This window comes from Podarcis pityusensis (genome assembly GCF_964106645.2).
Source record: "Podarcis pityusensis genome assembly, chromosome: W".
NCBI lineage: Eukaryota > Metazoa > Chordata > Lepidosauria > Squamata > Lacertidae > Podarcis > Podarcis pityusensis.
Genome location: NC_138045.1, coordinates 14,490,638 through 14,562,726, shown reverse-complemented (window position 1 = coordinate 14,562,726; position 72,089 = coordinate 14,490,638). Strand labels below are relative to the sequence as shown.

The following is a 72,089-nucleotide window of genomic DNA, read 5'->3' as shown; positions in this document are numbered from 1 at the left end:
GGGCGGTATTGCCCCCGCATGAGACGCCTGCTGGCCCAGGAGGGCGGCATGGGCCCGACTAGGCTGCAAACACCGCCTAGTCGCCTTGTTTGTTTCAGCAGCGGGGGTGGGCCTGGCTAGGCCACAGGCGCGGCCTGCTTGTCTCTTGAGGCTTATTGTTGAGGCTTGTTGAAGCTGCTGCTGCCGACCCGAGCGGGATCTAGGCAGCAGGCACTGCCTGCTTACTTTTGCAGCTGGGGGGTGGCATTGCTTCCAGCCACGGGTGTTGCTGGCCCAAATGGGTGACGCGGGCCTCAGCTGGGCCACTAGGCGGGCCTGCTTGTTTTGCCATCCGTGAACTGAATCACGATGGGGAGGGGGTGCCCCGCCGGACTGCAGGGCAACCCACTTCAGTTTTTCCTTATGGGGGGGGGGAGCTAAGTCAGACCGCATGGCGGTCATGCTCGCACCCCCCCCTGTTCCCCCAAGCTGGTATTCAGGATGTGTGCTAACTGTTTCTATCTTTTGCAGTCTTAGCGTTTGTGCGCAGTTAAGTTGGCTGGTTCTGTCTTTCACCAAAACATTCCGATTGCAAATATAAATAAATCTAATAATTATAATTAATAAAACAAACAAACAAACAAAAACATACAAATAAATACAACAAACTGCCATCATACTTAGGTATTTGTAGGTCTTAGTAGTGGTTGACTTGCTTCAAGGTGCATTAAGTCTCTAGCCATGGCTGCTGATCAAAGAGAAGGCTCCCCCTCGCACTCTCTTGGTGCCGTAGTGGTGGGCACCCCAAGAGGTGCATCAAGGGGTACCCCTAGCAATGCCGTAAAGGCAGCCAACAGGATTTTAAAAAGGGCCTTGTCTTCCAGCCGGAAGGTCCCACCTATGAAGTTCATAATCTCCAAGAAAAAAGTGAGGGATGATGGCCCCTCCACCTCTGATGCCAGGCCCATCAGGGCCCTCCCTAAGAAGAAAAAGCGAGCATACACAGAGGAGCTCACTGCTGAGAGCAATTCTTCCCAGTCCAGTGAGGATGATGTGCAGGAATTACTGCATCAGAACCGCAGCCTGCAGCATCGCCTGGCTAGGGCTAAGGAGCGCTTAGATAAGTCGAAGTCCCCTCGTCGACGCTCCCACGAGGGTAGGCGTAGGCATAGGTCACCTGTTTCGAGTTCATCAGACAGCTCCTCCAGCCCTGATTTGCGCAGAACACGTCGCAGGAAGAAGAGGTCTTGCAGATCGAGGAAGCATGGGCGTAAGTGCAAGAGGGACTCTTCAGATTCTTCGGATCTTTCAGGTACGTGTGATTCCTCCTGTGGTGAGTCGGAAGAACGGTGCAAAGGGTGCAAAGGGTGCAAAGTTACTACCCACAAGGCCCCTGGCCTGCCTAGTTGGATTTGGGAACATCGCACCCGGCGCCATCGCCGTACCTTTGGGGCCAAGGAGCCATTTGGGGAGGATGGGCTTGATGCGAAAGGGAAGGTGCAGGAGTCAAACTTCAAGACCACGGATCAGCCTCCTGGCATCCGGCTTAAAAATATATGCAATCGCATTCTAAATGGGGAAATCGTGGACTTGTTTGCCCTGCTCTCCCCGGCTTATTCTGAGGCAAGGAAGAAGGGCTACCCCTATGCTATCCATATAATCAGTTATCAGTAATCAATATATTCATATATGCTCACACATAATCAGGGCTTACAGTATTTTATAATCCATTTTGAATCAAAGGGAAGAGGTGCCTTAGCTAACTGCAAACTGCTTGAAACAGCAAAATTAGGAGCCGACCTTTCCCCTACAAACATCCGTGTACCCTGGACAAGGGGAAGACGTGAATCAGAGATTCTGGTACAAAATCCCCTCAGATACAGGCTAAATTAATCCACAGAACAGGAAGAGCAAAACCACAAAATCTCCAAACTCCCTGTCCTGTCATAACTAGGGGAGAGGTTAGACAAAGCGTCACTGCAAGCAGCGGAAAGCAGAACTAGTACTCCATGCTTGACCAGTGCTTGACCAGGGAGCTGGAAGCATGGCAAGAAGCTTGCTAATTGGCTAATTTTCGCTGGCAATATCGTGACTGCCTCATGGTTGTCTCATGATCTGTGATTTGCTGTGATCTGCTCAGGTATAAAGACCTCTGGATTTCTGTCAATCGGGGTCCCAGTTCCTTTTGGAAGAGATTCCAAACTGGGTCCTTATTGCCTGGCAATAAACTACACCTTCTTATTCTCCAATGCTGCGTCTGCCTGATCCTTATTAACGCCAAGCGAGTACCTGCTTGTGTTCACGTGCTTCAATTCTTGTAGTTCCAAGTTTAAGCCTGAATCGCGTTGCAAGAAGGACAAGGCAGTGGATATTGATAGAACTTTTGACAATTGGCTAACTGCTTTCTTTCTTTTTTTTAAATGATATTTATTGAGAATTTTAAGATTACAAAAAAACAAAGAAAAAAAGAAGGAAAAAACAAGGAAAAAACAAATAACAATTAAAAAATACAAATCGATAAAAATCAAAAGCAAAAAGCAAAAGCAAAACACATAATACATCAAAATCAAAAAGCAAAAATAAACAAAAATATTTAAAAACAGATCCAGTATTCCCAAATCCTTAACTGTCATTACCTTATTTCATCGACCTCCTCACACCTCCCTTTTTTGCATTCTAGTTGTTAATTATCTCAGCAAATCCTTTCCATCTTTCATAATATTCTGTCATTAAATTACCTTAATCTATTTTAACCTTATCTTACCATAAAAAACCCTAAAACTTAAAACTTAAATCTTATTTATACCAATTTCTCATAACCATAACATATTCTTACATAATTCTTTTTAACATTTCTGCTAAAGCCAAATAATTTCGTTCCAACATTTTCCTAATACTCATTAATTTTACAAAACTTTCCTAAATAAATTTTTTAAAACTTTCTTCCAATCTTCATCCAACGTCTCTTCCTCCTGGTCTCGGGTTTTGTCAGTCCTTTCTAGCCCATCCATCTAGTTCATTAACCTGGTAGCCTTATGTCCGAGGCCCTTAAATCTCTTCCATGTCCCTTCCGCAGGTCTTCTTCATATTTATACCTGTACTTTACTTTGTCTTCTGCTCCTTTCACTTGTGGAGACTCCAGCTTGATGATATTTTTGTCCCTTCTCGACAGATCAGCCCCTTTTCCATAGTCCATACTGAACTCCATATGGTATTTAAAAGCATGTTTCAAGGTCCCTCCAAAGTTAAGGGCCCCCACAACTCCGAACTCCTCCCGGCCCAAAGCCAGACTTGAAAGGTCAAAACATCCCTGCATAGGGGGGTCTATCCAGCTCCCCATCTCCAAGCCAAGCAAGACTCTATCTCTCCAAATCTGGCTTTTTCCAGGTTCATTCGTCAGATCCAACAACTCATGTTCCTGCTGGGCCACAGTTCCCTCCATCTCTGCCTCCTGAGGTCCAGCAACAACTTCCTCCCTCATCTGATCTGTCAGAGCACACTCCTGGATTAATTCCCGAGTGGGTTCTATATAGATACCCACTGCCTGTCCAAAATTTCCAATCGCAATAGTCATCAAATCCGTCTTCTCATGTAACTGCTCCAATAAAGCACTTGTCTTGCAGAAAGCAAGCACCAGAGCCTCCGAGTACATTCTTGTGCAAGGTCAGAGTCTGGTCCCACGATCTTAATCTATTGCAGCTGCAAAGCTCCCCAGTTCAAATTTAATAACAGTTTCACAAGCTCCCTCTAGGGGAAAAAGCTTCTATTTGTATCCATCTCTTTAAAAAAAAAAAAAAAAAGCAGATCTAACAACAAAGTTTCCTTTTTCAGATATTTTGTCAATATTTTGTTCCTTTTAGATGCGAAGGGGAACAATGGAATCACTATGTTTCTCTTCTTTTAACTATCTGTCAAAAACGTTTGTCTATAGTCAATGAACTTCCCGAGGACGTCTGTCCTGACACCCCGCTCCCAGGTTCAAGATGGTGGGAAATTGCTTTTCTTTACACTCTCCTCTGCAGGTTTAAACAGTCCAGAAAAAGTTCCCCCCTCTTCTCCTGCTTCCAAGGGGGGTTCAGTAATTTTAGATGATGAAAATTGATCCTTTACAGACAACTTTCTAAACTCTAGCTTGCCGTGCCTTTGCTTTAATCTATCTACAAAGCGGAAGGCGGACTTCCTGTTTAGACCTTCCCGCTTCAGTGCCAAATTAAAAGAAATTTCTTAATCCAATTTTCCGTTCTACTCACGGACAGTTAAGATCCAATTGTCCACAGGAAAAAGTCAGTGCTCTCCGGCAACAGCAATGCGGCTTCACTCCGTGAAAGAAGCAGTCGATTCAAATCACCGCGCCACTCACCCCACGTCGCTCTGGATCCCCGAAACCGGGGTTCTCCGCGAGTAGGGGGGGGCGCAAAGGTGCCGGCCGAATCCCACGTCCACAGGCTTCTCCCGCCTGTGGTTTTTGATGGGTCTCCGCCTCGCCGTGGCGGTTCAGACCCTTTTTTCCACAGAGCGGATTCCTCCCAATCGGAGGAAATCCGCCATTGCCAAAGGCGCCAACCCAGAAGTCTCACTGCTTTCTCCTCTTACATGGGATTGGTGGCCGCTGCTTACCCTGATAGGGCTTGGCACTTGGCTAACTATCTGGGCATTATCTTAAAAGCCAAAAAAAATGGCAGGGGACTCAGCAGATTTGGCTTACGGTGAGCTGTTCCATGAGAGGGCTGCTGAAGAACCCACGGCCCATTGGGACATCAAGGACAATGATCTTTGGTCTGAAGCAGTGGCCCCAAACTTCCAAAAAAGGGCTTTTGGGGAGAAGTCAGGTAAACCCCCCTCCAAAGTGCAAAGGGTGGCTATATCAACATGTTGGGAGTTTAATAATGGGTTGTGCAGCAGGGACCGATGCCTCTTTGACCATGCTTGTGAGCGTTGTGGTGGTCCTCACTCACGGACTAAGTGTTTTTGGGTTAAGCCCCCTTTTCGCAGTTTTCGAAAAACAGGATTGGGGAGTGGAGCCAAGGATGCCAAGGGAGACTCAGGAGCCTCTACCTCTGGAGCCCAGCAAGCCAAGGCTGCCTCCCGAAAATGAGGTTTTTTCCACCCTAGTCCCAACCCCTGTCCACCTCTCCGCGATGTTACCTTTGTTACAGGCTTATCCCAACAGGACTGCAGCCAACTACTTGGAGGCAGGGTTTCGTTTTGGCTTCCGCATCCCTGTCTCCAATACACCGGTATCCAGAACCCCTCCTAATCAAATGTCGGTAATGGAAATGCCCCTTGTTGCTTTTAACAAAATTGAAAAAGAGCGGCGTTTAGGCAGGGTGGCTGGCCCTTTCCCGGCTCCCCCTTTCAAAAAGTTTATAGTTTCCCCTCTCGGCACAGTGCCCAAAAAACCTCCTGGTGAGTTCCGCATGATACACAACCTTTCTTATCCTAGGGGCGGGTCTGTAAACGACGCCATACCACGGAAGCTTTGTTCAGTTAAATATGCATTCTTGGAAGTGGCCATCAAAATGATTAGGGAATTGGGCACTGGAGCCTTATTGGCAAAATGCGACATCGAGTCAGCCTTTCGGCTGCTCCCGGTTCAACCTGAAGATTTTTGGCTTCTTGGATTCAAATTCAGGGATAGCTGGTATTTTGACAAAGCTATGCCCATGGGTTGCTCTGTGGCCTGCGCAGCCTTTGAAACCTTCAGCACATTCATTGAATGGGCCTTCAAAACCACATCTGGTTCCCCTTTTGTGACCCATTACTTTCTTATCATTGGGGCCCCAGGCTCCCCCGACTGTGCCCTATCCCTAGCTACATTCATGTGCCTTGCAGCTGACATTGGCATACCTCTGGCTGCTGACAAGACCAAGGGCCCTTCGACTATCCTTTCCTACTTGGGTATTGAATTGGACACAATTCGGCAGTCGTCGCGCCTACCGCAAACCAAGTTGGAATCCTTGAAAGTCTTGCTGGAGGCAATGCTTGGGGTTAAAAAGACCTCCCTTCGCCAGGTGCAATCCCTATTGGGTCATCTTAATTTTGCATGTAGAGTAGTGGCGCCAGGCTGTGCCTTTTGTGCCCGTCTGGCACGGCTCACGGCCGGGGGGGGGTAGCCCCCCACCATCACATCAGGGTGACAAAGCAGATAAAGGACGATCTGAGGGTTTGGCTTGCATTCCTGCAGGATTATAATGGGGTTTCTTTTTGGCAGAAGTGCCTTAACCCCGGAGTGGAGTTCCAGGTTCATTCTGATGCTTCTGGCCACTTTGGCTTTGGCGTGTTCTTCAGGGGACATTGGTGCGCCCAGCCGTGGCCATCTTCTTGGCACACAGCAGGCATCACTCGGGATTTAACCTTTCTTGAGTTCTTTCCTATTCTAGTCGCCATTCACATCTGGGGAACCCTCTTTTCAAATTCTAGGGTCTGTTTCTGGTCCGACAATCAAGCGGTGGTAAGAGTTATATCTAGGCAGTCAGCAAAGTCCCAGAGGGTCATAAGGGTCCTGCGCCTGTTTGTGCTGGAGTGCCTGCAGCACAATATTTATTTCACTGCCCGCTTCATACCTGGCCTTAACAATAACATTGCTGACGCACTGTCTCGTTTCCAGATGGAGCGTTTCTGCGAGCTGGCACCAGGAGCAGCCCAGTTCCCAGACGCCTTCCCAGACGATCTGTGGGAGATTGGAAGCGAGAAGTAAACCAGGGAGTATTGGCAGCAATAGCACCCTCCACTAGACGTTCTTATTCCAGGGCCTGGGATGCCTTTGGGTGCTTTCGTGGCTCTGCAACACGGCGCGCATCCGAGGAGGAGGTGCTTCAGTTCTTGGTGTTCTTAAAGTGCAAGGGCCTTGCCATAAAAACTTTAATGCTTTACAGGGCAGCTATTTCTTTCTTTTGTAAATTCCGTCACTGGCCGGACCCCTGTGACAGCTTCCATGTCAAGAAGTTACTGGCTGGGTGGCGGCGTGTCATTCCCCCTCGTCAGGATGGCAGGAAGTCTATCACCATAGACATACTTTATCTAATTTGGAAAAAAACTACCAGAGATCTGCTGGTCAAATTTCGAAACACGTCTCTTTCGGGCAGCATTCTCCCTAGACTTTTTCGGTGCCATGCGCATTGGGGAGTGTTTGGCTGGGCCCCTGCAATCAGGGTTGGCAGACAACGACATCAGGTTCTCTGGGCATACGTTGAATGTTAAGATTCGGTCCTCAAAAACTGACCAGTTGCGGAAAGGGGTCACGCTCGCACTGCCCCCAACGGAACATGCGGGCCCCTGCCCATATCGCGACACACGCCGCTTCTTCAGGGTCCGGCCCCAGTGCAAGGGCCCTTTCTTCATTCACTAAAACACGCGCCCGTTGACGCGATCACAATTCACAGCGGTTTTACGCAAAGCCTTATCTCTTTGCGGTGTTAGTCCCCAGGAATATTCCGGGCACTCATTCCGTATCGGGGCTGCTACTTCAGCGGTGATACAGGGTTGGGACCCTGCACACATAAAGACACTGGGGCGCTGGCGCTCAACAGCCTACAAAAGTTACATTCGTCCCGGCTCCTCCTCCTTATCACTTGCAATTTAATTGTCTTACAGGTTTGCCCACCATGAAGATCTGGGTGATAGGCCACAACATTGTCCATTGGGCAGCGGATTATGCACGGTCTCAAAATTGTGGCCATAACCTTAACATCCACCCCAAGGTACGCTTTTATTGGATGGCCCAGCGGGGCATGCGTTGGCGGAGCTTGATGCCCATGCTGCGTAGTGCCACAGCTACCCATGGCCCTCCAAGGGTCTTGATTATACATGCAGGGGAGAACGATCTAGTGGAGCAAAAAGGCATTGCCCTTGCCCTTGCTGCAAGGGAAGATTTAAAAAGCCTGCATGCCTTGTAATAATAATAATAATAATAATAATAATAATAATAATAATAATTTATTATTTGTACCCCGCCCATCTGGCTGGGTTTCCCCAGCCACTCTGGGCGGCTTCCACAGAAACCAAAAAACACTAAAATACCATACATTAAAAACTTCCCTGAACAGGGCTGCCATAAGATGTCTTCTGAATGTCAGGTAGTTGTTTATCGTTTTGACATCTGATGGGAGGGCGTTCCACAGGGCGGACGCCACTACCGAGAAGGCCCTCTGCCTGGTTCCCTGTAGCTTTGCTTCTCGCAATGAGGGAACCGCCAGAAGGCCCTCTGCGCTGGACCTCAGCGTCCGGGCAGAACGATGGGGGTGGAGACGCTCCTTCAGGTATACTGGGCCGAGGCCGTTTAGGGCTTTAAAGGTCAACACCAGCACTTTGAATTGTGCTCGGAAACATACTGGGAGCCAATGTAGGTCTTTCAAGACCGGTGTTATGTGGTCTCGGCGGCCGCCCCCAGTCACCAGTCTAGCTGCCGCATTCTGGATTAGTTGTAGTTTCCGAGTCACCTTCAAAGGTAGCCCCACGTAGAGCGCATTGCAGTAGTCCAAGCGGGAGATAACTAGAGCATGCACCACTCTGGCGAGACAGTCCGTGGGCAGGTAGGGTCTCAGCCTGCGTACCAGGTGGAGTTGGTAGACAGCTGCTCTGGATACAGAATTGACCTGCGCCTCCATGGACAGCTGTGAGTCCAAAATGACTCCCAGGCTGCGCACCTGGTCCTTCAGGGGCACAGTTACCCTATTCAGGACCAGGGAGTCCTCCACACCAGCCCGCCCCCTGTCCCCCAAAAACAGTACTTCTGTCTTGTCAGGATTCAACTTCAATCCATTAGCCGCCATCCATCCTCCAACCGCCTCCAGGCACTCACACAGGACCTTCACCGCCTTCACTGGTTCTGATTTGAAAGAGAGGTAGAGCTGGGTATCATCTGCATATTGATGGACACCCAGTCCAACCCCCCTGATGATCTCTCCCAGCGGCTGCATGTAGATGTTAAAAAGCATGGGGGAGAGGACGGAACCCTGAGGCACCCCACAAGTGAGGGCCCAGGGGTCTGAACACTCATCCCCCCCCCACCACTTTCTGAACACGGCCCAGGAGGAAGGAGCGAAACCACTGTATAACAGTGCCCCCAGCTCCCAACCCCTCTAGACGGTCCAGAAGGATCTTATGGTCGATTGTATCAAAGGCCGCTGAGAGATCCAGCAGAACTAGGAAACAACTCTCACCTTTGTCCCTAGCTCGCCGGAGATCATCAACCAGTGCGACCAAGGCAGTTTCAGTCCCATGATGAGGCCTGAACCCCGATTGGAAGGGATCCAAATGGTCCGCATCCTCCAGGCGTGCCTGGAGTTGTTCAGCAACCACGCGCTCAATCACCTTGCCCAAGAATGGAAGATTTGAGACTGGGCGATAGTTAGCCATACTGGCCGGGTCTAAAGATGGTTTTTTAAGAAGCGGTTTAATGACCGCCTCTTTCAGCGGATCTGGGAATGCTCCCTCACAGAGGGAAGCATTCACCACCCCGCAGAGCCCATCGCCCAGCCCTTCCCGGCTTGCTTTTATTAGCTAGGATGGGCAAGGATCAAGGAGACAGGTGGTTGGTTTCACGCGTCCAAGCAGCCTGTCCACATCCTCGGGGGTAACGGATTGAAATTGATTCCATGCAACTTGACCAGACAGGGCTCTAGCACTCTCCCGCCCCAGCCCTGCTCCCACGGTGGTGTCTAGCTCCTTCCGAATATGAGTGATTTTATCTGCAAAAAACTTTGCAAAATCGTTGCAGGAGATCTTGGGGTCTTTACAAGGCCCCGGTGGTAAAGGTGGTTCCGTTAAATTGCGGACCACCTGAAAGAGTCTCCTGCTACTATTTTCTGCAGATGCAATAGAGGCAGTGAAGAAAGTCTTCTTCTTCGTCGCTATCGCCACTTGGTAGGCTCGACGTTGAGCTCTAACCTGTGTCTGGTCAGATTCGGAGTGAGGTTTCTGCCACCGACGCTCTAGCCGTCTCAGAGATTGTTTCATCGCCCTCAGCTCCGAAGAAAACCACGGGGCTGTCTGGGCTCCATGCAATCGGAGAGGGCGCTTTGGAGCCAGACAGTCGATAGCCCTGGTTAATTCTGCATTCCAGCGGGCCACCAGGGAATCAGCTGAAAGGCGATCAACATGGGATAAAGCATCCCCTACCACTCTCTGGAAACCATTTAGATCCATTAAGTGGCGGGGGCGGACCATCCAAATTGGTCCCACCTCCCTGCAGAGGGGAAGGGTCGCGGAGAAGTCCAGTTGCTCAAGAAGTCCAGGAAGTGATCTGACCATGGCACTTCTTTCGTTTCACTTTTACTTAGTGTCAGATCACCCACGTCACTAGAGGTGAACACCAGGTCTAAGGCATGTCCATGACTATGAGTTGGGCCAAACTTATTCAGGGACAGCCCCATGGAGGCCATGCTTTCCACGAAGTCCCAAGCAGCCCCTTGTAAGGTCGTGTCGGCGTGGATGTTAAAATCCCCTAGGACAACCAAACTAGGTGTCTCCAGGAGAACATCCGCCACGACCTGAAGCAGCTCGGACAGGGAATCCTTGGTGCAGCGGGGAGGTCGGTACACCAAAAGGAATCCTGTACTGCCCCTATTGCCCAACTTCCAGAACATGCACTCAGAAAACTGGGTCTTCCCAGTAGGACGCCTGATGCAAGCTAATGACTTCCTAAAAATCACTGCAACCCCCCCTCCCTGCCCACATGACCTGGGTTGCTGTGCGTAAGAGAAACCTGGTGGGCAAGCAGCGGCAAGGACAGGCCCATCTGCTTCCTCCAACCAGGTCTCTGTCACACATGCCAGGTCAAATCCTCCATCCACAATCAGGTCGTGGATGGCAGTGGTTTTATTCATAATTGACCTGGCATTACACAGCAACACTTTCAGGTCATGTGGGTTTCCCCTGTTGATTCCAGTATCCATCCGGTCAAGGCCAGACCCGGAGGCAGGGATAGTCCTCAAACAACGACTAAACCTGCCTCCTCGGTAATGACATGGTCTGGTCTTAGCGTAACTCCTCCTCCTGCCCATGATCACCGAGATCGGATGTCCCAGTGCTTCCCCCCCTGTGGAACTTGTCCCAGCCATCGTGTTGGCTGGGGCCCCACTCCCAGGCAGCCCTGATCCCGCCCCTTAAAAACAAAACACAAACTATACAGAACCAATAAAACAACAAAAAACAAAAACAGAACAATTATACTAAAATTAATCCCCATTCAAATATGCATCCCAACCACCCACACCCAACAAAGGAAAAAAGGAAAAAAAGAAATACAAATTTAAATTGCCACCAACTGCTTGAGGACATTTTAAAACACATTAACCACTTGGAACAGGGAAGAAATCGCAGAACACTTCCCACACTTCCCCAAAAGTTTGTTCCAAATAAGGGCCTGGGCCAGTTGGAAAAGGCCCTGGAAGGGAGCAGGCCCTGCAGTCCTCCCCACAGCCGATGGTCCGAGGCCTCACCGCAGCAGGAGTCCCTTTATAGCTGGGAGAGAGGGCCTGGGCCACACCCCCTGGGCCAGTTGGAAAAGGCCCTGGAAGGGAGCAGGTCCTGCAGTCCTCCCCACAGCCGATGGTCCGAGGCCTCACCGCAGCAGGAGTCCCTTTATAGCTGGGAGAGAGGGCCTGGGCCACACCCCCTGGGCCAGTTGGAAAAGGCCCTGGAAGGGAGCAGGTCCTGCAGTCCTCCCCACAGCCGATGGTCTGTACCCATCAATGACCATCGGCTGGTGCAATCTCCTATCCCGTCTTCACTGGAGGGGGGCTTCCAATCCCTCTCGCCTCAATTATGCGGTGAGTAAAATTAACAGGGCCATGCACAACACCATGCGCCAAATTGGTGGGTTCTCTATCCCACATCCCACCATCACATCAGATAGAGTTGACCTATTCCGGGGGGACGGGGTGCACCTGTCCCCACTGGGCAATGACTTCTGGCTCCACGACTTGCAACGAGCCCTTGGGGACTGGATAGATTGCGGGGTTTGATTGGTCCTCGGTTGTGGGACTTGGCGGCGAGGCCCCTTAGGGCCTCGAGTGGTGGTTCTAGGCCTTGGCAAGGTAGCCTTTAGTCTAACATCAAGTTGGGGGGGATGCATTCATGCTCCCTCCCCATGCGGCGGCGCCTGCAGGGCCCGTTAAAGGGCAAAACTGGGAGTCCCTGGCCCTAGAGCGGCGGTATGTAGGTCAAACTCCCTGGACAAGGTCAGTGGCAGGGCATGCTGTGTAAGTTTGCGCTTTGCAGTCCCCTCTCACTGGGCCTCAACTGCCTGCATATCCTCAGCCAGGCGGGCTGAGAGGGTTACCTGCCAAGGCCTGTGCCAAGTTTCCCACTTCTGAAGTTCAATAAAGTTGTGGCCAATTTGAACCCATACTCTGGTCTCTTGTGTTATCATTTAGGGAAAGGGTTAGGCACCACAGACAGGGTTTAGCGTGTGTGCCCGCAATACTCTGCTAAGCTTTGCATCAGGCAAAAGCACTTCAAAAGTTCACAGGCTTCAAAGTTTTAACACACTGTTGATTCATGTTAAGCTTGGGGGTCTAAAAAGATCCCTAGATGGTTCTCACATGTACTACTTGCAAGCCAGGTGTCCCTCATGTTATATTGGTGCAATTGGTTATTCCTGCCTAAGCGCAGAACTTTACATTTGTCCCTATAGATTTTTTTTGGTTGATTTTGGCCCAGTTCTCCAATATGTTAAGGTCATATTGAATTCTGATTCTTTCTTCTGCAACATTAGCTACCCCTCCGAGTTTTTGGTGTCATCTGCAAATAGGATGAGCATCCCCTCAATACCTTCAGCCAAGTTGTTTATAAAGATGAATGAATGAATCTTTATTTGTGTCAGCCATTGGCCATAGCAATAAAACAACAATACAATATACAAAGAATACAAATAAAAAGTCAGTTATATAAAATACATTTTAGGGGTTTGAATCAATAGCCAAATAGTGGATCTTATTCTGATTGCCCCAGCTAAAAACCTTGCAACCTTTGCTGTCACCTGCTCATCTTGATTTGCCAAGAGAAAGGACAGTGTGGCCCTGGCTGGGCGACCCAGAATGGACAATAAAAGAGGGGCAATAACCTTATTCTTCAAGTCTTTATAAAGAGTGCAAGCCAGAAGGGCATGCGCCACCGATTCGGTATTGCCATCTCCACAGGGACATAAGCTTTTTTCATGTGGAATCTGTTGGAATCGTCCCTCGAGTACAACCAAGGGCAATACATTCAATCTTGCAAGAGTAAAAGCGCGTCTATATTTTAGAATTGCTAGGTTATGCAGATAGGGTGCCAGAGAGTCGAAATGGGAAGGTGGATCCCCTCAATACCTTCATCCAAGTTGTTTATAAAGATGTTGAACAACAATGGACCCAGGACAGAAACCTGTGGCACCCTACTTGTCACTGGTCACCGTAAGGATTGCATCAAGCAATCCTCCCTGTGGAGAGCACTCTGCAGACTAGGGCTGTGAGATAAATTGCCATACCGTTCAAATGACATTGTGGTAAGTCTTTCAACCAGGCCAGGCACGTCCAACTCCCAAGAGACTGCGATCTACTCCCAGTATAAACAAACTGTCAGTGATCTTGCCACTTTTTGGGTGGAGAACCGAGCTGTTGAGCTTTTTTTTAAGGGGAAATGCCAGAAAAAATCACTCACCAATAAAACCGCCACTAACAAACACACGAAGAGCAAAATCTGATGTCAAATGGCCACCCACTTGACCACCTGTCGATCTCGGTCCACCAGTTGGACATTGTGGGAGTCATAAAGCCACGGTAAAGGCTTGTAATATTGCAGGGTGCCCCCTGACCTCGGCTGACCAGCACTCTGAGCTTTACAATGTATTGGAATGTATTAACCTTATATGGTTTGTGGGTGGGTAAAAGTCTTGACCGGATGAGGTAACGTGAGACACTGGCAAACGGCCATGCGGCTGGAGATAGACAAAGGATAATAAAAGAGGTGCAGGAGGAGAGGGAAGTTGGAAAAGGAGCTGCTCCTACCATCATGAAAATATTGCTGGCTCTCTGTGTCATAATTTTATGCTAAACTTCGCCATTTGTACGGCTGGCTCCGACAAGTGGTGCCCCGTGTGAGGCTCGATAAAAGAATACGTCTGAGGACTAAGAGGATTTTAAAAGAAAACCGTGTGAGGCAACTTAAAGAAAACAGTCTGAGGCAGACTGAGGCTTTTAAAAGGAAACCGTGTGAGGTTTATCGATCCTAGCAAAGGATATCATCGGCTCACTATGCCCGGAAAGGGTTTCAAGCGCTAATCATCTTAAAAAGATCCCGGTGAGTTCCGATCCCTTATTTATATTGATTTTAGAAAAATGGGCAGCTCTTTGTCTGCTCCCCAACAGAAGTTTTTAAAAGACTTAAAATTTCTCCTCTCCTCCAACGAATTGGAAGTTCCTGAGGGTGATTTAATACAGCTCATTCTGGCTATCAAAGAGCATTCCCCCTGGTTTCCTGCAGATGGGACTTGGGAATTAAAACTTTGGGACAAGATCGGGGAACATTTTCATGGGCACCCCAGCATAAGTGTTCGGATTCTAAATGCATGGTGCAAGGTTCGTTACGCCATGGACTCTTTATCACCAAAAAATATATCCATGGCTGCATTGCCAACACAACCTTCAGCTTCTTTAATTCAGCCTGCTGTGTTAGAGACTGTTCCAATACTTGCTTTGCCAGCAGCAGCTCCAGACCCCAAACCTCCAGACTACAGTTCCTCACCTGAGGACCCAATCCTGCAAAAATACCATGGTCTGGCTGGCAATGATCCTGCTCTTTCAGTGGCAGAACCAGCTACTCCTTTTCAACGTGCAGTCCTTGCCTCTTCCTTAATTCAGGATACTATGGCATTCCCTGTTATTGTGCTCCCTGCTGGTGCCCCAGCAGGCACCCAAGCCCAACACCAACCTTTTGACTTTAAGATTCTGAGAGAGCTGCAACAGTCAGTAAAGGCCAATGGACTCCAAGCCCCATATACGCAGGCGCTTTTAGAAGCCACATTAGCCCAGCTCTTGGTTCCAGAGGACATAAAGCTTTTGGCCCATACAGTGTTACCCCCATCAGCTGGTGTTTTGTTTGCCCACGAATGGGAAACTGCCTGCCGTGCTTATGCTCCAGCCTTGTTACAACAAGTCAGAGGAAATAATCCAAATGTTACCCTCGCAGACGTCTTAGATGCCATGTTGGGGCGTGGTCCCTTCGCTCAAGCTTCAGTGCAAGCCACACTGCTGCAAATCTTATTGAGGGACACTGCTCTTGCTGCTAAACAAGCAATGAGAAAAATCCCAGAACCCACCAGTATTCAATCAAGGTGGGGTTCAATCAGGCAAGAGGCAAGAGAATCATATTCTTCCTTTATGGACAGGCTGCTTACAGCAATGAGTCGCCAAATTGAAAATCCTGAAGCCAAACAAATAATTATCAAACAATTGGCCTTTGAAAATGCCAATGAGGATTGTAAACTTGCATTGCGACCGATAATACACAATCCTGCCACAGACACAGCAGCCATGCTTCGCATTTGTCAGTCTGTCGGAACAGCCAGCCACAAGGCTTATCTGCTGGCAGCAGCGCTAAATGAAAACCAGCCTGTAGCCACCGATACAACTTGTTTCCAGTGTGGCAAACCAGGATCACTGATACCCCAGGGGGGGTAGAACAGTGGCCTCTACCAAAAGAAAAATCCGCAGCAGCGGCACCAGCTATCTCTGAACAGCTTATTTCTGAACAATTGACTTTCGGCCACATTGAACCATCTTCATCCCACTGGCTCCAGCAGACAGGGAACGGTTTGCTTTTGCATTGCCAGAATATAACAATTCGCAGCCCACCCAGCGATATCAGTGGGTTGTCCTGCCTCAAGGCATGCGGAACTCCCCTACACTTTGTCAACATTTTGTGGGTGAAGCATTGAAACCTTTCCGCATGCGCCACCTAGAGGTGCTGCACACGAGCTGCATCTGGCAGTGGTTGCCTTCCTAACCATTTGCCTTGCCATCCTTTGCTGCACCTTTATACAAGGAAGAGAAGCAGACGACCAGTCCAGTTGAAACCACCATATTTCACCTCATCGGCTGGCAAGCAGCTGTCGTCAGCTTCCTACTCTGGCTGGCAGTATCCACGGCTCAGCCACTTTTGAACTAGAAGAACAGCGTTGTTGAATAAGACTTTTAGGGGAGAAAATTATCATAAGATATGGAGGGATGATATTTTTGTACAAGATATGATTATGTTTGCCAGTTTATTGCATGCTTCTAAATGTTGGGTGTGTATGCCAGTCATTCCGGCATAATGCTTCATGGTGTGCCTGTCAGTGGATCTTTTCAATTTACTAATATTATATCCCCTAAGCCTCCAGTACAATTGACCCTCCATGAGCCTCCCCCCATTTATTTTCAAATTAAGGAGGGGAAAGAATCATGGGGCATATATCCAAACTGTCAATATACATTGAATTTCACTTTTAATAGCTCTTGTTCTCTTACAGGAATATACAGTGACAAATCTCAGTGCTATAGGAGTGACACCAGTGCATGGCTAATAAACTAAAAGGAAGCCTACCATGCAGCTTGGAATCAGAATTCTTATATTCTTGGCTTCCGGATTTTAGTGATCATTATAGTAGTTATTGATTTTAGTGATCGTTATAGTAGTTATTTGTGTTATTTTGTGTTGCTGTATCCAATGTATTCTTTCTATAATCTCTATATGTACTGCATGGTTCTCCAGTCCGCGGCCCGCTTCCGGTGTCAAAGAGTCGCTTATCGCGTATTGACTCTGATATAAAGTAAAGAAAGAGGGAATGTGGGAGTCATAAAGCCACGGTAAAGGCTTGTAATATTGCAGGGTGCCCCCTGACCTCGGCTGACCAGCACTCTGAGCTTTACAATGTATTGGAATGTATTAACCTTATATGGTTTGTGGGTGGGTAAAAGCCTTGACCGGATGAGGTAACGTGAGACACTGGCAAACGGCCATGCGGCTGGAGATAGACAAAGGATAATAAAAGAGGTGCAGGAGGAGAGGGAAGTTGGAAAAGGAGCTGCTCCTACCATCATGAAAATATTGCTGGCTCTCTGTGTCATAATTTTATGCTAAACTTTGCCATTTGTACGGCTGGCTCCGACAGGACATGTCTGAACTAGAAAATATACTGGTGAACAAAAGGAGGAGACTGACAGCTTGGGGGGGGGGGGCAGTTCAGCTAAACTGATACTTTGCAGATACTATCATCTCTCCTGCTTTGTTTGCTCTCTCACTCCTCCCTCCCTCACATCCTGATAATGATGATGATAACCCCTCACACAAACCAGCAAACTCTTTCAGCTTAACTGATATGTTTCTTGCTACTTTCCTTGGCAAGAAGGCAGGCACCCTTTGTTGTCCCTCCCCTTGCTGAAAAATAAGGACATAAGTCCTAGGCTGTAACCAATAATCCCTTGCAAGCACACAAACCAACACAGGCCTAACTTCCTGTTCTCTCTCCAAAAACTCAGAGCTCAGCTAATTATGCAGAACCTGCTGACAATCCAGGAGCAACCCCCCATGGCTAGGCAATCAAAGATCCAGCACAAAGCAAACAAAGAACTAAACAAAGAACTGGAAAACACTTCTATTTTTTTTCCCTTGCACCCACCCCCACTGGTGGAAAAAAAGGGAGGATGTATTTTTATTTTCTGGTGGTGTTTACATTGTTGGTTCCCACTAAATAGCTTTCCTCCATATTAAAAAGGAAGGTTTTTTTATTTATTTAAATGAGACTATTTCTTTGCTTGCTTGCTTGCTCTCCCTCCCTCCCTTTGATAAAAAGGGAGAGTCTGCTGGGATGGTGTGGTTTTTTTTTTGGGGGGGGAGGAGGGCTTCTGTGTCAGGGGGAAATAGAGGGGAGAAGATTTAACTGGCTGCCTTCTGCTGAAATGGGAGGTTGGGTACTGCGTGAGAATGATGAGGAGGGTGTTTATCGGTAAGCAGTGCAAGCAAATGTGTGTCTACTCACAAGCAAGCCACACTGAATTCAATGGGGCTTACTCCCAGGAAAGTCAAAGTACATTTAGTTGAACTCAGTGGGGCTTATGCATGCACAGATTCCACTTAGACCTCTGAGTGGGGAAGCAGATGCAACTTGACTAGTAAATCACTTGATCTATTCTTAAATTAGTTGAAAATATATTAAATATATTATATGGAAATTTATTTAATATTTTAATTAAATCTACTACTTCCTTACATTTTAAAGCCCTCCACCACCACGGGAAGGCGCAGCAAAGACTGCCGTCACCCCTGGGAAGCACAGTGCACCCTCCACCACTGTGGCGAGGCCCTCCCCCACCGTGGGAATGCCTGGCAAGACCCTTCACTGCCAGGGATAGGTGAGGTGAGGCCCTCCACCACTGCAGGAAGGCATGGTGGGACCTTCTGTCACCACGGGGAGGCACGGTGGGGCCTTCTTCCTCCACAGAGATTCCCGGTGATGCCATCCACTGTCTCAGATTGGTGCACAAGGCCCTCTGCCACCACAAGGATGCTCCGTGAGGCCCTCTTCTGCCATGGAGATGCCTGGCAAGACACTCTGCTGCTGTAAGGAAGTGTGATGGGGCACTCACCTGCCGCGGATATATATTGTGATATATCAAGATATTGTGATGTTTAGCTGGTGATATATTGTGATCTTGAAAAGCAGATATCGCCCAGCCCTACTGCAGACAGGGAGCCACCCCTGAAAAGTTCCCATTCTCCTGCTTGTAAAAGTAAAATAATTATAATAATTTTAATTATCCCTGAGCAGAGTGCCCAGTTCAAACAAACAGGAGCGCCTGAGCACCTCTGCTGCTTTAGTCTTTAAGAGAGGCGAGACACAGGATGTGATGGGAACCCAGAGAATTATCTAGTACAATCTCCTGCAATGCAGGAACCACAGCAAAATAATCCCTGAGTTCACAGCGAAAGTGCATCACCTTCTGAGGGAGACTGCTCCACTGTCAATTGGCTCTTACCCCTACAAAATTCTTCTGAAAGTTTAGTTTGAATCACCTTTCTTGCCATTTAAATAAATTGAAACACAGACTCATAGAATTGTTAGCGTTCCATACTGCGCTCTGTAGATTTTCTTCATGAGCGGATTTTCTCTTTTTTCTGTGCATGCAGAAGAAGCACCAATACTAAGTTCATAGTTATGTCTTGTGTGTCTTTGAATCGTAGAATTGTAGAGTTGAAAGGGAGCATGAAGCCCAACCCCCTGCAATGCAAAAAATCACAGCTAAAGAACCTCTAACAGGTGGCTGTCCAACGTCTGTTTAAAAACCTCCAAGGAAGGAGAGTTCACCACCTTCCGAGGGAGAACGTTCCACTCGAAAGACGGCGACCGTAGAGAGGCGTCCAGGCAAGGCAGCAGTAGCAGCGCGCCATCTCCTTGGCCGAGGGCTGCCCGGAGCTGTCCTTTCAGCACCACTGCGGGTACCTCCGTAAGCAGAGCTCATGCACCAGTCGCCGCCCCGGCTCAATTCCGCAAGGTATTCTCAGAAGAAGGGGAGTAACGGGGACAGTGGCAGACCTTGTGACCTCAAATTTTAGCGGCGCAAATTCGGCAGCTATCCCCACCTCCAATTCTACATAATATTTGTACAATTGACCGGTGCACCAAACCGGTCGCGTTCCCCTAAATCCGCCTCTGGCGGAGTGTGGGGAGAGTGAGCTAACGAGCAATGAGCAAGCTGCGCCCCACCCTGCGCCAGGCTCCCGCGCCGCTGCGCGGCCGGCCGGGAAAGAAGCCAGCGAAGGCGGAGTGGTCGATTGGGAGCGAGTTGGCCGGCCAGTCCCCGCATAGGCTTAGCGGAGATAGGGAGGTGGTGGAGGAGGAGAGCCGAGCGGTGACAGACGAAGATGAAGAAGAGGACTGCTGCCAGGTGGCTGGCTAGGGGATGCCGACGCTCCGGTGCCGGCCATGGTGAAGGGTTTCCCGGCGGTGGCAACACAGCATCATGCACTGCTCGGTGGGAGCCCATAGCAGCAGCAGCCCAGCGGCAGCAGCAGCAGGGAGAGGCTGGGGGCACCATCGGGGCGGGGATCGGCGGTGGACAGGGGGCGCCGCTGCCACGCGTCTCCTTGTGTCCAAAGATGCTTCTGCCGCCGCCGCCGCCCGTCGTCGCCGAGCCACCATGCTGCGGAGGAGGAGGAGGAGGCCGGTGACATTGCCGGGAGGGGGCGCGAAGAGGAGTCAGGAGGAGGAGAAGGAGCCCCTCCCTCGCCCCCCCTTCCAAAAATATGACCAGCGGCACCGCCTTCCAGAGCCGTCGCCCCCGTGCCTCCTCCAGCCCGCCCGACAAGCCTTGCGCCGACTCTGAGCGGGCCCAGAAATGGCGCCTGTTGCTGGCCTTGTTCCTTTTCTTCACCGTCCTTGTTTCTGACAGCCTCTGGCTCTGCGCCGTCGCCGCTGGGGCCCAGCTCGGAGCCCAATATAGGAGCGTCTCCTGGCCAGAAGTCGCGGTGATGGGCAGCGACGATGGTCAGGCCCCGACGGCTCGGCCCTGTCTGGACTTGAGTTCGGCCTGCAGCCCACGGCACCTCCTGCAAGGACCGCCCGGGGTTGCCTTCCCGGCAGCGCGTGTGGAGGCCTCACCGTCGCAGCTGGCCTTTCTGGAGCGGCACTTCCGGGTCCTGCGGCTCCAGTTCTGTGAGGCCTACACCGTCTGGGACCTGCTGCTGGGCATGGACGACCCGGAGAGCCTGGACTGCAGTCTCCGGAGCCTGCTGGCTGACGTGGCGGCGGGCGGAGCGCGGCGCGGGGAGGCCTGCAGCGGCTGCCTCGAGGCCTACCAGAGGCTGGACCAACACGCTCAGGAAAAATACTATGAGTTCGAAGAGCTGCTGGAGAAGTACCTGCAGGCTAAGGACTACTCTGTGTGCTCCTGCCTAAGGGACTGTAAGGTATGGTTATTATCACTATCACTATTACTACTATTAATTGCCATTATATCCCACCTTTCTTCCAAGGAGCTCAATGTGGTGTACATACTTCTCATTTAATTCTTACAACAGTCCTCTTAGGTAGGCTAGGCTGCGAGGGTGTATGACTGACCATCCAAGGTTACAAGCAGTGAGCTTCATGGCCAAGTGGGGATTCAAATCCAGGTCTCCTTAGTCTGCCACTCTTAACCATTACACTACACAAGTGACTTGTTTTCTCTTGTGTTTGCTTGCTCACACCTGCACACCTTGCTCATTTAGAGTACCACGTGGTACTCATTTGGAGTAAACTGCTCTGTAACATAGCTGAAATCTAGGTATAGAATCATAGAACTGTAAAGTTGCAAGTGTCACCTAGTCCAGTCCTCTGCAATGCAGGTGGAAGCACAACAGGAAAATTGGTTTTATAAAAGGAGGGAAAGCAGAGGACAGCCTCATATCTCCCCACCCTGAACAGTCAATGAATTTTTGGGCAGGGTGGGTGGGGAGTTGCCATGGAACCTATGATGGAGAAAGGCTACTAGCCACGATGGCTATGCTCTGCCTCCACAGTTGGATGAAGTGATGTTTCTGCATACTAGTTGCTGGAAACTAGCTCTCAAAGTTCACTTGTCCTCTGGAGCACATTGTTACACTATGGAACTTACTCCCACAGGAGGCAATGATGGCCACCAACTTGGATGGCTTTAAAAGCGGATTAGACAAATTCATGGAAGAGAGGGCTATGGACCATTGGCCTGATTCTGCAACCTGTTGGATGAGGTGTGTGACTCATAATCAGAAGAGCCCTGCTGGATCACTCCTCTTTTAAATTTCCTATTATAGGTTTCAAAATTCTGTTACTTACAAAAAATGATGCCTGTTGCGCTCGTATCATGTAGCTTGGTGGAAATTTGTCTACTTCATGAGGTCTAGGAACCTGCTAAATTTCAAACCAACCTGATAAAAACTGAGATAAGTACAGCAAGTTGGAAAGTGCTCCCCTTTGTCTTTGTTGGAAGATTCAAACAGTGTTAGAAACTCAGATATTTATTTATTTATTTCCAATTTTTAAAAATTCATTTTATAACACAAATAAACAAAACAAACAGAAAAACAAACAATACAAACAATACAGATTCTTGTCTTATCCTTATTTTTTCTAAACATCATAATTTCTAACCATTTTTTTTATCACACTTGCTTTAACCATAAAAATCTTCACATTTTATCACTTGCAAATAATACTATTTCAAAATACACTATCTTCTACTTCTAACCCTACAGCCTAAATCCACTTCCAAAGCTATGCTAAGATTTAAATATTAACATGTTTTTTCAAATATTCCTTAAACTTTTTCCAATCTTCTTCCACTGTCTCCTCTCTCTGGTCTCGGAGTCTCCCAGTCAGTTTGGCAAGTTCCATATAGTCCATCATCTTCATCTGCCATTCTTCTATAGTTGGTAAGTCTTGTTTCTTCCAATTCTTCGCTAGCAATATTCTCGCAGCTGTTGTGGCATACAGAAAAAAAGTAACATCCTTTTTTGGGATTTCACCCCCCACTATACCAAGTAAAAAGTTTTCTGGTTTTTTAATAAATGTGTTTTTCAACACTTTCTTCAGTTCATTATAAATCCTTTCCCAGAAGTCTTTTACCTTGGGGCGCGTCCACCACATGTGGTAAAAGGTTCCTTCTTTTTCTTTACATTTCCAGCATTTATTATGATGAGTATGATACAGTTTTGCTAACTTCACTGGTGTTAAATACCATCTATACATCATTTTCATCAAATTTTCTCTTAATACATTACAAGCTGTAAATTTAATTCCTCTTTTCCACAATTTCTCCCAATCCACCATCATGATACTGTGCCCCACATCCCTGGCCCATTCAGTCATTACAGATTTCACTTGTTCATCTTTCGTATGCCATTCCAGCAATAAATTGTACATCTTAGATAGGTTTTTTGTTTTTATATCTAATAATTCCATTTCCAGTTTGGATTTCTCTGCTTGAAAACCAATTTACTTATCCATTTTAAAGACTTCACTTATCTGGATGTACTGGAACCAATCATCTAATTTATCTTTTCAATCTTTCATAGGATTTTAATCTAAATTGGTCCCCTACTTCCATCAGAATATCATTATACTTCAACCATGTATCTTTCATATTCAACCTTTTATGGGTCTTAGCTTTCAATGGTGATATCCACCTGGGTGTTTTCCTTTTTAGCAAATCCTTATATTTTATCCAAACATTGTACAAAGATTTTCTAATTATATGATTTTTAAATCATTTGTGAGCTTTTATCTTCTCATACCATAAATATGCATGCCAACCAAATACATTATCAAAACCTGCCAAGTCCAAAACGTCTGTATCTTCCAGTAAAAACCATTCTTTCAGCCAGCAAAAGGCTGCAGCTTCAAAATAAATCCTTAAACCTGGCAGGGAGAAACCCCCTCTCTCTTTCACATCTGTTAATAATTTAAACTTGATTGCCAGATAAATTTAGATAATACCTTTTGCCATTCCTTAAAACAATTCAACTTATAAATGATAGGAAGTACTTAGAACAAAAATAACAACTTAGGCAATACATTCATCTTTATCGCAGAAATTTGGCCCAACAAAGATAATTTCAACCTTGTCCATATATCCAAATCTCTTTTGATATCTTTCCATAACTTTTCGTAGTTGTCTTTGTACAAATTCAGTTTTTTTGCAGTCATACTTACACCCAGATATTTCACCTCTTTCACAAACTTCAGCCCTGTGGTTTCCTCTAAATTAAGTTTTTCATGTATTGTTAAATTTTTTTCTAAAACTTTGGTTTTATTCTTATTCAATTTGAAACCTGCAACTTGTCCGAACTCTTGAATCATCTTCAGCACTTTAATTGCACTGATCTCGGGGTCCTGTAAAGTCAATACCAAATCATCAGCAAAGGCTTTTAACTTACATTGTTTAGTTCCAACTACTATACCTTTAACTTCCTCATCTTTCCTTATCATATTCAGCAGCACCTCTAGGGCAGAAATAAAAAGCAGTGTGGAGAGTGGGCACCCTTGCCTGGTTCCCTTCTCAGAAACTCAGATATTTAAGCTACTCGCCAAATGACTCCTTAATCCTGAGTTATTGGTACAACAACGGAATGTCTAGTCTCTATTTTTATTTTATTTTTTGCAAGATTTGTTGTTGTTTAGTTGTTGAGTCGTGTCCGACTCTTCGTGACCCCATGGACCAGAGCACGCCAGGCACTCCTGTCTCCCGCAGTTTGGTCAAACTCATGTTTGTAGCTTCAAGAACACTGTCCAACCATCTCGTCCTCTGTCGTCCCCTTCTCCTTGTGCCCTCCATCTTTCCCAACATCAGGGTCTTTTCCAGGGAGTCTTCTGTTCTCATGAGGTGGCCAAAGTATTGGAGCCTCAGCCTCACGATCTGTCCTTCCAGTGAGCACTCAGGGCTGATTTCCTTCAGAATGGATAGGTTTGATCTTCTTGCAGTCCATGGGACTCTCCTCCAGCACCATAATTCAAAAGCATCAATTTTTCAGCGATCAACCTTCTTTATGGTCCAGCTCTCACTTCCATACATCACTACTGGGAAAACCATGGCTTTAACTATACGGACCTTTGTTGGCAAGGTGATTTCTCTGCTTTTTAAGATGCTGTCTAGGTTTGTCATCGCTTTTCTCCCAAGAAGCAGATGTTTTTTAATTTGTGACTGCTGTCACCATCTGCAGTGATCACGGAGCCCAAGAAAGTAAAATCTCTCACTGCCTCCATTTCTTCCCCTTCTATTTGTCAGGAGGTGATGGGACCAGTGGCCATGATCTTCGTTTTTTTTATGTTGAGCTTCAGACCATATTTTGCGCTCTCCTCTTTCACCCTCATTAAAAGGTTCTTTAATTCCTCCTCACTTTCTGCCATCAGGGTTGTGTCATCTGCATATCTGAGGTTGTTGATATTTCTTCCGGCAATCTTAATTCCGGCTTGGGATTCATCCAGCCCAGCCTTTCGCGTGATGAATTCTGCATATAAGTTAAATAAGCAGGGAGACAATATGCAGCCTTGTCATACTCCTTTCCCAATTTTGAACCAATCTGTTGTTCCATATCCACTTCTAACTGTAGCTTCTTGTCCCAAATAGAGATTTCTCAGGAGACAGATGAGGTGATCAGGCACTCCCATTTCTTTAAGAACTTACCATAGTTTGCGGTGGTAAACAGAGTCAAAGGCTTTTGCATAGTCAATGAAGCAGAAGTAGATGTCTTTCTGAAACTCTCTAGCTTTCTCCACAATCCAGCGCATGTTTGCAATTTGATCTCTGGTTCCTCTGCCCCTTCGAAATCCAGCTTGCACTTCCGGGAGTTCTCAGTCCACATACTGCTTAAGCCTTCCTTGTAGAATTTTAAGCATAACCTTGCTAGCAAGTGAAATGGGTGCAATTGTGCGGTAGTTGGAGCATTCTTTGGCGCTGCCCTTCTTTGGGATTGGGATGTAGACTGATCTTCTCCAATCCTCTGGCCACTGCTGAGTTTTCCAAATTTGCTGGCATATTGAGTGTAGCACCTTAACAGCATCATCTTTTAAAATTTTAAATAGTTCAGCTGGAATATCATCACTTCCACTGGCCTTGTTATTAGCAGTGCTTTCTAAGGCCCATTTGACTTCACTCTCCAGGATGTCTGGCTCAAGGTCAGCAACTACACTACCTGGAGTGTATGAGACATCTGTATGTTTCTGGTATAGTTCTTCTGTGTATTCTTGCCACCTCTTCTTGATGTCTTCTGCTTCTGTTAGGTCCTTACCACTTTTGTTCTTTATTATGGTAATCTTTGTACGAAATGTTCCTTTCATATCTCCAATTTTCTTGAACAGATCTCTGGTTTTCCCAATTCTATTGTTTTCCTCTATTTCTTTGCATTGCTCGTTTAAGAAGGCTCTCCTGTCTCTCCTTGCTATTTTTTGGAAATCTGCATTCAGTTTCCTGTATCTTTCACTATCTCCCTCGCATTTTGCTTGCCTTCTCTCCTCCGCTATTGTAAGGCCTCGTTGGACAGCCACTTTGCTTTCTTGCATTTCCTTTTCATTGGGATGGTTTTTGTTGCTGCCTTCTGTATAATGTTACGAGCCTCCATCCATAGTTCTTCAGGCACTCTGTCCACCAAATCTAAATCCTTAAACCTGTTCCTCACTTCCACTGTGTATTCATAAGGGATTTGATTTAGATTGTATCTTACCGGCCCAGTAGTTTTTCCTACTTTCTTCAGTTTAAGCTTGAATTTTGCTATAAGAAGCTGATGATCTGAGCCACAGTCAGCTCCGTGTCTTCTTTTTGCTGACTGTATAGAGCTTCTCCATCTTTGGCTGCAGATAATATAATCAATCTGATTTCGAAGCTGCCCATCTGGTGATGTCCATGTGTAGAGTCGTCTTTTGTGTTGTTGGGAAAGCGTGTTTGTGATGACCAGCTTGTTCTCTTGGCAGAACTCTATTAGCCTTTGCCCTGCTTCATTTTGAACACAAAGGCCAAACTTACCAGTTGTTCCTTTTATCTCTTGATTCCCTACTTTAGCATTCCAATCCCCTATAATGAGAAGAACATCCTTCTTTGGTGTCATTTCTAGAAGGTGTTGTAAGTCTTCATAGAATTGGTCAATTTCAGTTTCTTCAGCACCAGTAGTTGGTGCATAAACGTGGATTACTGTGATGTTAAAAGGTCTGCCTTGGATTCATATCAAGATCATTCTATCATTTTTGAGATTGCATCCCAGTACAGCTTTCGCCATTCTTTTGTTGACTATGAGGGCCACTCCATTTCTTTTATGGGATTCTTGCCCACAGTAGTAGATATGATGGTCATCTGAACTGAATTCGCCCATTCCCATCCATTTTAGTTCACTGATGCCCAGGATGTCAATATTTATTCTTGCCATCTCATTTTTGACCACATCCAACTTACCAAGGTTCATGGTTCTTACATTCCAGGTTCCTATGCAATATTTTTCTTTACAGCATTGGACTTTCCTTTCACTTCCAGGCATACCCGCAACTGAGCGACCTTTCGGCTTTGGCCCAGCCGCTTCATCAGCTCTGAATCTACTTGTACTTGTCCTCCGCTCTTCCTCAGTAGCATGTTGGACACCTTCCGACCTGAGGGGCTCATCTTCCAACGTCCATAAGTTTTATATGCCTGTTGTCTTTGTCCGTGGAGTTTTCTTGGGAGGGATACTGGAATGGCTTGCCGGTTCCTGCTCCAGGTGGATCACGTTTGGTCAAAACTCTCCACTATGACCTGTCCATCTTGGGTGGCCCTGCACGGCATAGCTCATAGCTTCTCTGAGTTATTCAAGCCCCTTCGCCACGGCAAGGCAGTGATCCATGAAGGGGTTTGCAAGATTACAAAGCCAAAAGAAGTGTATATTGTTACAATTTACAATTCAGTCACACATTTTACCAATTACAGTAACCTTTTTTAAAAAATGAACTAATACACAATTCACATCAGTGACACATTTTTAATATCACATTTTAAATAGCAATTGTTAATTGGACACCCAAAACATAAATGGGGCTCAGCCTTAGCAATAGCGGCCATCATAAGCATTGTTATAGACTAGGGGGACCCCCTAAACCTTAGAAATTAATAAATGCTAGAATTTTGATTATTTGGGATGTGAAGGGAGAAATATAAGCTGCAGAGGAATTCCTGTGCTAGCTTATGCAAAAAGACCTGACTAAGCTAGGGCCATGAATGAACAATAAAGGGTCATTGAGGGACATTAGCAATGTAAAAGAACTATCCTTCCTCCTTGCCCTGAGGTGTGAACAGAGAATGGGTTTGGAAGGTTGCCGGGTAACTGGGTGTGAGGTGACAGGAAAACAGAGGTTTGCCTTTCTCTTTCTTTTTTTTTATGGCTGTTTTGCTGAATTAGGAAGCCTCTCATGACCGCTTTACTCGCGTATCCAAACTAGTTTCTTTATGTAAGTTCCAGTCAAAATATTCCTTTACTGTCTCTTTCGCTTTCTCTACTATTTTTGGGTTCTCAAACAATGTATCATTCATCCTGCATCTAAAAGAGGATTGATCTTTACCTTTTAATTCCAAATAGATTGGAATCTATTTGGAAAACAGAGGTTTGAGCAAGGGTTGCTGGGAGGAGGAAGGTCTGGGATCCATCTTTGGACAGGCTGACTACAGAGCTGGCTTGGAGAGATGCTTTTGACTCTAGGGCTGCACTGCTGTGGGGAACAAGCCCTTCTTGAAATGACCATGCTGTAAAATCTCGCTACTCTTCCGAACATATGATCATCATCATTTCTTCATACTGCCACATCATTTCTTATTTAGAGTCCAGTTGACATCCTTCACTTGCTGTTAAACCATTCTTCCAGCTGGCCTCTTTTTCCATCTTACAAACAGCACCTCTGTTACATCTTATAAATAAGTAATCCATTTCATGTTTGTAGTCCTTCATATACATTGTTGTTCTGGACCTGGTGTGCTGGGAGAGTTCATTACTATCTTCCATTGTTCAGTTTTTTGAAGTGTTTATTTGGATGGTACAAGGTCACATTCCATTCCTCCCGCTGTTTACCAACTAGCGTACGAGCTGCGGCCATAAACAACTCACAGAATGCATATCCAAACTCCACCATTAAAATTCTGCTTTGGAGTTCTTCCTCAGCACACAGGTAAAAACAATATATTTTCTCAAATTCAGCCTGTTTGCCAGATCTGTTCGGCAGCAGTTAATTCTTTTTTCATTGCACCAACAGCACTCCTAGTCCAGTCCAGGAATAATTTTAAATAAAGTCCATTCAGCCTCGGTCAAGGAGGGAGGGCATAGTAAAACTTTGTTAAATTCCTTGTTGAGCATAAATCAAAACCCTCCTCCCTCTTCTGAAGTAACAAACAGAATAACATAGCAGCGGCCACACACGTCTCTTACATTTTGCAGGGGAGGACAAGAAGAAAGGAGACCATTTGAAAACCATATGAAAGCACAAAGCACCATGTCCTCCCCCTTCCTTTCCCGGCTGTTGTAAGGATTTTCTCTTTTTTTATATAATATTTTTTATTGGTTTTTACATATATTTCCATACATATCATAGTATACGAAAGTAAATAAAACATTTGGCTCCCCAAGCCTGTGACTCCCCCCCTTCCCGATTGATAGCTTTCAAACCTATTCTCTGGATACTGCATTTTCCTATATTTCTTATTACTATTAAATCATAATCTTGTGTAAATACTAAATTAACTATAATGAATAGTAACTGATAGTTTTAACCTTACAAAACTTCTTGTAACCCTACTAGCGATGTTAATTGTTTACAATTGTCTTTCAAGTATGACAAAAAATTGTTCCAGTCTTTCAGAAAAGTCTGATCCTGCTGGTTCTGGATTTTTCCCGTCAGTTTTCCCAATTCGGCATAGTCCAATAATTTCATCTGCCACTCTTCTTTCGTTGGTAAATCTTCTTGTTTCCATCTTTGGACTAGTAACTTTCTCGCTGCAGTTGTTGGCTATAGAAACAAAGTTTTATCCTGTTTATGTATTTCTCTACCTACTATACCTAGCAGGAAGGCTTCTGTTTTTTTGTAAACGTATATTTCAACATTTTAAAAAATTCATTATATATCATTTCCCTGAAGACCTTCACTTCCTTACAAACTCACCACATACTGTATGGTAAGTGGTACCTTCTTTTTCTTTACATTTCCAAAATCTATTATTTGTTCAATACATTTTTGCTAATTTCACTGGTGTTAAATACCATCTATAAATCATTTTCATTATACAGTGATACCTCAGGTTAAGTACTTAATTCTTTCTGGAGGTCCGTACTTAACCTGAAATTGTTCTTAACCTGAAGCACCACTTTTGCTAATGGGGCCTCCTGCTGCTGCTGTGCCGGCGGAGTACGATTTCTGTTCTCATCCTGAAGCAAAGTTCTTAACCTGAAGCACTATTTCTGGGTTAGCGGAGTCTGTTACCTGAAGCGTATGTAACCTGAAGCGTATGTAACCTGAGGTACCACTGTATTTTCTTTAAGCGAACTGCATGTGGTAAAGTTTATTCCATCTTTCCACAATCTTACCCAATCTTCTAACTGTATATTATAACCAATTTCCTTTGCCCAATGTATCATTATAGATTTTACTTCTTCAATTTTCGTATGCCATTCCAAAAATAACTTATACATTTTTGACAATATTTTAACCTTGTTGCTTAATAGATTTATTTCAAACCTGGATCTTATAAATTCAAATCCATTTTTCTTTTTATCTTATTTAAATACTTCATTTATTTGACGGTAATGTAACCAGTCATTTACCAACTCTTTTATTTCCTTTCTTTTTTTGACAATAATTTTTATTAGTTTTCAATTACAATAATCCAATGGTAGCCTCATTAACAATGTCAAATTATAATAAAATTACTAATCCCAATCATTCAAATGCCAAATTATATAATTTAGGCGGCCTCCTGTATGCTAGAATTGATGCTTTGATGTGTTACTTTGTTTCTGCGTTTCAAAATTTTATTCATCTCAAGTACATTCCAGTCAAAATAGTTATCCCTTATACAACTGCAATATTAATGACAACCATTTATCTTGACACATTAAATGATTTATAAACCCAAAGGTGAAGCATTCCTTATTCTTTCTGTGTGTGACAATTATTCTGTCTGTGGTGTTCCTTCCTGTCCTTGTAAAATGTTATGTCTGTCTATTCCCAGCCGTTGCTGCTCTCCATCATGACTTGGGTGGAGCTAATATCCCATTATTGTTTCAGAAGTTCTTCATTGCTCCGTTCCATTCATTGTTTTACAACTTCAACAGCAGTTGCAAAAATCACACTGTTCCAATAGATATCCTGTTTTCACCATTGTTTTTTCTCAGCTTGGGAAGGAGAGTGATTAAACACACTTCAAATAGCTCAGTAATAAACCTTCCTTGGCAAGCATGCAGATTTCTTTCATCCCCCCTGTTCAGCCGATATATTTCCAATTAAGTTAAATTCCAAGTCATTTTAGCATTATTCAATTCAGTCCACTAATGATAGAGAATAGAGAAGAGTCAGCTCTAAGTTTCCCTCTTGCAAAATAGAGCTTTCCTCCCTCTTTCCTCCCCCCACAATTTTTACACACACAGTTCCATTTGGTGTTATTTTCCATAGCTACTATCCAGCTTCACCTATACATATATACATAATTTAAACTAACATTTCAAGGAGAGTTACCAAATTATAACTCTAGAGAAATATATATATATATCAAAAAGCTGGAGGCTCCCCCCCCCCCCATATTTAACACCGAATGAAGTCTTTCAAGTTCAAACCTTAACAGCCTTGCAGTTGATTAAGTTCCACAGTTTATGATCTCATCTCTTCTAGCGCATGCCTGTAAATTAGTCCAAATTAAACTCTAATTAACAGGAGAACCTCTGCTTCTTAATGGTGGTGTAGGAGGGTTATCAGCAGGCAAAGTGCTTTTGCATTCAGTGCCTCCCAGCCTCCCGCATTCCATGCCAGAGTGAGAGCCAGGTACCTACAGTAGATGAACTGCTTCAGCCTATCCCCCCCCCCCCCCCGTCCTTGGGGGAAACTTGTAAGGATAATTACCCTCAATCATCCTTGTTTATCCTTCACTAACGATCTCCTGCTGTCATGGGAGCTGCATCCATTAAGGCAGACTAGAACTGGAAGCCTGTTGTAAGGATTCTCAAGCTTCAAAGAAAACATTCAGATACCCTCAAAGAGACAAGCCCAGTCCTTTCGGCAGCTGATTGATTGCAGCCCATTTATTGCAGTCCATTAGCATATGTCGGTCCAGGAGCACCTCTTGATTAATGCCAATTGTCCAAATTATGGAGGAACTAACCACAAATCATGCTGGAGACAGAGACTAGTCCATGGCAAGGACACGCTCCCAGGTCGCACCCACTCTGTCTTTCAAGTTGGCAGACACGGACTTGAGTGGCACAGTGGAATGCAGTGAGCTCCTCACAACCCACTGGGGAACATTGCCAGGATTTTTGCCTCATAAATCCTAGCTTTCCCCTGCCTGAACCTTGGGCAGTGAGGAACAACCATCATTGACTCGTGACATAGCCAGAAACCCACCTTGCATAAATTATTGAGGGGGCACAACATAATGTACATGACCTCACGCTGCATCAGGCAGCTCAGTTTGGAGCGAGGGGAAGGGAGACGCAGGCAGGTCTCCACCACAAAATGGCTGTCCGTGGTGCTGGCAACTCCACCTGCTGCAAACCACACACCTCACACAAAGCACACATGCAAAGCCAGTTCGTTGCCCCACGTACTGCGGCACTGGAGCCCCTTTCTGCTTCTCGGTGGGCAGGGCAGGCAGCAGAAGCTATTATTCTGGAGGCTTGTTCTCCCTCCAGCTCTTCACAAATACAATTGCAGCTGCAGCTGCAGCTCCTCCTCTCCTTTCCCCTCTCCTTTTTTTTTTTTTTTTCAGTTTGTCCTGTCCTGTTTGTGGCTGGAGCAATCAAGCAGCTGCCACTTCCTGCCCTTGGGTCATATCTTTACAGTCAGAGAAAAGGAGCAAATTGGTTAGTTTACTCTCTCCCCCTTTAAGGAAAGGTCCCCCCTTTAAAAAATTCACTTCACTTTACCCTAACCCTGTACTGGTCCTTAGTATCTGCATTTCTGTAAAAAAGCCAAACCTGGCTAGGCGAGGTAAAAAAAAAGGAGAAATGCTGGTGAAGTTTACTGTTTTAGGATTAATTCAGTGGCAGTAAAATAGCAAAACTGAGGTGACCATGCTAATACCATTTCCCTAAGAATGGGCCTTCCCGCCTTTGCCTTCTCAAAACCAGACAGGCTCCCAAAGCCACCCCTCCTTTGGAAAGCAGTGCCAGGGCTCCCTTAGCATCCAGGAGCTGTAGCATCGGCTTGCTTCCTCAAAACCAGGCAGGCTTTGGGAAGGTGGCAAAGGTGTTTGCACAGAAGGGGCCCAGAGCAAGGCTTGGATGGCTTAAGGTGGTTCTGGGGATTGTGCAACAACCCATATGTATCTCTTTCCTTATCTAGGCATGCTAACTCATGAAAGAGAGAGGGGGTAGCGCAGGAGGTGGTTATCTTTCTTTGTACAGATCAGCACTTTATTTAAGTATTAACTGTAGATTACAATTTTTTTAAAGCTAATGAGTTTGGCAGAACTGCCATACTATTTACATTTTCTTTTTATTTATTTAGTTGTACTGTATTTATATTGTAAATAACAACCCCTATTTGCATAAAATAGAAAATATACATTTAAATTATCATTAAGAAGCCAGAAGGTAAAATCAAATAGAACTAAAAGTATCAAAATATTAATAATCAGCTGTTAAAACATGCATATTTAAGAAACACATATTAAATACATTGAGGCCTGCATAGCAGGGGGTTGGACTAGATGACCCTTAGGGTCTCTTCCAACCAAAATGCAAAACTGCACATGCTCCATGTATTTGAAGAGAGAGGAGAGCTTTATGGCAGAGTTCTGCCTTGCATGCAGAAGGTCCCAGGTAGGTTTGATTCATGGCACCATATTGGTCTCCTTTTTGTGCTATTTTAAAGTTTGTGACAAACACTGGAGCATTGCAACTTCCTATGCTCCCGTGTTCACATCCATTAAACATCTATACTGGAACCACCATCTCATTCACAAAATTGATGTTCTATATCTTGCTTGAACTCCAAAGAGCTCAGGGTGGCCTCTGTAGTTTCCCCCTGTCCTGTTATCCTTCCAACAACCCTGTGAAGTAGGTTCGTCTGAGAGTGAGTGAGTGAGTGGCCCAAGATCTCTTTGGAAGCTCTATGGTTGAGTGAGGATTTGGTTTCTGGTTTCCCTGATTGCTGCAGAACTGCAGTTCTTTGTGCATTTCAGGGGGCTGAACTAGATGACCGCTAGAGCCCCTTCCAACTGTACAGTTCTATGATTCTACATTTTCTGGGTCTCTAAAAGGCTGGCCATTGTAGGGGATGTTACAATGTGGAAAGAGGGGTGTTCTTTTTTTAAAGCAAAAATCTTGAAAGGAGGTATGCAGAGCCACCCAACCAAGACATCAGAGGGATGAAAGATATTAAGATGTGTAGTCTTCTCACTCTATTGAATAATAGAAGATAGTCATGTTTCTTTTGAAATGTATTGTACATATCATTGATGAGAAAACATTGCAGGGAATTGTTTTGATCATGTGAAAACATACAGCAGTTTCTCCACCTGTGTTTGTTTATTACAGATAGCTATCATGGTGGTTGTGTAATGGTTAGATAGTGTGTTGGACTAGGACCTGGGAAAGCAGGGTTCAAATCCCCACTTAGACATGAAGCTCACTGGGTGACCTTGGGGCCAGTCACCATCTCTTAGCCTAACCTACCTCACAGGGTTGTTGTGAGGATGAAATGGGGAGGAGGACATGGGTGTAGCCGGGGAGGGGGGGAGCCGGGAAGCAGCTGCCCCAAAATCAATAAAAATCAATAAAAATACTTAACTAACTGAGGTTTTGCCCTCCCCCCCACAACATACCGTATTTTTCGCTCCATAGGACGCACTTTTTCCCTCCTAAAAAGTAAGGGAAAATGTCTGTGCATCTTATGGAGCGAATGTGTGGTCCCTGGAGCCAAATTGCTGTTGCCCTGCGCTCCTGGGGTGCTCTTTAGGGGTGGGGGGAGGAGCCATGGTGCTCTACTGGCAGTCTCTGCTTTCCCCTGAAGCCCCGACAAGGTTTGCAAGCAGCGGGAAGGCTGTGCACCTTTGCCCCGCGCTGGGTGGGGGTGGGGAGCAGCAAATTGCTGTCTCTCAGTGCCTCCTAATTCAACTGCAAAGGCTTGATTGCCTAACTGGACTCTGATCTCCATTTGAAATTTAAAAAAATTAAGTTTGGGGATTTCTTCAAGTAGCAGTTTTGCGGAAATAGTCATAAATACATGCAAAGCATCTCCACAAACCAGTAACAGTGAGCTCAGCTAAAATGGAGCAGTCATCTGGCTCAGGAACAGTTTAAACTGCACAACTATAACCAGACATCCTGTGTGTTTGTGTGTGGACCATGTTCCTAGCAGCTAATCTTTATTGCTGAAAAGAGGCACTGATATGCCAATCCAAATCTATAATTCATTATACAAATTCTTACAAGTTCAGTCCACCTATACCAAACCAAAAACATTGTGTTCTCTTGTTATTGAATGGAAGCTATTTATCTGCCCTCTTTTCCTCCTCTGTTCTTTGCTCAGTCACTCCATTTTGAATCTTCCTTTCAAAACAACCATGCCTGTTTTGAGAAAACTTCACAGATTTAGGAACTGGAGCGCAATCATTTGATCTCTTTGCTGTTCCTCCATACTCCAAGCACTTCTCATTTGCACAGCCCTGGTTTCTCTCCCTGACTATTAATATTCTTGATTAATAACAGTAAAATGCTCAAATTTTAGTTTTAGTGACTGCTGCCAATACTGACTTCCCAGTGATAATGAAAACAGCTACATTATAATGGAATGTCTGTCCTTTTCCCATTCTCTTCATTATATACCGTGGCTCGCTTTAAAGCAGCAAAGTGGACAGGAGCCACCCACTTTGCTGTTTTAAATAGTTTAGTACAACATTTGAGTCAGAACTCCCCCCCGCCCTTGTTTTCCTGCTCTAATAACTTGGTGCGTCTTTTCGTCAGGTGCGTCCTATGAAGCGAAAAATACAGTAAATCATTGCTATTCCCATTGAGGAGGAGAACTTTTAAGCAAAGGTTGGATGGCTAGCTGCCATGGATGCTTTAGTTGAGATTCCTGCATTGCAGAGGGTTGGAGTAGATGACCCTTGGGGGTCCTCTCCAATGCTCTGATTCTATGTATACAACCTTGAGATCCCTGGAAGATAAAAGTGATATATAAATGTAATAAATAAAAAAATAATGGCCCCAACTTGGTGGAACGCTCTGTCACAAGAGACTAGGGCCCTGCGGGACTTGACATCTTTCCGCAGGGCCTGCAAGACAGACCTGTTCCGCCTGGCCTTTGGTTTGGACTCAGTCTGACCCTTATGTTTCCCTGCCCTTATGGTCTTGATCTATCGGCTACTTTTAAAATGAGGCTGCATTTAAAATTGCATTTTAACCTGTATTTTAAATTGCCCCCCCCCCCCCATTATGTTTTTACTGTGATTTTATTGGTGTTAGCCGCCCTGAGCCTGGCTCTGGCCGGGGAGGGCAGAGTATAAATAATTTATTTTTATTATTTATTATTAATTAATTATTATTATTATTACAGAGGGACTAAAGTGCTTGGGGAAGGGAAATTTCGTCTTTTGAACCACAAATCATTTGGAAGGATACAGTCAGACAGCCTACCTGGGTGGGGTGGGTCAGAGCCTGAAGGAGGGGAGCTGCTGAGGACCATATGGGCATGTTTACAACAGCCACATGTGACAGAGCCTGCCAGCCAGTGTGCATAGCACCCTCAGCCTCAGCCCTTCCCCAGTTGCCTCCCAAGCCTATGGTAGCCTACTTAGCAGACATTTTCATGTACTTGAACACTCTCAACACAAGCCTTCAAGGTAGTGATTTTACATTGAAGATAAGACTCAGGCAGTGATTTAAAAATTATGCTTCTGGCAAGCTGAGTAGAAGGTGGTAGCCTCACTAACATCTCAACACTGGAGACATTTCTGGAGGCCATTGACAAAGCTTTGATACCAGAAGTAAAACATTACATCACTGAGCACCTGTGTGATTTAGCGACTAGCTTCAGAGATTACATCCCTGCAACAAATCCTGAAAACTCATGTATAAGGAATCCTTTTGAATGTGGTGATGTACAACTAACAACTATCTGCGGAAGAGCAAGATGCGCTTGTTGACGTGACTTGTGATGGTTCATTGAAATCATTTTTCAAAGAATGTAGACTGTACCAATTCTGGTTGAAGGTTTTTGCTGATTATAAGTTAGGTGAAAAAGCTTTGAAACATGTAGTTCCTTTGTTTTCCACATATATTTGTGAACAAATGTTTTCAACATCTTGTTATATCAACATTTTGCCCAGAGTGGTTGGGAAAACCCAGCCAGACAGGTGGGGTGTGTATGTATATATACATGTTGCTGCTGCTGCTGTTGTTAGTAGTATTACTAATGAGGTTTAGTAGCTGCTAGACATGTCATAATTTGCTCACTTGTAGTATACATTAATTTAATTAAATTTGTGTCCACTGCAACTAAATCTTTATTTTTGCATGTTAATATCACAAAATTTATGGTCTGCTTTTTTTAGTACGTATACGTAAAATCCTTTGCTTATTAGTGTTGGCTATTTGCAGTTTAGTAGCGCTGCAGAGAGCTTTCTGGGGAGACCATGCATTAAGAAGGGACTCAAAAGTAACTTAAACAAGGTTTTAATAAAAAAAACAAAAACTCCTTATACACTAAATACACTAACAACAAACCAGACCCAACCACCAACCCATCCCCCAGGGTAATGGGAGACTCCTTCGGGTAGTGATAAAGCGGGATATCAAATCCAAACTCCTCTTCTTCTTCTAGGTGCTGCTCCTTATATACTATACCCAATTGCTGACACAACTTGATTAACACAACTCAGCAGCACCTGCTATGTTTCACAGCTGTAAGACTGGGTCTCGTTATTTGCCCTGGCCCTTAAAGACATACACAACTTGTGAAGCAATAATGAACCTTCACATTTTAAAGTGACCATTCAACATTTAGGGGCTACCCCACATTTTCTTCAAAAAAATGTTTTGTACAGCTAACTACCATAGAGTTATCAAAATTTTTGAAAGTAGGGGGTGGCTTGGCTTTTGAAAAATAGTGGTTGTCCTCCTAGCAAGTAGTTGTCTTGGCTAGTAGCAACCACTAGGCAAGGTGAAAGACTTTGCTTATTAGGGATGCAGCACATAGTGGATCTCAGTGGATGGAAGACTGACCACCTATTGAGTGAAGTGTTAAGGAAAATTCTGGGTGCGAGGATGCTCTGCAGCCCAACTCATCAGGGTGCAAGCCCCCGTGGGTCTATGTTGTCAGCAAAGAAGGAAGTACCAGCCAAGTAATGGAGCAAATCAGCAGTCAGTAGACCTCAATCTTTATTGTTGCGCAGGTTCCCACACACACAAGGTAAGAACCTTCCTTCCCTTCCCATAATACCTTTCCAGAAGCATCATCGATACATCATTGATACATCACCAACATGTCACAGGGAGGGAGGGGATATTGTTGTGGGATGTGAAACACAAGAGCAGTCAAGTACAACATCCTAGAGTGGACATAAAAGGGGGTGTCTGGACCAGCCAGCCAGAACTTCCTGTTTCTCCTAGGCTGGGACAGACTTTCTCTGCATGTGACTAGAGGTGGGCATGACCTCACCTGCCCAGGTAACAAAAGAGCAGGACTGGTCAGCCATCTCTCTCTCTCTGACCACATTTGTCGAAGAAGCAACATCTGCTTAGCCTAAGATGCTCTCTTGGCTTGTAGCCAAGAGAGGACAAAGAAGCTGTCTCCTTATGGGATAGTTTCCAGGTGTATATTCCTTTTGTAACTTAAGTCTGCCTTCTGGGATCCATTTGTGAACAGAATGTATGAGTAAACTCTTTTTATACTTTTATAGAAGATTGTGTCGTGTCTATCTTTTTATGAGGGACTAAAGGGGAAATTACCAACGAAACTTATTTTAGAGGCTTTAGCGAGCCTGAGCAAATGCATCCACTGTGCAAGTTTTAAAAAAAGGGAATGTTACTCTGCTAAATTGTAGAACTTGTTAACACAAGTTGGAAAGGATATAATCAAACAATATATCCTCTCCTGCATCCCTAAACATTCCCACAATTGTGAGGTTGCATGAGTTCCTCAACTTGCCTGTTATCAGATTCAGTTCCAGACACCTCTTAAGTACCCATCACCCATAGAACAATAAAGCTATCTATACATATGCTTGCCCTTCGGGGCTTCTCGAGGATGGGCCTTGTGAACACCTGGTTGTCCATTGTTACTCTCTTTGTTACTGTTCATTGTTACAATGGACAGTGGATGTCCATTGTTACTCTCTTTCCACCTCCCTGGGGAGGGTGTTGTATATGTGCCTCGGGGATTATGGTGGGAGGGGGCATCCAGGTTGTGTTCGTGACCTCACGCTTGGAGGATTATAGAGGAAAGTGATGTCCAAGTCCACCATTCTCGTAGGAGTAAAATGCTGTTGGAATGAGGAGAATCGGTTATGGCATTGATTTTATATAGTTTTCCAAAGGTTAGCACTCTTCCAGTCAGCGCTGTCAAGTCCAAAAGGATACATTTTTGACACTTCTTGTTACAATGTAACACTTTAAGGCAATTGAAACTAGGATGGATACATTTGATAGACTTGCCCCATTATCTGCACAGCAGGAGGGTGTTCAGTCAACCCTGCAAAGACTGAACGGAGGGTTTTGCAGCAATTCCCTGCTGGTTACCTACTTTGCACAGTTGAGGTCACTGTTTGATAATACCCGATTGGCTAGCTGTCAAATTTTAAAGCTCCCTATTGGTTGATATTTAGGTGATTCACAAATACAGAGTTCATTCATAAAACAGTAATATTGTCTCTTCATTTATACACATGGAGTTTGTATTTCAACGGTTGATTCTTGTAAACATACAATTTTATTGCTATGGTGTAGTGTAGTGCTTATGCGACTGTGAGCGAAGGTAGTTGGGCTTATCATCCCTGGTTTTGAGGAGGAAGGGGAAAACTGTTTCCATGTAGTGGCCCCCACCTTCATTTCCGTAACAGAAGAAAGCCTTTATTTTTCGCTCTATAGGACGTATTTTTCGCTCTATAGGACGCACCCGGCCATAGGACGCACCTTGTTTTAGAGGGGGAGAACAAGAAAAAAAATAATTCCCCCCTCTCTGCTCAGCGCCCCTTCAGTGAAGCGGCAGGAGAAACGGAGCCCCTTCCATTTCTCCTCCCGCTTTGCTGAAGGGGTGCTGCGCAGCTCTCCCTCTCTGCTGAAGCCAGGAGAGTCTTGCTCTCCCAGCTTCAGCAAAAGGAACCCGAAGCCTCCAGAGCACAGCAGGACCTCCCGCTGCGCTCCGGAGGCTTCAGGTGGCTATCCCTTGTATAAATTGTATAGATGGTATAAATGGTTTGCTGTGTTGTGATGTTAACATAGGGAATGGTGGAAAGGTTGGAGAGACATGTGATGCTATGTCTGATAACCATTTTTTCATGCAGGGTGTATGCATGGATCTTCCAGATTGCTGATGTCTGACATGAAGATGTACCAAAGATGTTCAGGACAAAGCAAAAGGGGAAGGCAATATGGGTATCTTACAGAAGCACCCTATTGGTGATGATGAATCTGAAACAGATTCAGTATCAGATGAAGGTTCTGATAGGGACAATGCCAAGGAACCAACGGATGGGTCTGACATGTGGGTGGAGACGTCACAAGACAGGAAGCATAGATTCTTCCTGGGGTATGGAAAAGGCTTGTACAGATGCCTGATACCAAGGTGAGTTCCACTGACACAGCTGGTACAGATTTGGCTGTAGCTAGTAGCTCAACGCAGGTCTTGGAACCCGAAGTCTTGAAAGGGGTACAAGGTTTGTCCTCAAAGGACGGGAAACCATGTCCAGAGGCTGTAAGGGTAGATGCTGTTTCCTCAGAGAGGAACAGAGCTAGAGCTCTAGTCCCATGGAAGGAGGGTAACCAAATGTGCTAGATGTTAAGGCCCAAGGCTAGTCTGGTTGCAGGTAGTTCCAAGGGTGGAATGGGTGATACAGGGGTATACTATGTGTATGACATCTGTATGTTTGTTGCAGTTACACTGATGACTACAACACGGTACACAAATCGGGGGAGGATGTTAGGATTCATTCCCCGTCTTGCAGTCATGGGATTGTTTTTATCACATGACTGTGTATGTTTTCATTCCACATTGTGGGAAGTGATGGAGACAGGATGTTTTTATTACTGTGTTTCCGTGATGTAGGATTTTTGTCCTTTTGTTCTTTCTCTTTGCTGTCTGATGCTGAAGAGGCAGGAGCTGAGTCAAGTGTGTATATGTAAATAAACGTAGTATAGCCAAAAGCTGCACTGCTGAGTCTGTCACACTAACTGCTAACACTTTTGAATCTCCCAAACAGCCGACCAGGAGGGAGAGAACATGCCAGTCGGGCATGTGTCTCTGTCGGACCCCTACTCATGTGTAGGACCTCCTGACAGCGGTCACCTTTTGGCTCCCCCAGCCACAGGCGAGACAATAGTGCAGTTCTCCTTGATCCACTTCAGAACAGCTGGCTCGGCATACAGGTTATAATAATAACAGTAATTTATTATTTATATCCCGCCCATCTGGCTGGGTTTCCCCAGCCACTCTGGGTAGCTCCCAATCGAATATTAAAAACACAATACAGCATTGAACATTAAAAACTTCCCTATACAGGGCTGCCTTCAGATGTCTTTTAAAAGTAGGATAGTTGCTTATTTCCTAGACATCTGATGGGAAGGCATTCCACAGGGCAGGTTGCCACTACCGAGAAGGCCCTCTGTCTGGTTCCCTGTAGCTTTGCTTCTCGCAGTGAGGAAACCGCCAGAAGGCCCTTGGCGCTGGATCTCAGTGTTCGGGCTGAACAGTGGGGGTGGAGACGCTCCTTCAGGTATACTGGGCCAAGGCCATTTAGGACTTTAAAGGTCAGCACCAACACTTTGAATTGTGCTTGGTTGGAAATGTACTGGGAGCCAATGCAGGTCTCTCAGGACCTGTGTTAAATGGTCCCGGTGGCCACTCCCAGTCACCAGTCTAGCTGCTGCATTCTGGATTAATTGCAGTTTCCAAGTCACCTTCAAAGGTAGCCCCATGTAGAGCACATTGCAGTAGTCCAAACGGGAGATAACTAGAGCATGCACCACTCTGGCGAGACAGTCAGCAGGCAGGTAGGGTCTCAGCTTGCATACCAGATGGAGCTGGTAGACAGCTGCCCTGGACACAGAATTGACTTGCACCTCCATGGACAGCTGTGAGTCCAAAATCACTCCCATCCTGCACACCTGGTCCTTCAGGGGCACAGTTACCCCATTCAGGACCAGGGAGTCCTCCACAACAGCCCATCCCCCTGTCCCCCAAGAACAGTACTTCTGTCTTGTCAGGATTCAACCTCAATCCGTTAGCCGCCATCCATCCTCCAACCACCTCCAGACACTCACACAGGACCTTCACTGCCCTCACTGGTTCCGATTTAAGAACAAGGTAGATCTGAGTATCATCCACATATTGATGAACACCCAGCCCAAACCCTCTGATGATATCTCCCAGTGGCTTCATGTAGAAGCATGGGGAGAGGACGGAACCTTGAGGTACCCCACAAGTGAGAGCCCAGGGGTCTAAATCCTCATCCCCTAACACCACTTTCTGGACACGGCCCAGGAGAAAGGAGTGGAAGCACTGTATAACAGTGCCCCCAGCTCCCAGCCCCTCTAGGCGGTCCAGAAGGATCTTATGGTCAGTGGTATCAAAGGCCGCTGAGAGATCCAGCAGAACTAGGAAACAGGTCTCACCTTTGTCCGTAGCCCGCCGGAGATCATCAACCAGAGGGACGCATTCACCACCCCGCAGAGCCCATCGCCCAGCCCTTTCCGGCTTGCTTTTATTAGCCAGGATAATGTCAAGGAGACAGGTGGTTGGTTTCACTCGTCCAAGCAGCCTGTCCACATTCTTGGAGGTAACAGATTGGAATTAATCCCATATAACATGATTAGACAGGACTCCCGCACTCTCCCGCCCCAGCTCTGCTCCCATGGTGGAGTCTCCCTCCTTCTGAATCTGAGCGACTTTATCTGCAAAAAACTTTGCAAAAGCATTGCAGGAGAACTTGGGGTCCCTAGCATGCCCCGGTGACGAAGGTGGTTCCAGTAGATTGCGAACCACCTGAAAGAGTCTCCTGCTGCTGTTTTCTGCAGATTCAATAGAGGCGGTGAAGAATGTCCTCTTCGCCATCGCCACTTGGTAGGCTCGACGTTGAGCCCCTACCCATGTCCAGTCCGATTCAGAATGAGTTTTCCGCTACCGGTGCTCTAGCCATCTCAACAATTGTTTCATTGCCAACAGCTCCAGGGAAAACCACGGGGCTGTCCGGGCTCCATGCAATCAGAGAGGGCACCTCGGAGCCAGACAGTCAATAGCCCTGGTTAACTCCACATTCCAACGTGACACCAGAGAATCAGCTGAAAGGCCACCAACATGGGATAAAACATCCCCTACCACTCTCTGGAAACCAGTTGGATTCATTAAGTGGCAGGGGCGGACCATCCGAATTGGTCCCACCTCCCTGCAGAGGGGAAGGGTCGCAGAGAAGTCCAGTTGCACCAGGAAGTGATCTGACCATGGCACTTCTTTTGTTTCACTTTTACTTAGTGTCAGATCACCAGCATCCATAGAGGTGAACACCAGGTCTAAGGCATGTCCACGATTATGAGTTGGGCCAAACTTATTCAGGGACAGCCCCATGGAGGCCATGCTTTCCACGAAGTCCCGAGCAGCCCCTTGTAAGGTCGTGTCGGCATGGATGTTAAAATCCCCCAGGACAACCAAACTAGGTGTCTCCAGGAACATATCCACCACGACCTGAAGCAGCTCGGGCCGGGAATCCTTGGTGCAGCGGGGAGGTCGGTTGTCAGGAATCCAGCCTCCAGCTCGACCACACAGGGAGCGTAGTTCAGTAGAAAGGATGATTTATTGACCAAGTACACAGATAACGCAGGACGGCATTAACACAGCTGCCGCCCTCATGAATTATGATGACTCTTCTGCCGAGTCCCTCCCCTTCCCCCAATTTAAATGGAACTTCTGACCCTTACTTTTCTGCTTCCGCATCCTATCACACACACTCCCCCAGCGGTGACTCTGTGGGCTCATTGGATCCCCTCCAATTTCTTCCTGAGAAGACAGGCTGTCAATCTTCTCTTACTCACCTTTCTCTTCCTGCCTACTTCCCTCTCTGAAAGGTGGCTAGGCTGGCTCATTCATGACATTGGTACACCAAAAGGAATCCTGTGCTGCCCTTATTGCCCAACTTCCAGAACATTCACTCAGAAAACTGGGTCTTCCCAACGGGACACCTGGTGCAAACTAATGACGTCCTAGAAATCACTGCAACCCCCCTCCCCACCCACATGACCTGGGTTGCACAGCAAGAGAAACCTGGTGGACAAGCAGCAGCAAGGACAGGCCCATCTGCTTCATCCAACCAGGTCTCTGTCACACATGCCAGGTCGAGTCCTCCATTCACAGTCAGGTCGTGGATGGCAGTGGTCTTATTCATCATTGACCTGGCATTGCACAGCAACACTTTCAGGTCATGTGGGTTTCCCTTGCTGATTCCAGTATCCTTCCGGTCAGGACCGGACCTGGAGGCAGGGATAGTCCTCAAACAACGACTAAGCCTGCCTCCTCGGTAATGACATGGTCTGATCTTAGCGTAGCTCCTCCTCCTGCCCATGATCACTGAGATTGGGTGTCCTGGTGCTTCTGCCCCTGTGGAACCTGCCCCAGCCATTCTGTTGGCTGAGACCCACTCCCAGGCAGCCCTGACCCTTTCCCCTTAAAAAGCAAAATACAAACTATACAATAACCTAACAAAGCAAGTAAAAGTAAAAACAAAGCAAGAAACAATTATGCTAAAATTAAACTAATCCCCACCCCAACTAAACATTTGTCCCACCCCAAACAGAAAGAAAATAATAAAATAAAATAAATAATAAAAAGCCACCATTTGAGGTGCAACAAATTAATGCTTTTAAAACACTTAAAAACATTTTTGCCACTTGCTGCAGAGAGCTGCTCAGAGTACGTGTGGGCCCTGCCCCCTCGGCCCGATGGAATTGGCTTGCAGGAGGGAGACGTCTTCCTAAACACTCAAAGCAGTCGCAGCAGCAGCAGTTGTCGACGGGGATGTCAAAGAAGCCCTGGGCCAGGGATAATAATCATAATCAGAATAATAATTTATTTATACCTCACCCATCTGGCTGGGTTTCCCCAGCCACTCTGGGCAGTTCCCTATTATTATTATTATTAGGCATCTGAGAAAAGCAGTTGAAAAACGTCAAAAAAAGCAGACAGCCCCATAATAACATAGTCAACGTAATAATACCATATTGGCCCAAATACAAGCCTCACTTTTTTCCCAAATTCCGACCGTGAAAAGTTAAAGTGCAGCTTATTTTCAGGCCAATACGGTAGTATATCTGAAGAAGTGTGCATGCACACAAAGGCTCATACCAATAACAAACTTAGTTGGTCTCTAAGGTGCTACTGGAAGGAATTTTTTTATAGTATTATTATTAGGCATCTGATGAAAGCAGTTGAAAACATCATAAAAAGCACACCAACAGACAGCCCCGTAATAACATAGTCCACTTAATAATAATGTATTGGCCCAAATATAAGTTGCACCTGAATATAAGCCACACCTTTAAAATTCAAGGGGGAAAAATAAAAAAAGATAATAAAATTCTGCAGGCACTCATCCCCGTTCCGTTTTACTGTATGTCTGTTTCAACAGAGATATCGTAAAAGCCAGTTTTTGTAAGGTCGCAAATTTAAGTCGCGCTTTAACTTTTCATGGTCAGAATTTGGGGGAAAAGTGAGGCTTATATTCAGGCCGATACGGCATTGTTGTTGTTGTTGCTATTACTACCACCATTTGTGTCACGTAATGCTCAAATATTTAACAACACCAATTATTATTATTAAAATTAAAAAGTACACCATTAACATAAGTGTTGAATAGTCAAATATTTAGAAAGTCCACACGTGGCCATGCGGGCTGGACTAAATGAGCCCTGGGGGTCTCACCTGGATCTGAGAGGCGTGCAGGTCCATAGTGATGATGTGGTCGGCGCCAGCCACCAAGAGCATGTTGGCGACTGGCTTGGCAGAGATGAGCACCCGGCTCTGCAATGGAAAGTGGGCCGTTGAATCAGACGCCATGCTACAACTCCCAGCGTGCCTGGAAGCAGAACTCCCATCCTGCATAGCCAGCAGGACTCCAACTCCCATCATTCTGAGTAGGAAGGACTGCAACTCCCATCAGGACTCTCTGCCCGCACTACACTTCCCATCATTCTGTGCTGATAGGATCTCAAATCCAAGCATGTCTATCCGGAAGGACTCCAACTTCCATCATGCCTAGGCAGCCAGACTATACCACCTCTCATACCTAGCTGATACGATCACAAACCCCATCATGCCAAACTGGCAGGACTACAACTCCCATCATTCCCAGCTGATACGATTACAAATCCCATCATACCAGGGTGGAGATATATATATATATATATATATATATATATATATATATATATATATACTGTGTGTGTGTGTGTGTGTTTCTTTTGATTTAAATAGGGCTTTTAAAAAAATAATAATTAAAAAAATGCTTTTGGAGGAAAAATCTTTCTAAAGATAGTTTTCTATTTAAGTTACATTCTAGTCCAAAGGCTATTCATCAGGAAATAAGGATTTGTTTTAAGTTTTTCATGTGTGCTAAAACTTAGTCTGTTTTTTTTTATTTAAAAAAATTGTTTAAACACATCAGTTAACAAACATGGATACATATGGTATTGTTTTAGTGAAATAAATGGTTTAAATTGTGATTAAGGAAATGATTCTTTTTCTCCTTCCAATCAAGTACAGTCATACCTCGGGTTACAGACGCTTCAGGTTGCGTTTTTTCGGGTTACGGACCTGCCGAAACCCGGAAGTACCGGAAAGGGTTACTTCCGGGTTTCAGCAGTCACGCATGTTCAGAAGCGCCAAATTGCAACCCACATGTGCGCAGATTCGCCGCTGCAGGTTGCGAACGTGCATCCCGCACGGATCACGTTTGCAACCTGAGCGTCCACTGTACAGCAGAAAAGTTGTCCAAATAGAAACAGTTAACTTATTAAACCTTACCATAATTTCATAATTATCTGTCTATGTATTTTTAAGAGTAGAACCAAATCAGTCATTTTTTATTTAACTGTAAAAATGACTCTGGAAATTTATTATTCCAAAAATGATATCTTCGTCTTGCTGTAAATATTAAGATGGTACTGGCAAGAATGAGTCTTTCTGTAAAAAAATGCCTTAAATCAAATCCACTCTGGCGTTAGGATTAATCTTTAGTACATTTGTTTGTTGATTTACCGTATATGAAATAGAATAATAAGATTTAGAATTGGAAGGGACACGAAGGGTCATCTAGTCCAATCCCTTGCAATGCAGTAATCAGTGCTGTGCCTTATTACTCCAGTACGTTATAACAAGAGTCAAATTATTGATGAAGGCATTACCCGCTTCAGTAATTGGTGTTGGTGCTGACCTTTAAAGCCCTGAACGGCCTCGGTCCAGTATACCTGAAGGAGCGTCTCCACCCCCATCGTTCTACCCAGACACTGAGGTCCAGCACTGAGGGCCTTCTGGCGGTTCCCTCCCTGCGAGAAGCCAAGTTACAGGGAACCAGGCAGAGGTCCTTCTTGGTAGTGGCGCCCGCCCTGTGGAACGCCCTCCCACACAGTATTTTAATATTCTCTTTTTTTGGTGTTTTTTTTAAATTCTTTTTATTAATTTTCAGTAACCAAACCAAAAAAACAACAACGAATAAACACACCAAAGAAAAAAGAAAACATCGACCAAAACAGCAAACATAAACCAACCAAAAGACAGACATTAATTAATTAACAACAAATAATGGTTGACTTCCTTCCATCTCGGTTTTGGGTTATGTAAAATAATAATTCCATTCTGCAGTTTCCGTTTTGTATCATCTACACATCGCAAGAATTATGTTAAACCTACTGTGATTTTTAAATCTCTAGAATTTGTTTCCATGTATGTTATAAATTTAGTCCAATCGTCAGTAAACTTTGTACCTTTTTGCTGTCTGATATACTGCGTCATTTTTGCCAATTCTATATATTCAAATAATTTAATTTGCCAATCTTTAATGGTCGGGATATTTGGGGTTTTCCAATTTTGTGCTAACAGGATCCTGGCAGCTACAGTTGCGTATTGAAACATTATGTGGTCTTCTTTCTTAATCTCGTCTCCGATCATTCCCAGAAGGAAGGCTTCGGGTTTTTTAACAAAGGTGTATTTAAATATTTTTTTCAATTCATTGTATATGGATTCCCAATTTTTTTTTATTTCTTTGCACTTCCACCACATATGGTAAAAACTTCCTTCTTTAGTTTTACATTTCCAACACCTTTTATCCCCGGTCTTATACATTTTATCCAATTTCACAGGGGTGATGTACCAACGGTACATCATCTTTTCCATATTTTCTCTAAGGGTGGTGCAGGCTGTGAATTTCATTCCTTTACTCCACAACCTCGTCCATTTATCAAAATCCAAATTGTATCCAATATCTATTGCCCATTTTACCATAACTTCCTTGACCTCCTCGTCCTTAGTGTCCCATTCTAATAGCTGGTTATACATTTTGGATAGAAGTTTGGTTTTACTTTCTATTATCTCTACCTGGAACCTAGATTTTTTCTCATTCATCCCAGTCTTTTTGTCTTCCTTCCATAAGGCATTAATTTGATGATACTGTAGCCAACCTGTTAGTTTGTTTTTTAACTCTTCATATGGTCTAATTTTTCATCCTCTTTCTGTTCTTTCCAGGAGGTCTTCATAGGTCCATCTCTCACCTTCTATATTTATTTTTTTAATAGTTAAGATATCAATAGGCGATAGCCACCAGGGGGTATTTTTTTCCAACAGTTTTCTATTCTTTTCCCATACCTCTAACAGTGTTCCTCTAATAATATGATTTGAGAAGCCTTTATGCACCTTTTCCTTATTCTGCAAGAGATACGCATGCCGGCCGAATCTTAAATCGAAGCCTTCCAAGTCCAGCAAGTCTGTGTTTTTTAAGACGATCCACTCTCTGAGCCAACAAACGCACGAGGCTTCATAATACAATCTCAGATTTGGGACCGCAAATCCTCCTCTGTCTTTTCTATCCGTTAACAATTTAAATCTAATTCTCGGTCTTTTGCCTTGCCATATAAATTTGGAGAGAATTTTTTGCCAGTTTTTGAATATTGTACTTCCTCTAATCACCGGGACATTTTGGAATAAAAATAATAGTTTCAGCAGTATACACATCTTAATTGCTGCCATTCTACCTGACCAGGAGAGTTTTATCCTGTTCCAAATATCTAATTCCTTTTGAATTTCTTTCCAAGTGTTTATGTAGTTGTCGGCCATTAAATTTATATTTTTCATCGTTAGCCAAACTCCCAGGTATTTTACCTTTTTTGCTTCTTTGATTCCAGATTGAAGTTCTAACTGCCTCCTTAAATCTTCCCCCATATTCTTAACCATCATTTTAGTTTTGGTTTTATTTAACTTAAAGCCTGCTACTTTCCCAAATTCCTCTAAAAGTACCAGAACTTCATCGATACTTTTTTGGGGGTCCTCCAACGATATTACCAAATCATCAGCGTACGCTTTCAGTTTATATTCTTTCACCCCTATTCTGATTCCTCGTATCTCTGGCGCTTTCCTTATCTTATTTGCAATTACTTCTAATACCATTATAAATAAGAGCGGTGACAGGGGGCAGCCTTGTCTTGTACCCTTAGAGATTTCGAATGCATCAGTTAAATTATTGTTAATAATCAGTTTGGCTCTTTGACTTGAGTAGATTGCTTTAATTCCCTCCATGAAGGCACCTTCTATCCCTGCTGTCTCCATGCACTTTAATAGAAACTGCCAGGATACATTATCGAATGCTTTTTGTGCATCGATAAAAATTAATACCGCAGGGATTTCATTCTTCTTTTCCAGGTATTCAATGATGTTAATTATGTGCCTGACATTATCTTTTAATTGTCTATTAGGAAGGAATCCAGCTTGATCCATATGTATTACATTTTTTAAATATTTCTTGAGTCTGTTTGCCATTATTTCAGCAAATATTTTGTAATCATTGTTAAGGAGCGATATCGGTTTGTAGTTTTTTATATTCAATTTGTCTGAGTCCGCTTTAGGTATCAACGTGATGTGTGCATCTTTCCAGGAGTCCGGTATCTTCCCTCCTTGTAGGATGTTATTCATTACATCGCATAGCACCGGGGCTAAGTACTCCTCCAAAACTTTATAGTATTTGGCCGATAATCCATCTGGGCCCGGTGCTTTCCCAAGTTTCATTCTCTTTATTGCCTCCTGGACTTCATATATTGTTATGGACTTGTTCAGTTGGGTTTTCTCTTCCTCCGTTATGGATGTTAATCTGTTGTTATCTAAATATTTTCCTATTTCTATTAAATCTTCTTCTCTTTTGTATAGTTTTTTTAAAAAAATTAGGAATTTTTTCTTTATTTCATTTGGGTCTTCCACAAGCCGTTCTTCTATTTTTATCTTATTAATCACATTTTGCTTTTTCCTTTTTCGTAGTTGCCAGGCCAAGAACTTCCCCGTTTTGTTTGCTGATTCGAAATTTTTTTGCCTCGTTGATTTACTTCTCCATTCTACTTCTTGGTTAATTAACATTGAGTATTGTAATTGTAGCAATTTCGATGTTTGTTTAATCTGTTCATCACTCAGATTTGTTATTAATTTTTTCTCACATTCTCTTAATTGGGTCAGGATTCCATCTTTCTTTTGTTCTCTCATTTTTCCCCTGTAACTGTTTTGTTGAATTAGAAAGCCTCTTAACTGGCATCCCAAACTATATCTATGTTTGTCTCTTTATTCAGATTTAAATCAAAAAAGTCTTTTAAGGTGTTTTTAGCCTTCTCAGTCACATCATCGTTTTCAAATAGATATTCATTCTCCATCTATACGCCCCCTGAATTCCACACTTAATTTCCAGGGATATTGAATTATGATCGGAAAGTGTTCTGGGTTGTATTTCACATTTTTCAACTCTTGTTACTAGTTCTCTTGATACCCAAATCTGGTCTATTCTGCCCCAGCTCTGGTGCGGCTCTGAAAAATATGTAAATTGTTTTGTCAATGGGTATTTGTGTCTCCAGATATCCGTCAAGTCTAAATTTTCTTCAAGGTTTTTGAACGATCTTGGTAATTTCCTTAACTCAATTTTTTCCTTTTTGCACTTCTGTCTAGTTCTGGTATTGGTACTCCGTTTAAGTCACCAAGTAAAATCAATTTATGAGTCTCTAAATCCAATAATATTTGTTCCAGTTTTTTGAAGAATTCTGCTTTATTCGTATTTGGAGCATAAACAGTTACCACATTGAATTTTTCTCCCTGATGATTAATTTGTATTCCCAAAATTCTCCCTTCCTCATCCTTGCATATTAATTTAGGGTCCCATTTTTCTTTAGCGTATATCACTACTCCTCTTTTTTGTTTGCATCTGAGTTAATAAATTCAGCCCCCAACCTTTTATTTATCAGAATATGATTGTTTTTTTTGGCCACATGTGTTTCCTGACAGCATATCACATCAAAATTCTTTTTCATCAAAACCTTCGAGATTTTATTCCTTTTAGATTTGTCATTTAATCTGTTCACATTCCAAGACAGAAATTTAAGAGTCATTATCGTGTTTTTTTATTTTATTTTATTTTTAATTCGTACTACCCACGTTTTCAGGCTTATAGTCTAGTTTTCCTGTTCCTTATAATTTCTTCCTCTTCTTCTCCTCCCACTGCGCCTTCTTCCTCTTCTTCTTCCTCTTTCTCCTCTACTTCTTTCCCTTTCTCCACTTTCTGTAATTTCTCTGTAATTCTCTCTCTTTCTTCAAATCTTTCTTCCACTTTCCCTAGCTCCTTCTCATATCTTCTCAGAAATTTTTCCACTTCTTGGGTATTCATCAGTCTAAATCTCTTGTCTTTGTAATAGAAGGTAATCCCTTCTGGGAATTCCCATCTATAAGATATAGCATTCCTTTTCAGAACACTTACTATTTGTCTATATCCGTCTCGTTTACGCAAGAGCCTGATTGGAATTTCTTTAAATATGACAATAGGTCTTCCTTCAATTATTAATTTTTTTTTATAGCTCATTCTTAGGATCATATTTTTCATCTCAATTGAATTGAAGACCACTAGGCAGTCACCAACCAATTTTTTCGATTTAGCTTGTTGCGTTTTCCCTCTAATTCTGAATGCCTTGTCTACCGTGTAGGCTACCTCTTCCTCTTTCAATTCTAGCCATTTAGATAGCTCTCTAATCATTTTTTCTTTTACATTCTCATTTACTTCTTCTCCAACTCCTCTAAATTTTAAGTTGAGCTGTTTCTGCCGCATTTCTACCATGGCTAGATTATCCGACAGTTGGTCTTGTCTGTTATTCCATTCTCTTATTTCCTCCTTTATTTTTTCTGTCTCTTTCTTTTGTTCTTTCATCTCCTTTTGAATTTTCTTATTTGCTTCTTCAATTGATTTTGACCTAACTGTCAAATCTTGAATCTTACTAGAGAGTTCACCTACGGCCCCTTCTATTTTCTTGTCTATCCTCACTGCACCTCTCCTAGTTTATTTACCATATGTACCTGTCAGGGGTTCAGGGACAGAGGCACAGGGTAGGCAGGAGATGGAGAGCGATGGGGATGAATCCCAGGACAGCGAGGAAGAGGATGACAATGACTCAAGAGATTCCATGAGTCTTTCCAGCGAATCAGAGGATTCCCAGAAGGGGGCGCCGGTGGTCAAGGCCAGGGGAGCCCCAGGGGGGACGTGTCAGGAGCAGGGGGCCAGCGGGGGATCCCAAAGTGGCAGCTGGGCGTCAGGACCAGCCTCCCCGCCAGAGTGCAGCGAAGGGGGTGGAGGTTCCAGTGTATCAGGGGAGGCGGCTCCGGCAGTAGAGAAAGGAGGGAGGTCGGAGCAAGCCACCCTCCCGGAAGGGGAGGGGAGTAGTGAAGGGAGTAGCGTAGCTGTCAAAAGGAAAGTTAGAGGTTGGGCGCGCGCGCCAAGTTCAAATGTAGAGGCGCGCGGAAGTACAGGGAGCCCGGAGGAGGGGCCAGGTCCCAAAGCCCGCAGGAGGGGGCAAGAGCAGTCTGATTCCGCGTCGGAGGAATCCAGGAGGGGCGAAACCCCAGCGGGCAGAAAGACCCTGCGGAAAAGGAAAGAGAGAAAGAGGTGGAGCAGCGCAAGCCTCTTAAACTGGTGCAGGGGAGGGACGGATTCAGAGGGGACTTCAGCGGTCTAAGCCTAGGAGACGTAGGGCTGCGCGCCTCGGATCTGAAGCAAACAATGAACTGCAATTAACACTTTTGTATATAAGAAAAGATAGGCGTTGGTCTTTTGTGAGCTGAGACTTGAGGCAGCCCTGACAGTACCTCACTTTGTTTAAATTCCTCCTTAATCTTTAACCACAAGATGTCTAAATCTTTGATTTCCTCTTGTCGAGACGCTTTCCTTTCCCCAGGGGTCCCTCCTACCTTTTTTCCATTTCCTCCCGACATTTTGCGTTATTTTCCCAAATTTTCAATTTTATTGCATTAATCTCTCCCTTAGAGGGCGTACAATCTCTCTCTCTTGCTCTATCTAAATCCTGTACCTCCGAATATCTTCCTCCCAAGATTTCAGACCCAAGTGGTACCTCTGTTACCAAAAATATAAACGGGACACAGTCCAATCCAGATAATAAAGATCATATAAACACAGCTACAGATTATTCCATAATTTCCTCTCTGAGTCCGAAATATATCTACTAAGGATGAGATGTCTATTACCTTAAATCTCCTTGTATAGTAATTGTAATTTACTCCGAACTCACAGAATTAGAAACTTTAAGTTTTAAATTAAAGATCTTTCCCACAAGAGCCCCAAACGTAGTCCTCTAATAATGCTTGGTTTTTTTCCCTAATAGAGTCCAAATAATTTAAGCCTAATTGAAAAGTAATCCTATTTGCATAATTTTTTCTGAGAGATCGAAAAGAGCAGGGAGTACGGAGAAACAATTTTCTTATAAACAAAGCATAATTTTCAGATAGTCCTAATTGGTCCTAATCAGTTCTAATCAGTTCCGGTGTCTTCCGCCACTTGTCAGCTTAATCCAACTTAGGTATAATGTCTTCCACGATTGTTGTCACGTCAAAGTCCCCCCCCCAAAAAAAAGAAAAGAGAAAAAAACCCTCAAAATACAGAGTCGTGATTTGTTTCACTTAGATGTCAAATTGACCAAATGACCTCAATGTCGAAAGTCATTAAATAGATCCAGAGTGTCAGCATCACCTTTGAGCCAGTGCCACCAAGTGGACTCATCCACTTCAGCCCCGACTGGGCTAGGCGAGCTGGGTAGCACTTCCAGAGACCACCTTCTGCACAGGAACAGGTCAAAGTGCTGTGGACTCACAGCTTAGAGTTGTGAGCACCGGATTCACTCCAACAAGAAGACAGTCGTCGCACAGCAGAGTACAGCAGAGTCTAGCAGAGTATATAAACAACTCGGAGAGCAGCTCTGTAGAATATCTTCTTTATTCTATAACTAAAACTATACAAACTATATACAGAGCTTAATAGGTCTAAGCATAAATAAATGCTGCACTGCACTGAGTGTCTGCAGCTGCTCTTAGCAGCAACCTTATCTCTACACACGATCTCTAACACTCAGTCTCTCTCTCTCTCTCCGACACTGACTGACTGACTGACTGACTCGGTGCTGGAGCAGAATAAGTAGAGAGCAGAACACACCTCCTCCTCTCTGGAGAATCAGCAGACTCCTCAGGAGATTCTTGGATATGGGAGGGGTGAAATCTCCTCACAGAGATCATTCAACTTTGCGAAATCAAATGTAATTTAGTTTGGGAATGGGAATTTAAATTGTAATGAAAGAGGTGAGTTCAATATGAAATAGCATGGAGCAGGGAGAGTAGGTGTAATTTCCAGTCTTGACCACTGAGGTCAGAGTCTAGATTCTTCCATCACTTTCCAGCTCAGTCCATTTCAGATATCCTCCTGCAGAGCCAATCCCCTGCCGCTTCAGTGATTGTAAAAATAAAAAGGTTTAGGGAGTCCCTCCAAGAGGAAAGTAAGTGTCCGCAGAGTTCCCCAAGTCCTTAATATTGTTCAAGGAAGAAAAAAAAAATTAGCAGGAGTTTCGAATACAACCTAATATAGGAGAAGGTGGAAGGGTAATCACTCGTTCACTTAATATGGTGAGGAGGAGGTGAAGAGTTAGAGCTGATCTTAATATGGCGAGGAGGGGATGACGAGTTAGAGCTGAACTTAACTTTAGTGATTCTTTATACACCTCCTTCCATTATCTCTTTAAAGTCCTTTAATGTTCTTTTACCTCCCCCTTCTGAGTGGAATCTCTTTAAATCACCCAAGGAAAAAAAAAAAGGAGCGTAAGTTTTCATGCATTCATTCGTTTCCCTTCTCCTTAAAGCCTTCTCAAATCTTTTCGGGGTCTTCTTGACTATCACTCTATTGAGATAAATGAGCGCGGTTACTTTTTACCTTTTGTCTTCCCAGCGCTAAAGGTATTCAAAGTCTCTAGTCAGTTCCTTATTAGTTACTTTGTATTTTATAAGTCTGTCTGCCGCAGCAAAAAAGTTGCCGTGGACTTTTTGTTTTGTACTCACTCAGATAGGCAATCAGTCACTTCCTTTCTTATTCTTGCGACTTTGTTTCCTGCGCCATTTTCCCCTCAATCGGGATGAATTCCCTGCTTTCAATCTTTAAACATCCGAAATTCACTTGGTACGATCTTCAAGATTTTAGGATAAAAATATTCCACTTTCGCCAAGGATTTCATTCTTATGTTTCTGGAGATTCATCGCGCTTCTCAGGGGAAGCTGAGGGCATCTCAACACAGGGTCGGTGCTTTCCCGCTTGCGTTCGCAGTCTCGTCGTCCTCGAGTTCTTTCAAAGAAAAAAAAACCCGAAAAGACAGCGAAACCACTCCTCCGCTGCTGGGTAGCCTGTCCCTCAAGGGTCCCCCCCTTGAGATTTTTGGGGTGCGCAGTGCCCTTGCGACTCCCCCAAGCCCCCGTGTTGCCCTGGAAAACCCCAACGAGGTTTTCCGTGCTTCCTCGCTGTCCGCGAGTCAAACCGGAAGTCCTTTTAATATTCTTTTGGAAGCCGCCCAGAGTGGCTGGGGAAACCCAGCCAGATGGGCGGGGTATAAATAATAAATTATTATTATTATTACCTTGCTGTCTGTCCTCTCTGGTTCTCACCATATATGCAAGCTTAATCATGTGCAGTACAGGTGAAACTCGATAAATTAGAATATCGTGGAAAAGTTCATTTATTTCAGTAATTCAACTTAAAAGGTGAAACTAATATATGAGATAGACTCATGACATGCAAAGCGAGAAAGCGAGATATGTCAAGCCTTTATTTGTTATAATTGTTATATTTGTTATAATTGTTATAATTGTGATGAAAACCCCAAATTAACAATCTCAGAAAATTAGAATATTAAATGAAATCAGCAAAACAAGGACTGCAAATAGAGCCATATTGGACCTCTGAGAAGTAGAAGCATGCATATGTACTCAGTGCTTGGTTTGGGCCCCTTTTGCATCAATTACTGCCTCAATGTGGCGTGGCATGGATGCTATCAGCCTGTGGCACTTCTGAGGTGTTATGGAAGACCAGGATGCTTCAATAGCAGCCTTCAGCTCTTCTGCATTGCTCAGTCTCATGTCTCTCATCTTTCTCTTGGCAATGCTCCATAGATTCTCTATGGGGTTCAGGTCAGGTGAGTTTGCTGGCCAATCAAGCACAGTAATCCCATGGGCATTCCAAATTTTAGTTATCCATTCCTGGATGGTGTTCTCATTCCACCCCAGTCTGATTTTGACAAATAATAATTTTGGTAGCAGTTAAGAGGTGTTGCATTAATTTGCTGTCCTCTATTAGTACAGTTTCTTTAACGTATTCTAATAGTAAAATTAGAGGATCCTTGGATAAACTATAGTCAGTTATTCCTTCAATTTCCATTGCTATACCTTCCCAGAATTTTCTAATTTGGGGACACATCCAGAATATATGCCACATCCCAGCACCACTGGCTGTTCTGTATCTCCAGCGAAGATGTTAACAGTGTTAAAATCATAGAATTGTAGAGTTGGAAGGGACCCCAAAGGTCATCTAGACCAATCCAAGGTACCAACAGAACAGAAACTTAGAGAATTTTTTTTTTATTGGGACCCTGTTTGTTGAGGAATTGTTTGTTGAGGCTGCTAGCCATGGTGGCTGTGCTCTGCCTCCATGGTTGCAGGCAGAAATGCTTCTGAATACCAGTTGCTGGAAACAGCAGAAAGGGAGAGTGCTCTTGTGATCAGGTCCTGCTTGTGAGCTTCTCCTAATGGGTATCTGGTTGACCACTGTGAGAACAGGATGCTGGACTAGATGGGCAATCGGCCTGATTCAGCAGGCTCTTCTTAGGTTTATGCCAAATCAAATTCCAGGGGTGTTGGTTTTTTATTTATTCCATACAACAGAGGTTTTTAACCTTTCTGAGTCCACGACTCCCTTGACCAACGGCATTCTTTCTGTGGCTCGCCTTCAGCCTGTTTGTGGGCAGTGCTGTTCCCTCTGAGGCAGAGGCTGGACTCAGGAACTACATTTCCTGTCAGGCATGCTTTGGAGGTGACGCAGCCCTCTCTTCCACCACATGTGGCCTCTTCTATTAATCTAATCTACACAGTTCAATCTATTAGGAGGAGGGAGAGGCGAAGGAGGGTCGGAGGCCAGTGCTGCCCATGGCTTCCCCCAAAATCATTCAAAGTGCCCCAGGGTGCTGTAGCACATTGGTTGAAAACCACCGTACTATGAGGATGGGAAATGAAATGGATCCTGAGATGTGGAAAAAGAAAAGTGGAGGTGGGTAGGCGTGGGTGTGGATGTAAAGCCTAAAGTGCTTACAACAAAAAACAACTGTGGGATTACAGTCTCAGGAATGCTGAAAAAACAAAATTATAGCTGCATCCCCCAATTTAGTCTTTGCAAAGCTGTAGGGAACTAAGGAGGGGAGCCCAGGTGGTTCAACAGGCAAGGAAAAGCAGCCCCAGAGTTGACCACTGGTTCCCAGGCACCCTAGTGCCAGAGAGACCCTGAGGAAAACAGGGAAGGGCCCCTGTTAGTGTGGATGGCCAGGGAGAGCTAAGTGAGGAAACAAGTGCAAAAAAGAAATAGCAGGGGCGGTGGAGGAGGGTGTCTGCAATGTGGCAGAGGAAAGGGGGCATTGGTTCAATAGGCAGATGCAACAGGACTGGTGCTTCCAGGGCGCCATTGAAAAAGACAAAAAGCTTGATGTTCCATAATGGCTCTTCAGGGGGGAGTCATGTGGGTTAGTGGTGGGTTCATGGCTGCTGTGGCTTCTACTGCCTGCTGGTAGAAGGGAGGGGGGAGGAGAAGGAAGTGAAGGGAAAGGAGAGGGAGCAGGCAGCGGCACACTTATTGTTGAGAAACAGGCAGTACTTGGCCCAGGGAAGTGGCACCACTCACACCACCTGCCTGCCAGCTTGCTTACTCTTCTGAGCTGCTCGCTGGGCAAGCAGGAGAGAGGAGGGGAGGCCAGGGCTGCCCGCGGCTCTCCTGACAATCCTTCAAGACTCTCCAAGGAGCCACTGCTCAACAGTTGAAAATCACTGTTGTACAGCATTTCTCTCTATTCCTACCTTGACAGCATGCAAGTCTGTTCCCTGTTGAGTTCACATGGATCCCTGTTACCTGACACCCTCTCCTTCCTCCTCCCTTCTTGCAGGCTGTCTACAAGGCTTGGCTGTGCTCTGAGTACTTCAATGTGACCCAACTGCAGTGCCAGCACCGGATCCCATGCAAGCAATACTGCCTGGAGGTACAAACAAGGTGTCCCTTCGTCTTGCCTGACAACGACGAACTGATCTATGGAGGACTGCCTGGCTTCATCTGCACAGGTAAGGCTTAGAATTGTAGAGTTGGAAGAGACACCCAAGGGTCATCTAGTCCAACCCACTGCAATGCAGGAATCTCAACTAAAGCATCCATCCAAAGTCTGTTTAAAAACCTCCAATGATGGAGAGTCTACCACCTTCTGAGGTGGTATGTTTTACTGTCGAACAGCTCTTACCACTTACAAAGATAGGGGATGTACCCCAAAAGCAGAGGCGTAGGAAGGTCAGGTGGTACCCGGTGTGGAAAATTTCTTGTCACCCCCCCCCATTGATTTTTTTTTTTGCCTGCAAAAATGGTTTTACATTATTTCATATTTTCTTACAAAGGAATGTGGATTCTGGGCCTCAGATAACAAGTAGGCAACTATGGGCAGATACTTAAATCTACAGGATGGATTGTGTTTTGGCTTGTGTTATTTTATTTATATTTATTGTTTATTTATTTAATAAAATCTATTTTTAAAAACCTGCAAAGTGGTTTACCAAAACAAAAAACAAAAAAATACCACAGCAGTAAAATCAAGAAAAATTGGCTGCATGCAGGGGGCGAGGCAAAGGTAAGGCAAGGCCTAATCTACTGGGCCTAGTCTCATTTTCTTCACGTAGGCTGACTTTCCATGACCCGGGAAGCCCAGCGGAGGGTACGGCAGTAGGGTGGTTCATAAAAAACTTTTTTTAAAAAAAAAATTCTGCTCCAAAGGTCTTATTTTACTAAACTAGGGATTATATAGCTATATCTGAAATTTCATGCATATCAGTTAATATCTTGACCCTGCTCCACTGAATTGAAATTTCAGGCTTCACGACATAGGAAAACGGCCAAGTAAACAGCTATTTTCGTGGAGGAGGGTCAAGATATTAACTGATATGCATGAAATTTTATAAATTAGCTATATAATCCCTAGTGTAGTAAGATAAGACCTTCGGAGCAGGCATTTTCCAAAAAAAGTTTTTTTATGAACTGCCCTAGTAGGGCAGTAATTGTTCCTTGATCATTTGTCACCCCCCCCCCCATGATGGCACCTGGTGCGCCTACGCCCTACGCCCCTGCCCAAGAGACAACCCAAAATGTTTTATTAACATAATTAACAACCCAAAAGTGCTATAGCAGGGTATTAAATTGTCTCATATCCAGAGGAATCAAACAATAAATACTGTAAATTGTAAGAGGAAGAAATGGTGAGACACAGCAATATAAATCAAGACATCCGGGAAAGGTCATAGAATAAATACTTCAGCAGTTGGTCTGTGAGCACTTAGGAAAGGAAGCTCTGATTTCTAAGACCCGGCTGTTTGACAGTGGAACAGTCTCCCTCGAGAGGTTGTGGACTCTCCTTCCTTGGAGGTTTTTAAGCAGAGGTTGGATGGCCATCTGTCTTGAATGCTTTAGCTGAGTTTCCTGCATTGCAGGGGGTTGGACTAGATGACCCTTGGATCCCTTCCAACTCTATGATTCTATGATACAGCCAAATGCAGATTTTTAAAGTTTTCAATTGCTGGGCTCTTGAAATCCTAGCAGTGTAAGGAGTCGGACTAGATGACCCTTGGAGTCCCTTAGAACTTTACAGTTCTCTGTTTCTATTATTCTAGCTGCAGCTAACAACAGTGTCAAAAGCTCTGGAGTGACAGGTTTTCGTGTTGTTCATCAACATATTCAATAATTATAGTTGTGGGGAAGCCTGAACAGGTGATTTACTTATTTTAGGTATTCCTTGATATACTTGGGATCAGAATTAATGAAATGCGAGGACATTTCCACCAAAGATGGAGGAATGTCCTGTAATGGTTCTAGGGGTTGCTCGTGCGTAAGCTTGTCCCAACCTCTGGCTGGGTTGCCTGAGTGAACCTTTCCTGTCCGGGCAGCCACTCGCCTGTGACTGTCTCAATCGCTGGCAGAATCCGTCAGTGGGCGTTTCTTAAACTTCTTCTAGCAAAGAAGCTCTTTGATGCCAAGTCTCCTCCTACTTTCCCTGCGCGGAAGCCTTCTGCGCAAGGAGGGCGTAGGCAGCGGAGGACCCTTCATCTCCCCGCTGGTCCCCGGCAAGGAGTCATGGGACCGCCTCGCCGATTCCCCCATCTGCCCCCCTTCACCACTGGAGCTACGTTGATTCTCCTCCCCAGAAGACGGGCTGCCTCTCCCACTCCCGGGACGCTCGCTGGGATCCCTTTGGAGCTTGCTCTCTCCCTCGGACACTGATGGCAGTTCCCTGACATGTCCCTTGAAACCCACAGTCGCACCAGCAGTCATGTGCTGACTGATGTAATATGGGACATCTTCATAGGTGTGTTATGCCATCTATGGAGATCTTTGAGGGAATGTTCTCTCACATATGATGGAATCAGTTTATATGGCTTATATGACCACAGTGATTTCCTTTCAGATTTCTCTATTTGAACATTTATCTCCTTCTCCCAATAACATTTAAGGCCTACAAATAGACCAGTGGCAAACTCCAAAAACTGTGTAAATAATGGAGACCAGTTATTTGTCTTGGTGTCCATGATTCAGTTCAGTAGGTTCAACTAGGCCTGCCTAGTTGAAGGTCCTCTGCCCCATAACAGCATGCCCTTAGAAGGGATGGGGAAGCTATTTGTGTGTATCCAGCACCTCCTAGTGTTCTGGTACATGCCAACCCTTTTCTGGTCTGTCTCTTGATTTTCAGAATATGAGGAAACCACGTCAGCCAACCCTGGGCTCTGCTGCTGCTGCTGCTGCTGGTAGCTAGTGCCAGGTTGGTCCAAAATAAGTCATCTGCTCTCTGTGATTTGATCACAGAGGTGGACTCTCGTTCCTTGGAGGTTTTTCAACAGAAGTTGAATGACCACCTTTCAGGGATTTCTTAGCTGTGATTTGTGCGTTGTAGGGGGTTTGACTAAATGATCCAGAGGACCTTCCAACTCTACAATTTTGATTAAGAGTGCAAGTTCATCTTGTTGATTTCCCATGCTCTGTGCATTAGTATAGAAACAACAGAAGCCACCAATCATTCCCTCTGGTTGCTTCCTTCTTCCTTTTTCCTGCCCATTAGCGGATTCTAATTCTACCCTGGTTTCTTGTAAATCAGTGAACTCTCCTGAAGGTAGCACTTAGCAGACCTGACACCACTTCTCCCCCCCCCCCACCTCCTCCTTTCTTGTTGTCCTTTTGCCAGGGTTGCTGGAGAGCAATCTGCCTGAACAGGAAGCCAAGTGCTGCGACATGCTGTGGGACTCATGCAACCACCACCCAGACGACAGCTGCAATACATCAGCCAAATCCATCGAGTCAGAGTCATTCCATGACCAACTCCGTGACATCCCCCATCACCACCACCACGTTCACCAGCAGCGGCAGCAGCACTACAACCTCTACTACCACCACACCCAGTACCAGCACCAGCACCATCCATCCCTGCTGCCTGTGTCTGCGGGCTCCCACCTCAGCAGCGGCAAGATCCGGTTCTGCGTCCTGGTTCTAATGCTCCTCCACACCATGGTGTCCTTCTCAAGCGTGCCCAGCAGCACGGGGCTGAGCCTGGGGGCCCTCCCTGCCATGGACGAGACCCTCACAAGGGACGGGGGACCCTCATTTGCAATGCAAGGAAAAGGCAACTGCCAGCTCTTTTTCACCAGTGGGGGGAAAGGGGCTGGGTGCATAAATGCTCTTCCTCCAGTGGCAGGAGGTGACACAGGATTGGGGGTGATGCACACAGACCCACCCCCATGCAGACCCCCCTCCCACCCCCCAGAGCACCTCATCACAGGGACTGCCCTGCGATGAGAGAGTCTCTGAAGCATGTGAGGCTGTGGGAACAGCTTCTGGGGAAGGAATCATTCAACAGCATACTTCAGGCTGGGACTCTGAAGAAAAAGTTTAAATCAGCATCAGGCTTCAGTTAAAAATGGTTCAGTCACCAGCAGGCCTCAGGCTCTAAGGCTCTGGTGAAGGCTTCAGTTGGCAGCAGGCCTCAGGCCGGGCCTCTTGAGAAAATGGTTCGGTTAGCAGCAGGCCTCAGCCTGATGGCCTTTGGCCTCAAAACAGCTCAGAGGCAGAGGGAAAGCCCACAGGAGCAGCTCTAAGAGAACTGTCTTCTGAGGAAAGGCAAACACAAACACCCCAGCTCCATTGAGGGCTGCTTCTTCTCCCCCCCCCCCATGTGCCTCGTTTATAGGGCCACAGGGGTCTCTACCCCATACCAAGTTACTTGCACTAGAGGCAACAGAAATGGCTTGACAGAGATCTGTTACGGATTCCCCGCCCCCCTATCATCTTCTCAGCCCAGCCCAAAACTATAATCATGATGGTGTGATGACCTCCTTCCGCCGCCCACCCACCCAAGTTCAAGGCTCCTCCATCAGTCACTAACTCCTGAGCAGCCTTTGTGTGCTCTTGGTTGAACATCTGTCATTGGTTGGTCCTTCAGCATTGCAGAGTGTTGGGCTACATGACCCTTTGGGTCCTTTCCAACTCTACAATTTATGATTTTGCAAGTTGTATTCTCTTGCTCCTTGAAGGGCTTAAGCTGAGGACACACCTGCATCATCCTTGTCCTCTGGGACATGCCACGAACAGCAGGTCCACTCCTGCTCCTCCCTCTTCCCTGCCCCACCCCGAGGTCCTGTCCCTGGTTAACACTCCAATATTTTGAATTGCTTTGGCCATAATTGGGAATTTCCTCATAACTCAGCTTCAAAAGAAGAGTTTCATTGGCAGAGCTGCAGCTGGGGGGGGGGGACCTTTAGTGTCTGGGCTTGTTCAGTCCAGAAAGAGATGTACTTACCTTTCTGAACCTGGAGTTTCTCCTTGTTATTTGAATTTCCCCATTTTTAAAATATATTTTTATTAGCACTGGTCCCCTAAACCAAAGGTTTTCAACCTCTCTGAGTTCACGACTCCCTTGACTAACTGCATACTTTCTGTGGCACCCCTGTGGGGCTCAGGAGCCCATCTATGTCACCCCTTGCCTGCAGAACTGGCAGCCTCTCACCCTTTTTGAAACACCCTCCCCTGGGGGATGTTCCCTCAGCCTCCTCTCCTCCCCCATCTCCTTGGGAGTCCTCCGGGCTGCTGCTGCCACTGCCCTGGTCTCTGAGCTGCCCCCTCTGCCCCAAAGAGAGATTCCTACTCACACTGCCCCACAGGGGCCTGGGAAGAGGATGCCCCCAGTCTTAGTGGCCTAGTGGAGACTGGCAAAAGTGAATGTGAGACAAGCACCTTACCTTGGGAGGCAGCAGTGACAGCAGTGGGCACTGCCAGGCCTGCATGGTGAAAAGGCTCCCCTTCAGCACTGGACACTAAGCTCCCAGGCAGATCTTGCACACATCAAGCACAAGGAAGGCCAGTGCAGCACCTGCCTGCCTGGCCTCCCACTTGTCTGTTCATTCCCAACAACAAGTGCTGGCAAACTGGCTGGCTGGGCTTCCTCACCTGCTTGCTTGCTTACTCTGAGGCCACCTCAGCTCCTGGCACCCAGCACCCCCTGGCCAGCCCCAGAGGCACCATTTGCCTGCGGAGCTTGTAGCCAGAGCTGTTGCAGCAAATACCTGCGAAAGACTTGGGGAGGCAGAGATGCGAGAGGGCATCAGAGAAGGAAGGAAGGAAAGAGAGATGGAGGCCAGTGTTGCCCACAGCACCCCTGACCATCATTCAAGGCACCCCATAGTGCCATGGCACACTGGTTGAAAACCACTGCCCTAAACAGTTTCCTATCCTTGCCCATGTCAGTTTATAAGATTGCATAGCCATCCTAATTTTCTCCCTAGCCCACTGGGGATATTCCAAAGGCTCTCTTTTATGTATATCACCTGAGTGTTGCTGGGAGACACAGATGAATCTTAGAAATCATAGAACTGTAGAGTTGGAAGTGACTCCCAAGGTCTGACCCCCTGCAATGCAGGAATCACAGCTAAATAATCATTGACAGACAACTGTTTGGTCTCTGTTTAAAAACCTGCAATAAATGAGAGTCCAACACCTTCCAAGGGAGTCCATTCCACTGCTGAACAGCTCTTACTATGAGAAACCTTTTCCTAATATCTCCTTTCTTGCAATTTGAATCCATTGAGTCGGGTCCTCTCCTCTGGAGCAGCAGAAGACAAGCTTGCTCCAACTTCCATAGGACACCCCTTCAGATATTTGAAGATGGCTACCATATCACCTCTCAGCCTCCTCTTCTCCATTGTAAACATCCCAAACTCCCTCAACTGTTCCTCATAAGGCTTGGTTTCCAGACCCCTCATCATCTTGGTCTCTCTCCTCGGCACACGTTCCAGCTTGTCAATAGCCTTAAATTATGACACCCAGAACTGGACACAGTACTCTAGGTGTGGTCTCACCAAGACAGAATAGTGCAGGACTATTACTTCCCTTGATCTGAACACTAGACATCTGTTGATGCAGCCTAGGATTGCATTAGGCTTTTTTGCTGCTGCATCACACTGTTGCCTCACGTTAACTTTGCAGTCTACTAAGACACCTGGATCCTTTCCACATGTACACAGTTCATGTTTCTTTTAAGGAACTCGTCTGACTCACAGATAATCCCTCAGCTCCAGGAGGAGGAAGGTGATCATTGTGGTCTTGTAGAGACACGATGAGCCTCTCTGTCCATCCAGCCCAGAATTGACCATGCTGATGGGCAGAAACTTTCCAGGGACCCAAGAGAAAGAAAGCTTTCCCCAGCCCTGATTATTATTTGTTTGTTGGTTTATTTATCTATACCTCACCTTTTTCTCAGGTTGGGACTCAAGGTGTCTTACACAGATCAAAATCACACAGATAAAATTAAGCTAAAAACATATAAAAGATAATTGTTAAAAAGTAGTTCAACTTGAATAAAATTAAAACAATATTTAAAACACCACAAATCTATTAAAATACAGATAAAAACAGCACAGTAGTATTGAAAGCCCTTTCCTTTAAAAAAACCAAAAAAACCAGTCCGTCCCCAAATGCCTGTTGGAATATATCAGTCTTTACCTGCTGACAGAAGGACAGTAAAGAGGGGAGCCAATCTGGTTTCTTTGGGAAGGGAGTTCTAATGTTGTCTGGGAGCAGCCACCACCCTGTCCCACGTCCCCACCAAGCAAGCCTTTGAGGATGCTGGAGTAGAGGGAACAGCCTCCCCAGAAGATCTCAGATAGGGTTGTCATATGTCCGGAATTTCCTGGACATATGCGGAATACCACAGTCAGAAGCACTTTCCAGGCAGAAATCGGCCATCCCCAGTGGTTCACCTCTCGCAGGGCGTCCTGTTAACAGCCCGGCCCTTCATGCTTAGCAGCCGAGAAGGCCCAAGAGGCAGAGGTTTGGTTCCAGGCTGAATGGTGGCAGCCTTAAGTAGACAGGAGGGATTTCAGACTAGGGTTGCCATACATCCCAAAAAACAGCTCCACAACTTACGTGTCCAGATTTTCACCTTTTGAAATATGGCAACCTAATCTCAGAGCCCGGGCAGGCTCATATGGGAGGATAGAGTCCTTCAGATAGCTTGGTCCTATGTCTGATCTGAGATGCTGAGATTAGACCCATGGGGCTCTCTGGATGCAAAAGTAGGTTTTTCATTACCACTCCCCTAAAGGGGCATCAGTAAGCAATAGAAGGAAGAGTGTGGACTTTAAGAACTGCTGGTGCCTACAGGATGTCCCACAACACTTTAGGCCAGTTTGCCACAGGCTTCCCCAAAAGAAGATCCAACAACTGAAGTTCTGTGAGATGAGAGGGAATCCTCTGTGGTAGCTCCCAGAGTTTGAGGTCCTCCTGGGGAGGATATCAAGCACCTCCACCCACCTGTGCCTGCCTCATAGTCTCATGAAGATGGCAGGGATATCATATCCCAAGGCTCAGGCACAGTGCAAAAAAAGATTTCTCCCCATAAATATTTTGGAGATATTTTTTGTCTTTTACACCAAGCTGTGAGGTTAGGGGTGCAATTGGCCATCTTTTGGCTGCTTTAACTATGATTCCTGCATTGCATTTGTGGAATGCTCTCCCCAGGGAGGTTCTCCTGGTGCCTTCATTACATATCTTTAGGTGCCAAGTGAAAACATTCCTTCCAGGCCTTTGGCTAATTAAAACAATCCATGGCCTTTTAACTGGAGTGATTTATTGTTTTGTTTGTTATGACTTATGTCTTTTTCTGTTTTTATACTGTAAACTGCCCTGTGATTTTCCGATGGAGGACAGTATATAATTTTTTTAAAAAATCCACAGGTTTAGACTAGATGGCCCTTGGAGTCCCTTTCAACTCTATAATTCTATGAAACCCAACTTTCTATTAAACCTGTTTATTCAATACCAAAACACCTTTAAACCCCCATCTGTTTTGGCCTCCAGAAGTTGTGCCTGTTCATTTGATGGTTGGAAACGCAAAGCCAGAATGATTTTGCCTTCCAAGAAGGATGAGGCCATGCCCCCAAGTCCAGGCTGGCTTTACTCCAGTACCCTTCAATCCAAAAACACCGCACTGCCACCCCAACAGCGCTGGCAGTACTCTAATTTAGTCTTTAAAATGTTGAATGGATTCATGTTAAATGTTGTTTTACAATGCTGATTTTTTTTTATTTTTTTAATGATTAATTTGAACACACTTTGAGGACCTTTGTGGTAGACAGGTGCCCCCAGCATATTGAAAAACTGCCTGCCTCTTTTTGTGGCTCCACCAAGTGAGATCCAGTGAGGTCAGGGAGCTTGTGGAGGTGGGCAGGGCTTTTTCCAGCTGGAACTCAATGGAATTGAGTTCCGGCACCTCTCGGATGGGCACCATTGCCATTAGAAGAGAACAAGGGAGGCGTTCATGGTGAGTTCTGGCATTTCTTTTTCTAGAAAAATAGCACTGGCGGTGGGGATGCTGTGATTTGGAGACCCAGGCCTGGTTGCTGAACCCTTCCCAAGTGCTTGTGGACACCAAGACCAGGCCTGCTGTGAAAAAAGTCAATAATAATAATAACAATTATTATTATTATTATTATTATTATTATTATTATTATTATTACTACTACTACTACTACAATACATGGTGTTGAGGTTTAAAAGCTAAAAGTCCTGTTGCTGAAGTCAACTTTTAAAAACCTTTCTGCTCCCACTGCCTCATTTCTGTTTCAGTTCCTTCTCTCTCTGAGCTTCTTCACACTTTTGCTCACCCCATGTTTTGATTATATCGTGTGCCAGTTTTGATCGTACCATGTGCCAATTGGATTTTCACAAAGTACAGCCACAGAACAATGAGAAAAGTTCTTGGACCCAAGGGAATTTATCAGGATGCAATACAATCAAAATACTGGTTGAGGAAAAGTGTGGATGAGCCCTTAAGCAAAATTGCACTCCAGGTTTTCTGCATGGATGATAAGATCCAGTATGGCATGTTGGATCGGATTTCCACAAGGTGCAGCCATGGAAGAACAAGAAAAGTCAGACCCAAGAAGAATCAATTGATACACAATACAATCCAAATATGGGTTGAAGGAGATTGCAGATGAGCTCACTGTCATAATAAAGTGGCTTGTGTCTTTGGAAGCAGGCGTTGGTTTTCTTCTGCCACTTGACACACTGTGCTTCACCTTTAGAACTTTTTTGCACTAGTTCTTATTACATTTATTTTCCAAAAATGGTTTGGGAGTTGGCAGGGTGGGGTGGGGTGGGGAGGTGAGGAAAGGAGAGATTGGGAAGGGGGGGGGAACCAAACAACAAAACGATGCTATAATTCAGTTGTATTGAAACTATTATATTACTCTGTGTTTTCAATAGTCTCTGTACCTGTAATGCTTTCAGTTCCATTGTATTTGGATCAGGGATTTTCTCTGGTCCTTGTTTAACACAGTACATAAATAAAATGTTAAGAATTGATTATAACTTTTCCTTCCAGTGCAATATTTCAGCTTCACAGATTCCATTTCCGCTACCATAGATCCATCAGAGGACAAAAGCAATTAATTTCCAATTTCCTATAAGGCTGATCTTCAACTGGTGGGTTGGGACACAATAGTGAATGACCCTCGAGGTCCCTTCCAACCCTACAATTCTGTGATTCTAAAGACAACCTAGGCAGGGAAACCATCCAAGCCACTCCTCAACCCAGCGGGCTGAGCCAGGTGTACCGCACTGCATTTCTCCAAAAGCTGGGCACTTGGCAATCAGTTGCTCTACTGGAGCAGAGGTGGGGCTGAGTTTGCACAGTAAGGCCCCAGCATGCCTCATGGTGGGGTCTTGGCTGACTTTGTATACAGACATGCACCCACCCTCACCTGATCTTTATCATTTCTGTCATCTGATGTTCTGTAGCTGATGTTTAGTTGGTCTGTTCTACTCGACTAATTAGAGTTATCGAGTTGTTGATACTATAAGCAGAACAACTAGGCTGGGAAAGAATAACATCAATTGCCATCAATAGAGGCTAGTATGAGGCTTGGGATTGCTACCGTGGAGGGGCGAGGGAGGTATGGCAGTGGGGGCAGATGTCATAGGCGAAGGGGATCGAGATACGGATATGCTCGTACCCCTTCCAATCTGCGCCCCATCCCGAGGGACGAGGGTAGGGTGAGCAAGGATTACTCACCTCTGTCACTGGTGCTGTGCAATGCCAGGTCTGTAGGCAACAAAACCGCCACCCTGCAAGATTTCTTTACCTCGCAGGGGGTCGACCTGGCTTGTGTGACGGAGACCTGGGTGCGCGAAGGGGAAACAGTTACCTTACGAGAGATGGCACCCCCGGGTTTCTCCGTCCTCCACCAGTCGCGGACTGTGGGCCGGGGGGGAGGGGTGGCATTATTAATCCGGGAAGATTGTTCTTTCAGGGCTCTACCATCGCCATCGATCCCCGGCATTGAATGTGTTGGCCTAGTGTGGGGCTCCGAGGAGAGCTTGGCTGTCTGGCTGGTGTACCAGCCACCTAGCGCACCAGCAGCCACCCTGTCAGGCCTACTGGAGGCGGTGTGGGCCTTGGAGTTCCCTAATCTATTGGTATTGGGGGACTTCAACATCCATGCTGATGCCACTCCCTCCTCACAGGCTCTGGACCTGGTGTCTTCCATGGCGACACTAGGGCTCTCCCAGTTTGTTTCGGGCCCCACACATCAAGCAGGCCACACGCTGGATTTGATCCTTGGCGTAGGTATAGATGTGGTCATGTCTCCTTCGATGAAGGTGCCATGGTCTGATCACTATGCTCTGAAAGCCAGGATTGACTTTCCACCCCCACCCTGCTTAGGTGGCGAGCCAATTTGGGCTCGCCCGCAAAGGCTGATGGACCCTGATAGATTCCGTCAGGCCTTGCGGGACCTTGCTCCCCCTGGTGACTCATTGAGCTTGTTGAGGGCTGGAATATCCAGCTCCTAGCAGGCATCGATGAGATCGCACCTAGGCGCCTACTGCGACCCCGCAGAAACCGGGCTCCCTGGTTTACCGAGGAGCTTCGGAAAATGAAGCGGGACCTCAGACGGCTAGAGCGAGTATGGAAGGGTGCCCGTGACGGAGCCTCAAGAACATCTTATAGGGTTTTTATGAAAACCTACGAGATGGCAGTGAAGGCCTCTAAGAAGCCTCACTTCTTGGCCTCCATTGCATCTGCTAGCTCTCGCCTGGCGCAATTATTTAGTATACTTAGGTCTTTAATGTCCCTTGAGGGACAGCCAAATTTAAATAACAATTTGACACACAGCTGTGAGGCATTTGCGAGCTTTTTTGCGGAGAAGGTCCTGTTGCTCCGCCATGACCTCCCTGCCAATTTGGATACAATAGCGGAACTGGAGGCCCTTCGACTGTCCTCAGGTCCAGTATTGGACCACTTTGACCGGGTATCCCCAGCCGATGTGGACAGACTCCTCCGAGCTGGAAAGCCCACCACCTGTCCTCTTGACCCGTGCCCGTCTTGGCTGATTAGAGCGTGTCCAGACGAGGTGCGGGCCCCCCTAGGGGATATCATCAATTTGTCCCTTGGCACCGGGACATTCCCAGGGGAACTGAAGGAGGCAGTGGTGCGCCTGCTCTTAAAGAAAACATCATTAGATCCTTTAGATCTATCCAATTACCGCCCGGTTTCGAATCTTCTGTTCCTGGGTAAGGTGATTGACAGAGCAGTTGCTGAACAGCTTGACAGGTTTCTGGATGAAACATCGGCTCTGGATCCATTCCAGTCCGGCTTCCACGCTGGTCATGGGACCGAGACGGCTCTGGTCGCCCTAACAGATGATCTCCGCAGGCAGCTGGATCGAGGCGGGTTGGGGCTGCTGATTCTTCTAGACCTATCAGCGGCCTTCGACATGGTCGATCACGAACTCCTGGACCACCGCCTTGCCGACGTGGGGATCCAGGGCACAGTCCTTCAATGGCTGCGCTTGTTTCTCTCTGGTCGGGGACAGAGAGCGCTTGGGGGGGAATTGTCATCACGTCACTCCTTGGTGTGTGGAGTGCCTTAGGGTGCAATACTCTCCCCGATGCTTTTCAACATCTTTATGCGCCCCTTCGCCCAGCTTGTCCGGAGTTTTGGGCTGGGTTGCCATCAGTATGCTGATGACATCCAACTCTATCTGTTGATGGATGGCTATCCTGACTCGGCCCCAGACACACTGATCAGATGTTTGGAAGCTGTGGCTGGATGGTTACGTGGGAGCCGGTTGAAGTTAAATCCTTCAAAGACAGAGGTCCTTTGGCTGGGTCGGGACGATATGGGATTGGGGGGGGCAACTCCCATCTCTTGTGGGGGTGCAATTAGTGCCAGCACCGTCCGTTAAGAGTTTGGGTGTAATCTTCAACACCTCCCTTTCCATGGAGGCGCAGATTGCAGCTATAACAAAGGCGGCATTTTTTCATCTCCGCCAAGCTAAGCAGTTGGCTCCTTACCTCTCTCGCCCTGACCTAGCCACTGTGATCCATGCGACAGTCACCTCCAGGATTTGACATCTTTCTGCAGAGCCTGCAAGACAGAGCTGTTCCTCCAGGCCTTTGGTCGGGGTTCAGTCTGATTCTTTTCTTTCTGTATAAGAACAAGCATTAAAGAGGCCTCCTAGCCTGCTCACAGGTCCTTTATAAGACCAGTGGTAACATTTGACCCTGGAGAATATTAACCACTCTCAATTTTACCCGTGGACTGCCATCTGTCCATATTTTAATTTGCTCTGAACTAATTCTAAGATGTATTTTAACTAATTGATTGCCTGTTTTTTGTTCTTATGTTCTTTGTATACTGTCTTAGTTTCATGATGTTAGCCACCCTGAGCCCGGCTCCAGCCGGGGAAGGCAGGGTACAAATAAAAATTTTAAATTTTTATTTTACAAATAAAAATAAAGTGCAAGCTAAGATGAATCAAATTCTAGAGAAAGTGCAAAGTA

At 45.4% G+C, this 72,089-nt stretch overlaps 1 pseudogene across 1 annotated transcript; it reads left to right on the top strand.

Moving 5' to 3' along the window:
• The first annotated feature begins 20,192 nt into the window (after nt 1-20,192).
• On the top strand, nt 20,193-62,546 carry LOC308467633 (NALCN channel auxiliary factor 2 pseudogene; annotated as a pseudogene). Its single transcript, XR_013991566.1, has 3 exons — nt 20,193-20,904; nt 58,618-58,789; nt 61,939-62,546. The product of XR_013991566.1 is annotated as an NALCN channel auxiliary factor 2 pseudogene (transcript).
• Nucleotides 62,547-72,089: the final 9,543 nt, after the last annotated feature.